Genomic DNA, 72,089 nt, shown 5'->3' with positions numbered 1-72,089 from the left:
GGCATCTGTACAATGCTTAAGTCCCAATCTTTGTACGAGTTGGTTATGGTAAAACAAATCACACAAGCAACATTTAAAAACATAATGAATCAAGACAGCTATCCCAAAACAGCACTACCAGCTACTGATAGCTTTAGTTGTTTTAAACTCACCTGTGAGCTTGTGGTGACTGCAAGCTTGAAGACAGTCTTTTCGACCAGGTCAGCAGCAGGTAGACTGAGGCTGATCAGGAATTACATCAGAACCCAAGCAAGACAGCTAACAAGCTAAAACTAGAGACTTAACAGGATCTGCTCCCTGTTTATCTTCACCTGAAATACAGCTTAAGAGGCAGGTACCACTGCAACACCCTCCTAGAATCACCACTGGAGGGCCTTTTACCATGTCTATTTAATTCTATGTATGAGCCAGATAGTTGGGAAATGTGCTACTGAGCGATCTTCATATTGAAGAAAAAGTGGGACTAGTGAGAAGACCCACTATACATGACCTGGGCTGCTCGTTGCAGGTCATACTTTCTTTCTTTTTTTAAATGTGGGTTACTATATGAAGGAATAATTCGCAAAGCAACAGTGTTCCCAAATGCACACGTAGCTTTCTTTTAGCTAATGATCTCATGAGTCATTATGCATGAAGAGGAGATGACTAAGAATACGATATTTCCTCAACAATTTCATAGATTGGTAACTTCAATAAACTCATTTAATGGCTCAGTTACTTTTTATATGATTTAAACAGCCTTCCCTTCCTGTAAGTGTTTATATTTCCGTATCGCTAATAGTTTGTGTGGACTGCGTTAATCTGACAAACAGGAGAAGTTAATGTGCTATCTAACATGTCGCACTGCCATCTAGTGGTAAAAGAGGGAGTTTAATCTACCTTTCACAAAACATTTTAGATCACGAGTTTACAAAAATGCAAGTAATTGCACAAGCCGGGGATATTGAAGTATTGTGTCATGGCGCCCCTGGCTATGTCTGGGGGCGCCCCAGGGCGCTGCGGCGCACAGATTGGGAACCATATGTCTGTATCCGCTAGTAGTGATGCTGACAGAAAAAAGTAATCCAGCCTTACCAATTTCTGGTGTGGGTGTTAAAAAAATGTAAACCCTGGGTCTCAGGCCCTGATGGTAGCCCAGCTATCGACCAATCCATGGTCCAATATCAAATGCTGAAGGGCCTTAAAAACGTTAGGTTTTCTACCTTTATAGCTTTTAATATCTACTAATATTCCCTGAGGTTCTGTATGTATATTAAAATCCCCACACAAAATCAGAGGGGTTGGCTGCCAATTCGATGTTCAATTTATCTAACACATCGGCCTCATCAAAGTTGGAACCATATACTGAGCAGACTGAACACCTGATATTCCCTATATTACATTCAACTATAACCCATCAGCCCTGTTTATCCCCCAGTGTTCTTCCTGTCCCTTGTATAGAGTTTTTTGCCAATACCGCAAACCCCAGGGCAGGTTGTTGTGGACTGCTGTGTACACATCAAGGTTGATAATCCCAATTCGGCCAATACCTTTCTTTTACCCCATGGTATATGGGTTTCTTGTATACAAACTAGATCTGGTAGGAGCACCCGTTGCTCTGCAGCAACCCGTTGCCTCTTCCCATAATTATTAAGCCCACATACATTAAAAGAGCAGATCCGCAATCCTGAAATCTTGTTCCAATCCCCCATCAACCATCGATGTTTCTAACTAATCTTAGACCATATGGGTTGTTTGTCTATGCTTTCCACTTTTTTTTTGTTCATACACTGTATTGGATTGTTTTATCTTTAACCCCCCCCCCGCCTCCCAGTGCCGCCCTTTCTCCCGTGCGCCCCCCCAGCCCCCTCAACCCACCTTCCCGCACAGGTTTTCGTCCAAAGCCCTGCCCCACCTCCACCCTTACCCTGAAATGAGGCTTGGAGACCAATGGTCCCAGAGATGGATCAAGCTCCTGCCTCCCCAGGTTACTACACCCCCCACCACAACAACGTTCAATGTTTCTCCTTTTTTTTTCTTTACAAAGAACCCTAGCCCACCCCATTTAAAAAAAAAATATATATATATATACACCAAAGTGACAAAAAATAAGACCTTAAGGTTTGTCCCCCTTATATTTCACCGAATCCTGCATGCCTAGACCTTTTCTAACAGGGACTGTAAAACTCTTTGGCCGGAATTTCTGCAGTGAATTATCGTGTTTGCTCCTTAAAGATAACTTTCAGCTTAGCTGGATTCAGTAGGTAGACCTGCGTACCTTTACTTTGAAACGGAGTAATAAGTTGCCGTAATTGCCATATTTTCTTGACAGTTAGAGGGCAGTAGTCTGGGCATACAAAAAATTCCACCCCCTTCCCCGCTTTCCTCTGATCGGGCATGCTAATTCATACACCGCCTCTCGGGCCAGGAAGTGACATTAGAATGGCCATGGGTCTGGAGATGTTTTGTCCAGGTCCCGCCCGCTGTGTGAAAGGGAATCTGTGTGCTCTCTGTATCTCTCAGTTCCAATCCCATTGCGAAAGGCCTCGGTAAAGAACTCATTGATGAATTTTCGAGCATCCAGTCCCTCCGCGCCCTCTGGGATGTCCAGGACTCGTAGATTGTTACGCCTTATACGGTTTTCAAGGTCTGTCAGTTCCCAGATAGTATCATCCTTTGATGTGCGCAATGTCTCCGTGATTACCTTCTGTGCTGCTAGTTCATCCTCCAGATTAGAAATGCGTGTTTCGGCCTCATTAAATCTTTCAGCAAACTCAGTACAGGATTTGGCAATCCTGCACACTGCTTTCTGGAGTTTTCGACAGGCCCCTTGAGTGGGTTAACTTTCAATGCGCGTCTCCTCTCTATGGGCCATTATACTCTGATATATGACCGCTAGTGATATATCTTCAGCCTTCTCCAAGGCCTTTTCATTGCATTGCATTCCAGAGGCCACACCATTAGCACCAGACTCAGCTAGGAAGGAATAATCCCATTGTAAAGCCTCGGTCTTTTCGGCAGTTTTGGTGCTTGTGCCTGATCCACATCTCTTCCGCACAGTTTACAGATTACTATCCAATGTATCCTGCAAGTCTGTCCCCCCATCGTCTTGATGGAAATTACTACGACCACTGTGGCTGCTGTTGGGGGACACCCTCTTGTGTTTTAAATGGGAAGATGATTCACGTTCTCCTTCGGAGGTATCTGAGGGGTCAGAAAGGGAAAAGAAGTCCCCGGATTCAATCTCCTTTGTCTCATTTTGATTTATTTTGGTTTTTCTTATCCCTTACACTGTCCAGATTTGGAGTTTGATGTGCCTGAGCAGATTATGTTTACTATGTTCCGATTTGTGTCACCATCTTCGGGGTTTATAGTTATCTCTTTTTTATTAACATACTCTTTCCCCTTATTCAGGCTGCCAGGTATATCAGGAGCACCCCCTATTAAGTCCTCCTTCCGTACCTGAACTTCTGTAAACCTCAAACCAGTACTCGAGATAATGTCCCGTGACCTCACTGGGTTTTGACTGCACAGAGGAGATATGCTTCTTTGGTTTCGTTTTCAGAAATAGGGAAGGTACAGTTTTCTTACCGCTAGCATCTAAAAGCGTGATATCCTTTCCTCCCTCGGACATCGAATCGTTGTGCTTACTGTTGCGCAATCCGCCAGTTTCCCTAGCTTCCATTGGGGCTCGGGTCTTGCACCGCCTGGCTTTCAGCGGCATTGGAGTTAAGGATGGTGGCCGGTCGGCCCTGTCTACACTCCGCAGTCTCCAGGTGAACGCAACTCCGGAAGACCTCCGCACCAGCTCCAGAAACCGCCGAGCCACTGCTCAAGACACCGCCACAGCACGGTAGGCACACCAGAGCATACCACTCCACCGGTTAGTTTTAGGTTCTTGTTTTTATCGTTTTGTCATTAAATATAGGTATTGTTCAGTTTTCTATCATTTTCTGCCGCACTGCGTCATGTTAACAGTTGGTATGCATTTTCTGCCACATTGCATCTCGTTAACAGCTTACAGCACCAAGTCAGGGGACTGTAGGTCCGGGAGCTCGGGCTTACACGACCGTGATCACGGTCTCCATCTTACCTCACACTCTCCTTCTGACCGCACCTGCAAATACCTCAAGAATCATCTGCAAGATTCTTGAGGTATTCGATTATGTTTTTGGTACCTACTTCTTCCAGTGCATCAATCAGTGGCGGCCACCGCACAACGAAAGTGGTGTGGGAGAGACTGGGAGTGGGCAAGGTTGGAGGACGAGACAGGGAATTGAGGGTAAAAATAATGTTTAAAAAACGTATCTCTTGGTGCCTCGACACTGACAGCCAGCTCAGTGCTTCATTCCTGGCAGTATCTGGGAAGGCACAGGCTCCCCACCCAATCCAGACACCAAGCAGTGCCATTCCTCACCCTTGCCTCTTTAATGTTTATTTCAGGGTCACTTGCCTGAACTTTATGCCCGGTGTCTGGAAGAGTCATACGATGTCGAAGTAAAAGCTAAACTCTGCAGCCCGATTAAGGGAAGCTGTGAACTGGATTCTGCGCAGTGGATTCCGTGAAACTCAAGTGGATACACTGCGCAGAATCCAGTGCTCAGCCTCTTGCTTCCAGCCTCTAACACCACCCTTGCCCAACTACTCACAAAGTGGGGTGGGGTCAGTGAGGATCCATGACTCCACCACAATCTATGACAAATTAGGGAAGGGTGGAGTGGCAAGGCTTCAGTCCTTGACTTACATGAATCTCTGAAAGCACTGCAGGACTTTAACCTGTAGCGCCCAGTGCAAACTTTTGCAAAACATCATCAAGGGGTGGAGCGCAGCACAAGTGGATGGTGCTTTGCCGGGCTGATGAACTTAGAGGCTTCAGGACTGTGAGATCGTCAGCCCGGCAATTTGATCGCTAGTAGGCTGTGCAAAGTGCACATGCATACCATCCGTTGATTTTAGGGACGGACTGGACAGATGGTGAGGGTTGTGCATGCATGCGTGTGTGTGTGAGAGAGTAGCTAAAATTGAGTGTGGTCATGAGTGTGTGAGACTGTAAGCTTCTGTGTGTTTGCCTTTTTGTTTTTAATCCCCATTACTTTTTTGTTTCCAACTTGGGACAGCAGTGTGAGACAGGGGGTACCACTCCAGCACCCTCAAGGAGCAGCCGCCACTGATAAGGGGGTGATATGTTTGCGCTTTACAAATAGGAATTAATAATTCAATTCAGAAGATATTATCTGTGTTCTGTGGCCTCACCAGGGAGAGAATCAGTGAGCCCCCTCTGGAGTCCATGCTTTTCATTTCTTCTTCTTCACTCTTCTCTGATGGGCCAGTGTCTATTGTACGAAGGGTGGTTGCCATTTTAGTAGCTGATTGGCGATTTTCTTGTATCCACGCTGGCAAAGGCATGAGGCTCCTCATTGCTTGGTCATGGATTTGTTTGTTTGGTTTGCTTGTGTTCAATCCAGAGCCATGCATCTTCTGGTGTCATGAAAAATCAAGGCCTGCTGCTCCGTCATTATCTACAAGCAAGCCAGAAACAGCATAGCATACTTCAAGCCCAGATAGCGAAAAACATATTTTCAATGGTAGAAAGGACACTCAGCAAACTTGTACTTGCAGTGTGAAGTCAGGGTAGATCACCACTTTAGAGATATCTGCAGGTATTAGCCAGCAGGCCTGTAGTATAATGTCTTTGTCACAGTAATTCAGTATGCCTGAGATAAGTGGGCGGGGTGGGGCACTCGGCGGCGGATTCCTGGCCTGCATGCAATATGCCCAGTCCACAGTAAAGAAGGGTAACAGACACTTTGGGTAACTTTTCTTTGTAGCACGTCTCAAAGTGTTTGTTGCATTATCTCTTTCATGACGTTCGAGCAGCCCTACTGTGTGCAGATTATTGCGCCATGAGCAATCTTCTGCATCTTAAGAATGCTCCTCCAGCACACACATTCTTTCCTGGAGAGCTCTCACTCATTAAATGAACTCTTTAGTTTGGAAGAGCAAGTGTTCTATATTGTTTTCAGCATCTCAGACATGGTGGCTGAGTTTCCATTGGGCTTCCTTCAGAAGGTCACAGTCAGTTGAAGAAGCACCTATTTTGGCACCTTAGGCCCTTCTTGTGTCACTTATTGCCATCAGCATTTGGTCTTGGAAACCATACCCCCTAGAATGTAAGTCAGAAGTCTTCAATCTGTGGGGTGCAACCACCTGGGGAGCCGTAGTGGTATGGGAAGGAGGGGAGCGAAAACCTCAGCCTCACTTCTGCCTGAAATTCAAAATATTTGCTCTTCATTTTTGGAAAAAGACTAATGTCCTGGCTGGTAAATTCCAATAGTTAAAATGCTTCATCTGGAGTGTCATTCAGGGACTCTCCTGTGCTGTGAAAACAAAGTCAGGCAGATAGATAAACACGCCTCTCTTATAGTTTGCTGTTTGCCTTAAAGAACTGCAAATGTGCGCAACAAGTTAATCTACAAATGAAAAGGGTAATCTGCAAATTTAAAGGATGCTTGAGAGCCGGTAGTGGCTTTAATTAATCAAATCACTTGAAGCTTTGTGATGACAAAGATTTATTCTTTTTGAGTGGTAGTGTAAAGCGTTAACAACTGAGCTGTGAGGTGTGTGCTTTTAATTGTCATTGAATTTACATAGCGCTTACAATCCCTGAGGAAATGTTGAAGGGACAATTATATAAAAAAATTGCATTACGTATGGGCCGGTATTGCTAAAATCTATATATTGGAAGCACCACTTTCTTGTAAAACGTTTTGCGAATTTAGTAGCAGTCTATCTTATACTGTGTGTAATGTAAGTATAAAATGACTTACATATTCACAATGCTTTCTGTCACAGGCTGTGACCTCTTAGCACTAAAAATACACAACTCCCTATTCTCCACTGCACCGACCAAGATTTAATTCTGTGGTTCTCTGGTTAACTATTTGAAGTTTTATAATGTACTATAGTGCATTTCCCACTGAGTAGCACCTTTTTTAATTTATTTATTTTTCATTTAAGCTGCCAGTTATTTTATATGTAGCTACCTGATGGTAAAACACCTAAAACATTTACAGCAATACCTTTAACCCCGATCCCATGATTAGACTCTCAAGGGCGCCCCCCCCCCCCCCCCAAACATAACTGAAGTCAAAAGCAGCAGCAAAATAATATAACCAGGAGTCCGTTTTTTGCAAAAATAGAAGCATCTCTTTTCATAATGTTAAAAATAAAAACATTATTAGAAAAACAGTAAGGAAGAAGATTAAGAGACCACTTTCTCCCCTGGAAATATAGAAAGCCTCCTAATTAGACCTTACATTTCTTCATTAATTATATGTTTTAATTATGATGAATGATGTTCAGCAACCTCCGGTTCCATGCAACTGTAACAGCCAAGTCGTCAGCATCTCATGAAATATAGTATGGATCTCTTAGGATGCCTTGCACTAAATTTGCAGCCCATGGATTACAGCCATCATACCAACAACCACTGGCATAATGCGATTGTGGGACTATGGCAATTTGAGTATAATTATAGATTTGCTGCATTTGCCACATAACCCATCATCTTCCGCATAATCTGCTGATTTTAACCCAAAAAAATGTTTATTACACAAACGGTTCAAAGTTACTTAAAGCAGTGACACGTGTTGCTGCAAAGTAGAAGGCCCTTTGCAAAGCTGGACTGGTCACCTTTTGTTGCTTTTTGCTATATTAGGGTGTTAAACTGGTACAAATGAGGCACAATCACAGATTGACTGCTTCTCTGCAGAAAAATAGGCTCACCCATCTCATTAGTTCAAAAAGGTGTTATCTTCCAAATACGCTTTGTCAAATTATGTTTGTGAAATATAAGTTAGCTTTGTCAATTTTTGGGTCATTCGTTTTGGAGACTTTTTGATTGAACTTTGTGGAAAGCCTTTGACACCAAACCACAGTCACCCACAAACCTTAGGTTTGCTAAACACGGTTTAATAATATTTACTCACCGTAAAAAAGATTTGCCATGGAAAATGGGGCATTTATGGTTGTCAATGGTGTTTGATAATGAGGAGTGCCAGGCTCTAGAAATGTTTGTCAGGAGGTGGTCAATATGTCTAAAAAAAACTGTCAGGTGGGTCTCAGAATCAAAAAGTTTGAAGACGTCTGATGTAAGTAGTGGTTTCCTGATTCAGGGGTTCTGAGGGCAGGTTCCTCTGAGGTCCAATCTACAGCATCTGATTGCCTTTTCTGACTGCAGGTTTCTGGCTCTTAGTTTATCCATCCATTTAAATGGGGTGGGGGCCATTTTGATAGCATTTGCTATTTTAGAATGTCTGCAGGTATGGTGAACTCAGGTTCTCTGGTGCTGCAGCATGCCAGACACCTGTGAAGAGAGAGTGAGAAGGAAGAATGAGATCCCCAATCCGTTTCCCTCAGTTTCTTATTGCAGATTTGCTCCTGTAGCTGAAGAGTGGGTGACATCCTAGGGATATCTGGGGGCTACTGGTTGATGTCACAAGGAGCAGGTCCTGTCTGTTGTCCCAACTATTGCCCTTGGACTGTGCTCATGACCCAAGCAGAGTTTTACCACTTCAATTGTTCGGTGCCGCCAGGTCCCTCCCTTAACAGCTGAAGTGCATTCAGTGCTGTTTGGCTGGTCAGGGCCCTGGTGAAATCCATTCTCTGCCAGTCCAGGCGCTCTGCCAAATACGTCCTTCCAGTCTATAGCATTCCTCTCCCTCAGCACTGCTGGTTTTCTGCAGTCATATAAGCTCTCCTGTTGTAGACTGAATTTCAGTCCCTGCCAGGCCCCTCTGTTTCCCATTAATAGCCACTAACCACTGGCTACAAGCCAACTGCCTCTTAATCTAGTGGAACCCCTGGGGGTGGAGGGTCCCACCTGTGACCAAGGCTTATCACCACCAATGAGGGTGGATGAGCCAGTCATCCTATTCCCCCCTGTCAGTTGCAGCGCCATGACTTACTGTCTGCTATTGTCGGAGGTGCCTGGGGGTAGGCCCCTTCATCTTCTTTCTGGTGGGAGCACTGATCTCACTTCAGCCCCCAGCTCATCAACACTGGTCCTCCTCCATTAGTGTCCTCCCAAGAGTGGTCACGGGTCAGGAGCAATTTGTTTGCGCGGACAAGTCTGACTCCTGTAGGTGACCACCTGACATGGAGGCAAATTCTGGACAAGATGGTAAAAAATTTGTGACAAAGAGTCAAACTTCATATAAACAATTCAGGACAAACAGTCAAAATTCAGGACAAAAATTCAGGACAAAAGATCAATTTTACGGACCCATCGAAAGCGGGGGCAAAAACTCCACTATTTTATCAGCGTATTTATTTACAATTTTCTACAAAGTACTTTTATTCACTATGGTCTTTATGTGATTGCGTGTAGGTATGCTACATTCAGGTGGCACATTATGTTCTTGTTCAATTGTACATAAATGCCCTTGAGCACGATGTCAAGGGCATCACTCCTATCCAGATTTACCCCAAATTTCTTAGAGATTAAGCAACAGTAACATTTTGATTATGTTTCTAAAATTTTAAAACCTATGGGAAACAGTTTGGGAAACCTTAAGGTAAGTGACCATCTGCTAGTTTAGAAAAGTTGAACAAAACATCTGGCTCACCTCAACCTCCAGGCAACGTTACACCTAAAAAATGTTGGGTACCCACAACTTGTCTGTAGTTTCGCAGCACTAGAATGTGCTTTCGGGACTCACATTTAGCTCAGAACTGGGAGCCTAGAATACCAGACCATTAGAATGAAAGAGCAGGACGAAATCAAGATCAGATGAGAGGTCCACAGAAACTGATTTAAATTCAAATAGGTGTTGCTAAGAACCTGACACATAAGGAAGAGAAGAACAAGGTGAGACAATTCTTAATATCAAACAAGATAGGCCTGCCATGAGTGACAGAACATATTGTGTACCTGGGTATTTGTTTCAGCAGAGGGAAGGTTGAACAAGCAGCACCCACCCTGGCAAACTCTGCTGGTACAATGGTCCACTGATCATGCTTGTGAAGAGTGAACAGGGGCCAGATGCCTTGGAAGGTTGTACTCTGGGTTATTGCCCACTCTTCCATATCTTAAAATGGTTCTGGAGTTGAGCCTAGGCCGAACCAGTGATCTGGCTCACCCTAAGTGTCAAAGTACAAGCAAAATCTTCAAAATATTTGGGATGTAAATTACACAAGTAACATGTAAGAACATGAAAAAGATTTTATAATGTAAGAAGTGTTTCTTTAACATATGACACTATTTTCCCCTTTATATACTATTAGACCCCAGATTGAACTTGGAATCGGTGACCTCTTGATACCAAGGGATTAATATCTACCATTACCCCACTGATTTGCAGGATGGAAATCTGGGCAAAGTGACATGGCCTCTCTGAACCCAATTTGCCTTTTGGTCTTCTCTTCCTCTTTTAGTAATGGTCCACGTGACATTAGTGAAGATGGTGGTCCTACCCCAGTTATTGTATTATTTTGCAAACCTTGACCTGCCCATCCCTTGTTCCATTTTCAGACAACCAGAAAAGTCCAACTTCTGATTTGGGGGCTAGGGCCCTGCCGGATAGCTCTTTCCACTCTAAAGCTATCTGTGGCTGTGGGTGTTTCACTGACAGTCTAGCCTCTCCCTGCTTAAGATGAGGTTTACACATAAAGAATTTAAGGAGGACTTACAGCACTACTCATTGTTTCCTACTGACCATTCTACTCAATGCCACCCAGGGTTATTCCACCCAGCTTTCTCTTACCTTACTCAAACCTGTAAACTCACTAACATGAAGAAACTCTACGCTCCTGCAATCCCCCTGCTATGCCTCCCCATTTAAACAGGACAGCTTCACTCAGGGCAAGTCAGTCAGTGGCTTGGTGCAGGCTGTGAGAAGGTGGCCTAGTATATGCTGTCCACTAATTAAAGTGGGCACCCTGTACCAGTACACACAACCCTTATGATGTATGAAGTCAAAGATAACCTTTAGAAAGCTACCCTAGTGGTAGCTGTGGGGAGCAGCCTTCAGGAATGTAAAGCAGCTTGTTTTACCAGGATATCACCTCCTGAATGACTAAATGAAAGGAGAACCACACAGTAGTTATATACAATTATGTATTTATTAATCTAACACTCTCTATTGGTCTCTACACGAGTTTAAAAAACAAAGCACACAATACTGAATCAATAGAACATTCTTAAGTAGCACAATACACAGTGGGCACCAGGGGGAGACCGAACCATATACTAAAAAAATGGTATAACAATCATGACTTGACTAGACACAGTGCCGAGAGCATGTAGAATTGCTGGGACCCCAAGCATCCACCCAAGGTAGTGACACAGGGAGCCCACGGAGGACAGTTGAAGTGAGGAAACACGACGTGTGCTCCGTACAACTCTATGGGAAAGTCGCTGTTGCAAAGTATTAGTTTAAGGACACTTCTACGAGGACTTCGAGCAAACCCTTTGGAAAATAGGAGCTTCTAGAGCGAACCCACCAGTGAGTACAGAGGTACTCATGTTACGTATTCCAGAGGAGCCGGGTGCATAGGGGTCAAGTGGTGTCGGAAACCTTAGTCATTTTCAATGGAGAGCTGCAAAGAAGTACTGCTGCCGGAAAGGCAAAGAGTGGCCGGTGGAATCCAAGCTTGGACTCTAGGTGAGAGGAACCTAAAAGCAGAGGGAACAGAGTCTGGGTCACTTCAGGTGAACGGGGGCTCGGTAGGCGAATGCCCACCAAGGTCGGGTGCTTCAGGTGCGAAAAAAGGATGCTTCACCAGGAGATGTCAAGAACAACCAGGATCCAGAGGGGAGCTGTCCCACGAAGGATGTTGAGTGCTGAGAGGTTGATGTCCGGCTGAAGCACCAACAAGCCTTGGCAAATGCAACCCATTCTCAAAGGACAAACAGGTTACGGTGTGGACCAGCAAGGTCCAGGGGACTCTCCAAGCAGTGGAGAGTCCGGGCATGTCTGAAGAAACCAGGGAAACCAAAGAACAAAAAAGGTGGCCCTCGCCAGGACCTACAGGCCAACGGACCAGGGATAGCAAGGAGACCTCAAGCAAGCCTGCAAAGTACCAGCCCACGGAGCACTCAGTTCGAGGACGCCTGATTTCTTTGGTGCAAATACTGCTAGGGGTCAGGACTATTTGGAGTCCAATGCACCATCTCAAAGGTCACCAACAAGTATATGCACTCGCAAATGTATGTGGTGCACAGGGGTTTGGGTCACGCGGTCCCTACAAGGGATAGTGGTCTCAGAATCGCAGGGAGGGCAGATCGACCTCAGGGACCTTCAAAAACCCACCTCCTGTGTTGCAGAGATCTTCAGAGTCCTCAGGAGCTATGGAGATGCAAGCCGGTCAGATGCGCATAGGTGCCTGCTAGTGCAGGGGAGTAACTCCTTTACTCCAAGGGAGATTCATCAGCCATCCAGCGTCATGCAGGCAGTCGAAGTACTTGGTTTCTTCTTAGTAGTATCTTGTCCAGGTAAAATCTAAAGTCCTGTAGCCAGGCGACCCACTTTATACCCATAGGAAAGGGTTGGACAGATTCAGGGGACCCTACTAGGGGAGGAGTAGGACAGAGGGGTGGCTACACCCATGTCCTTCTTCCAGTTTCATGCCAAAGCAGGAACCAATGGCTCCCAGAACTGGTTTTAAATGGACTATGCACAGGGACACCAAATGTACCCCCAGTGCAGACTTTCTGGCACTCTCAGAGTGCAGCCACCCAGCCCCAATACACTAAACTCTGTCTGGGAGGTGGTCACATCTCCCTGTGACAGGATGCCGATTGTCATGTCTTCCTCTGCCCGAACTTGGCTTAGCAGCAGGACAGCAGAATCATGACTGTGGCTGGCAGTGTCTATTTTGTGCTGCCCGGGTAGAGAAAGCTGGTACCGGGAAGACCGGTGACCCACAGTAGTGGTTTCAGAGGGGTGGAATCATTCCTCTCACCTCAGTTACTGGTGTGGAGGTATGATTCCAAGGTGTTTGACACCAAACACAACATGGTTCTAGGCAGCTGTTTTAAAGTTAGCATTTAACGCGAGTTTATAATGCAACTTCACCTATATGTCTGGCTGCATCACAGATAACCCCGGAGAATGGTCAACGAAGGCTGCCGAGGGGCTCTACTCATGCAGGGGCACACTCTCACGTAAAACCCAGCACCCTGCCTTCAGGATTGATAAGGCCTGTCATAGGGGTGACTGATAGGTTTTTAAGTGTAGTGATTTAGATAGATATAGTGAACCTATAGCTAAGTAAGTGGTGCAAGCACCGGCTTATACAGGCTGCTCTAGCAGACCAGTTGTGTCATTTTGAATGGCCTCTCATGGGTGGCATAATCCATGCTTAAGCCCATGGGAGGCCTCTGGGGTACCTATTCCCTGGATTCATGGTGTACCATAGAGGCTTCACCTGAGTCAATTCCTTTCTTACGAAAAACTTAAACAATCAATAAATGTCCTAATTCATGCCCGCCACCCAGCACCAACCCCTCATGAAGTGTACTAGACACTCTACACCATAGGGACTGGCTGCAAATTGATAAGATGGCAGTACAGAGCTTTCCTGCAACATGGAGACCACTACAGTGCTTCTTTGTACTAACTTGGCGACTGACATGTCAAACCCTCTGCACAATGTGGACTGGGCTAAAATACTTATATAGCACCACACAGTATACCACGTCTCCTGTTTTAAGTATTCATTCAAATTTACTCGGGAGCTGCAGCTGCAAGCCCTTGCAGTATGAAATTAGATTGAAATTTGCTTCATATGTTTTGGTCTTGCCCCACACTCCTTTCATACTGGAAGAGAGATTTAGAGGGGCTGTTGACCACGATGGGCAGTGTACTTATGAATTCCCCAGAAGTTGTCCTATTGGGCTTATTCCCCCGCCCTAGGTTTGAGAATCCCTCCACCAAGTTCCTCGACCTGGTTCTTCTTCTAGCAACACGCAGTAGTACACTACTCTACAAGGATTTACTTCCTCCAGTTATCGTAAGTTGGACCAAGTTCTCGCTCTCTTGGGTTCGATCTGAGAGTACCCTGTTACAACGTGAGGAATGAGTTGGTCTGATTTATTGCACAAGAGTGGGATATTTTGTTGGAGCTCTTTCATGGCTGCACCAAGGATGATACTCTCCCCTCCTAATCCACCCCCCAACACATGTACTCTCGGTTTCTATATAGTTGTTTTTGCTACATCTAGGCTATTACTCAGGCAGTGGGTTTAAGGGCCCCTAGTTAAGACACACTCTCATGATTTTCACTGTAGAACACTTTCCTTAAAGCACCACTGGGTTCATTCCTCTGCTTCCCTACGCTGATAGTTGAAACCGCGGCAACTGGGCAGTGGGATGGGGAGGGTCAGTTTATTATGGGTCAGTTTGTTACTCAGAAAAAAATAAAAAATGGTATGCTAGCTCTTTCTAAATAGCCCAGCATTGTTCTTCTGTAATTGTAGGATGGTATCTATGGCTACGTACCTGGCTACTATCATGCAATGCAACCTCTTTTGGCATACAACAATGAAATCAATAAAAATATATATATAGTAGTGTTCAGTGGTGGCTAGTAAAGTTTGGAAGTGGAGGGGCATACAATTAAAGTCTGAATTTGACTATGCAGGCATGATTATCCTGAGAATGGTTCGGGATGGGACTTTCCCACAAGGATTTATGTTTTTACACATAGGGTAAAACGGACAGGGCTAACGGATTTCATATGCTCCAGTGCAGGATTGATAAATGTGTCTGCCGGCCCCTCTCTTCCTCTCACAGCCCTAGGATTTCCTTTGCTGCTTTTGCTATCATAGTGACCCGGAGTTTATGGAACAGGTGGATCTACGACATAACCACTGAAACGAAACCTTAGGCAGCAGCTGCTCATATTGAAAACGAAACTCGCATCCAGTAATTGGTTTTGAAGAAACGTTTGAATGGTAATCCCTAGGTCGTGGCTCGTGCTCTCTCCAGAATCTGTCCCATGGGGGAATGCAGGCTATCATTATGTTTGTTGCGTACTTTGTTAGCTTCATAATGATTTCAGCGCTCAGGTTGTGCAAGGCTTTTTAGAGCCAGTGCCAACCTCGCTCCTGCCTCTTTAATGTTTATTTCAGGGACACTTGCCTGAACTTTATGCCCAGTGTCTGGGACAGGGTCGATTGGGATTGAAAATCGATCCGGGCACACAAAAAAAACCGGCCCCCATTTGCATAATGCATTTCCTCAAATCACTGCTTCAGCGTAATTGCATTAAAAAGGAGGGGGGCTTAATAAAAATGTACGCATTAGTTTACACTAGTGAAACACACCTGAAAACAGAAGAGGCCACTTCTACTGAGGCCCCCTGCTCCGCTCGGTATGTGCACACATTAATGGGCCAGCCAGCGAGACAAAGGGAGTGACACCTCTGCCTGTTGCTAAATCGGGGGTGGGAGACCGGCGGGGAGGGGGGGGAGGGCGGGGGTAATGAGCACCCAACTGCCTGCAGAAAGGCCACTCAGCCACCCACTGGGCCGCTGGCTGTATTCCGAAAATAGAGACACCGCCCAAATCGGCCCCAGACTGCTAAAAAAAGTAGCCCACAGCAGGAACTCAGACTAGAAAAAATGGTTAGGGGTTCTGCCCACCTCACCCTCCCGTACCTGAGCAGGAGACATCCAAGGATGAAAAAGTAGAGAGAAAAATGGTACTGAAGGGATCAATCCACTTTTAATTATCAAACAAGAAACAATAAATTATCTTTTGATTAACAAATTAAATCAAGGAAAAATATATATGAGTTCATATACACATATATGGGCGGACAGCCAGAGAGGCGCAACAGAAAACAGTTTATATACAACACATCACATGTACATTCTATACAAATATACAAAACATATACAATATCAAGAACACTTCTATATACCCTCAAAACTAAAAAATATATACAATTATATATATATATATACACACCAATTTACATATGTACCTCCTCTTAAAGTAAAGTGGAGTATACAACTAAAAGGTAGTCCCAAAAGAAAAAGCACCAGGGGATTAACACATATACCCAGCCTATATTTGTGTAGGTGCATCAATGAGAAAATCAAGTCTTTCTTGAATTTAACTAAGGGACTCCGTTCAAAGCCAAAGGTGTCGACGCAGTTGCGGTCGCGTTTCAGCCAGATGATATAGGCTTCATCAGGACATGGGTACTCTAATGACAACAAATACATATATTATTTTTTATCCTCTTTCTACCAAAACAAGGAAACACATTACATTACAGCTGCAAAAAATAAAGATTAAAAAATCTCTCCCCCACAAAAGTGTGGAAATGCAGTGTCACTAGGTGATTATATCAAATCAGGGTTTGGCAAGAAAAATAGATCAGATTAAATCAGAGATAGCTCCAAGATCAGAGATATTATTAAAATAAAGGACCAAAGTAAAAGAGACTAAAAGCAAAGGACCACACCTACACCTCAAAGGGTGCAAAACACCACCATGTGACAAGATCAAACACATTCAGCACAACGAGTTAAATTCCTTTATATCCCAGGGTGTATAGGTACATGTGCATGCCAGGAAGTACATCACACATTTAATATACGATATAAATACCTAGTCTTCAAGGCCCTGGCCCAGTAAGGGCAAATTATCTTAGCCCACCCACACTACCACCCAAAAGGGGGTGGGGTAGGTGCCACCTTCTCGGTTCAAGTCTCGAGAAATCTGCATGGTACAAACATATAGGGCGGCAAATCAATGACGAGTGCAAATCCATAGTCCCCAAAGTGTTCACTCTCACCAGATTATAGAGCAACAGTACTGGTAGTCATACCTTAATCTCTTTACTCTCCCCTCCTAATCCACCCCCCAACACATGTACTCTCGGTTTCTATATAGTTGTTTTTGCGACATCTAGGCTACTACTCAAGGCAGTGGGTTTAAGGGCCCCTAGTTAAGACACACTGTCATGATTTTCACTGTAGAACACTTTCCTTTAAGCACCACTAGGTTCATTCCTCTGCTTCCCTACGCTGATAGTTGAAGCAGCGGCATCTGGGCAGTGGGGTGTGGAGGGTCAGTTTATTATGGGTCAGTTGGTTACTCATAAAAAATAAAAAATTGTATGCTAGCTCTTTCTAAATAGCCCAGCATTGTTCTTCTGTAATTGTAGGATGGTATCTATTGCTACGTACCTGGCTACTATCATGCAATGCGACCTCTTTTGGCATACAACAATGAAATCAATAAAAAAAGAAATATAGTAGTGTTCAGTGGTGGCTAGTAAAGTTTGGAAGTGGAGGGGCATACAATTAAAGTCTGAATTTGACCGTGCAGGCATGATTATCCTGAGAATGGTTCGGGATGGGACTTTCCCACAAGGATTTATGTTTTTACACATAGGGTTAACGGATTTCATATGCTCCAGTGCAGGATTGGTTAGCGCCTCGTATCTGAAAGCAATTTATTTAACACAGCAAGTGAAGCTGTCTGTAAAAATAGCTTTTAATTCAATAATGAGTGCTTCGCGAGGATAGTACGCAGCACAAAGATTTGCTTTATAAGAACAGACTTGTGTGTTGTTTATGTCGCCTTGCATCAGTACCAAGGAACAAAGATAATGTTTGCCCATGAATTGATAAATGTGTCTGCCGGCCCCTCTGTTCCTCTCACAGCCCTAGAATTTCCTTTGCTGCTTTTGCTGTCATAGTGACCCGGAGTTTATGGAACCGGTGGATCTACGACATAACACTGAAACGAAACCTTAGGCAGCAGCTGCTCATATTGAAAACGAAACTTGCAACCAGTAATTGGTTTTGAAGAAACGTTTGAATGGTAATCCCTAGGTCGTGGCTCGTGCTCTGCCCAGGATCTGTCCCATGGGGGAATGCAGGCTATCATTATGTTTGTTGCGTACTTTGTTTGCATCATAATAATTTCAGCGCTCAGGTTGTGTAAGACTTTTTAGAGCCAGGGCCAACCTCGCTCCGGCCTCTTTAATGTTTATTTCAGGGACACTAGCATGAACTTTATGCCCAGTGTCTGGGACAGTGATTGGGATTGAAAATCGATCCGGGCACACAAAAAAAACCGCCCCCGTTTGCATAACGCCTTTCCTCAAATCACTGCTTCAGCGTAATTGCATTAAAAAGGAGGGGGGGGCTTAATAAAAATGCACGCATTAGTTTACACTAGTGAAACACACCTGAAAACAAGTGAGGCCACTTCTACTGAGGCCCCCTGCTCCGCTCAGTATGTGCACACATTAATGGGCTGGCCCAAGAGACAAAGGGAGTAATACCACTGCCTGCTGCTAAACCGGGGGTGGGAGACCGGCGGGGGGGGGGAGGGGGGGGGGGCGGGGGGGAGTATTAATGAGCGCCCAACTGCCTGCAGAAAGGCCACTCAGCCACCCACTGGGCCGCTGGCTGTATTCCGAAAATAGAGACACCGCCCAAATCGGCCCCAGACTGCTAAAAAAAAGTAGCCCACAGCAGGAACTCAGACACAGGCCCCTCGGGCAGTGCCCGAGTGCTCGTGTTACCAATCCGAGGCTGGTCGAAGTGAAAGCTAAACAGCGCGATTGAGGGGAGCTGTGTACTGGATTCTGTGCAGTGGATTTCATGCAACTCAAGTTGATACACTGCGCTGAATCCAGTGCTTAGCTTCCTGCTTCCATTATTAAGGATAATGGAGCGACACAGTCTCTCAGAACCTGGCAATTGATAATATAGAAAACAATTGGTTCTGTTGGGCGATGCAATTGCTGAGATACATGTATTCATTTTTTTTAAAAATGTTTTTATTGTTTGCAGGCGTACAAGGAATAAGTACAATAAGGCATAAATGATTAATTTTAACATACATAAATTATTTCCATATAAAGCATAAACAAATGCAACTAAATCATGAAATGTTATTTGGAGGATAGATGAGCAAGAAGATAATATCAATTTCTTTTCAACGCTGATGCAAATTGTATAGTTCGACCTATTTTCTACACCCCTCCCCTATATCGCAAAGAAAAAAAAATAAAAAATAAAGTGAAGCATCATCAATCTATAAAAGTACCCCAAATTTTTTCATGCTTTTTCAATGTCTGTAAGCCCCTGATCTTAGCTAAAGCTAATTCCATTGAGTATATCTCGATTACCAGGGCCCACCAGTCCCAGACCTTAGGTGTTTCTGGACTAATCCAAGCTCTGGCCAAAGTTAGCTTAGCACAGGACATTAATATCGTGGCCAAAGCGGCTTGTGGAAAAGATACCGAGTAAGTGTCTAACAAAACAGAAGTGGCCGTAAATGTAGGCAGCTGAATATGTTTCAGTTTAAGAACTTTTTCAACGTCATGCCAGAAAGTTTTAAGATTCGGGCAAGAAAATAAGATATGTACTAGATCAGCTGCTTCGGCAGAGCATTTAGGGCATTTTGTACGATCGCTGTGGATGTTATTAGATGGCCATTTTGAGATTCTTTCCGGGGTGTAGTACAGCATACAGGTTGTTCTAAATTGTTGTAATCTGAGACTTGATGATCGTACTCGTTTATTGATATTTATTAAAGAACTCTCTATCTGTTTCGGTGTTATATTTGACCCCAGCATTCTGCTCCATTTGTCAGCCAATTTAATACAGTCATTTGATTTAAATCCAACGAAAAGCCTGTATGCTTCGCTTATTGTGGATTTATTTTTGGATGAGTATAGACATGTCCAGATATCACATTCAGTGACCTCCAATATTTGTTTTTTATTAATCAAGTAGTTGTGTATCTGTAGATGTTTATATCTCATATTTTCAGATAGATTATATAATAATTTAAGGGTATTGAAATCTAAAAAACCTTGTGTTCCGTAAAAATCCCCTAGAATCGTGATACCCGATCTTAGCCAGCAGCGAGTATTAATGTCGGAAAAAATATTTGGTAGGCCCGGATTGCCCCAAAGCGGGAGCTTGGGGTGAAAAAAGCTGGTGTTGCAAAAAGAAAGTATGTTACCCCAAATCTTTATTAAGTCTCTTATAGTTTTAAATCTAACCCTTTTGTAGTAGTTGGGGTCGTTAGTTCGGAACAAAAACATGTTCGAGTCGGATTTTAGCGTAAAAGAGTGAAAAAACAAAGTCCTTCTTTCATTTAATAAGGAGCGGAGACGAATAACAAAAGCAGACCAAAAGTATAATTTAAAATCAGGAAAATTGAGTCCCCCATGGTTCGTATTATTTTTCATAAGAGCCAGTGATCTTCTTGCCTTTTTATACCCCCAAATAAAACTGCTAAGTATTCCGTCAAGCTTTTTAAAGAATTGATTATTTAATGCTAGTGGTATAGACCGAAATAAGTATACACATTTGGGCAAAACTTTCATCTTGATTAGGTTAATTCTGCCAGTTAGGTTCAGAGGTAATCTGTGCCATTTTTTTAGCAATAGGCTGGTTGATTTAATTAATTCGTTGTAGTTTAGATTATTGATTTCTTGTAGTTTAGCCGTGATTTTAACCCCGAGATATGTGGCGGTGTGGTAGATCTCAGGCACAGCCACTACTGGTGTATAATTAGCTATTACTTGCGTTTTTAGTAGATTTAGTTTATAACCCGCCACCTTACCATATTTTTCGGCTTCTAATACTATTCCCTTTAATGCTTCTACGACATCTTCAGTGTAGATCGCGATGTCATCTGCATATGCAGTTATTTTTAGTTCTTGTGTTCCTGATCTAAAGGGTACAATCTGATTTTGAAGTTGAAGTGCGGACAAAAAAGGCTCCAATGAGAGGGCAAATAAAAAAGGAGATAGGGGGAATCCCTGACGGGTACCTCGTAAGATAGAAAAGTCTGAAGATGTCAGTCCCCCATAGCTGGTATATGCTGATGGTTTATCGTACAATGCTTGAATGCTCCGCAGAAATTGTCCTTTAAACCCTATCCTAAACAGTATGCACCAGAGAAAGTCCCACCCCACTCGGTCAAAAGCTTTTTCAGCATCTAATAGAATTATGCCAAGTGGGGTGGATTCTGTCTCTGCTACATCTAATGCAGTTATTGCCATATTAGCATGTATAGTAGTGTCCCTACCAGTTATGAAACCATGCTGTTGTGGGTTAATGATTTGGGGCATAATAGGAGCCAGTCTTAAAGCTAAAATTTTAGCAAAGATTTTTGCTTCTGTATTTATTAAAGAAATGGGGCGATATGACCCTCTCTCTTCCTTCAGTTTATCTTTTTTCAAAAAAAATATTATTTTTGCCCTATTCCATGACCTAGGTGTCTTTCCTTCTAGGCCTACAAATTGTATGACTTTCAACAGTAGTTGTTCAAGCTCTTCTAGGCAGAATTTATATATTTCTAGGGGTATGGTGTCCTCGCCTGCCGCTTTTCCTGCGGGTAATAAAGCTATCGCTAGATGCAATTCAGCCATTGTTATGTCCTCAGACAGTGAGTCTATCTCTGGGCAATTCTGCGTGTTCCCGGTGTGCTCCTCCATATATTTATATATGTCGTCTAAGTTATAGTCCACTTCTGGGGTATATAAATTTCTATAGAAGTCGGCGAATTGTTCTAAAATATCTTGAGGTTGAGTAAAAATTTTATTGCCAGCCCCCCGTATGCTTGTAATAGTAGAATTAGCTCTGTCCTCAGCAACTTTGTAGGCCAAAATTTTCCCGATTTTGTCACCCCCCTCATATTGTGTTATTTTAAATTTATGCAAGCTATTTGTGCTTTTCTGAATACATTTTGACTTCATTTTATTTTTAATTGAGCAGAGTTCAAGGCCGATTTCTATGCTTTTTGCTACATTATACCGAAGTGCTAATGATAGTTGTTCTTCTAAAGCTGTTATTTTAGTCAACAATTGGTCGTTATTTTTTTTGTTTTCATAATTTTGCCTAATTATATAAGCCTGAGTGAAACCCCTAATGCTTGCCTTACAAGCATCCCAAACCATATCAGGTGAGGCTGAGTTGATATTTATGCCTATAAATTCAGTAAGGTGTGATTTTAATTGCGTCATAAAGGATGTATCTGAAATCAAATGTCTCGGGAAGGAGAATGGTCTGGGGGTAGTTCTAGTATTTATTGTTTTGATTGTCAATAATATTGCATTATGGTCCGATGATATTCGAGGACATAGAGCCATAGAGCTGTTTTCCAATAAATTTTCGCTTGCTAATGCCATGTCGAGCCTAGAGCATATTTTATGAGGGGCGGAATAATATGTATATCCAGGATTATTAGCATTTAAATGTCGCCAAGCGTCTTTGATGTTGTGTACGCGGCATAAATCCAGGATAGATGATCTAATTTTATGCATCCTTTGATATCGCCCAGAGCTAGTTGTATCAATTCTGTAATCCATGACGCAATTAAAATCCCCCATAATGATAAGTTCTCCCTCCAAGCCCAAAAGTTTAACATTCAAATGGTCGAAGAGGCTAGGCTCATCTATATTGCAGCCATAGACCACACATAAAACGTATTTAACATTTTCGCAGCTTATCTGCGCTATTGCCCATCTGCCATCTTTACCACAAAAAGTCTGTATTGTCTCGGCCCGAAATCGCATGTCTTTGAGTATGGCAACCCCTCTTGTGGATTGTCCAAAAGCAGAACAAACTATGATGTCGTACCCCAGATGTTTAAGGAGTTTTTTATCCTTCCCCGCAATGTGTGTTTCAGATAATAAAATAATATGGGGGTTATGCATTTTCAATTCCTCTTTAACCAAGCACCTTTTGTTCTTGCTATTGAGCCCGGCTACGTTCCAAGCTAAGTATTTTATTTCATACATCTAAAAAATACAAAAGATTAATCCCTTAGATTTTAAGCATGTCTTGAACTTTCCAAAGTAGATTTCATGATATCCACATAGCCTCATATATCGCATATTTTTAGTATTATTGGCGTGCAAAAGAATTCTTGCTTCATAGTATGCGACCAACCCCTCATTCCTCTCAGCCTGCTGACAAATTTTCATAATTTTTCCCCTCCCACCCTTAACCCCCCATATTGCGGAGACTCCCACCCTCCAACCCCCCACCCCCCTAGTTCTTACCCCGGCCGGGGAAGAACCATCCCTCTGCATCTGCTGCCGCTGAAGGGGCAGCTTTCATGGCAAGTCGCCCAGAGAAATCTCTCCCATCCCCTGCTTGCACTGTTAAGAGTCTGTCAGCGGGTATATATAGAAAATAGCCTGGGCATTTGACATATGACTACTTAAAAGTTACAAAAGTTACAGAAAAGGAAGAAATATTAAACAAAATTAGCCGATTTGAGCAAATATATCGTCCCCCCTACGGCACAAGTATTAAATAATGGCGATTTCTAATAATTGTTAGGTTACAAAAAAGAAAGTAAGTGAAGTAAATAAATTGGACTAGACTCATTCTTAGTCTTATTCTTATTCTTGTTCTTGACCGAATCAATGTCGGCTAAGTAAGCCTCTGCTTCTTTGACTTCAAGAAAAAAGTGTGTGTGGCCATCTTTGATAACTTTGAGCCGTGCTGGTTCTTGGAGAAATGCCTGACCTCCGCTAGATTTTATCGGATCTATTAGCTTTCGAAGCATCCATCGTCTGTCCATTGTTTCTTTGCTGAGGTCGGAGCGGGCAAAAATTGAAAACTCACCAATAACTACCGGAGTGTTAGGGCGGGCCCTCTGCCATATGGCCTGGCGTAATAGAAAATTTCCAAAGAAAATTAGAAAGGGGCGTGGGAATCGTCTCTCCCTATTTCTCTGTATCAGAGGGAGGCGATGGGCTCGTTGGATTTGTGAGTCCCAGTCCCAATCTGCTAAATCAGGGAAGGCTTTCTGGAATAAGCCTACTAAGTACGCCCTCGGGTCAGAGCCTTCTACGCCCTCCGGCACGCCAAAAAGTTTAAGATTAGAGCGTCTCTGACGGTTCTCCAAATCTTCAACTTTTTGTTGAAGTGTAGCAAGCTGAGTTTCATGTTGATCATTTGCAGATGCTGTCTCTAAGTTGTTCTCTTCCAGCGAGACCACCCGTTGTTGTAACTCCTCAATATCTTGCGAGAACCCCCTGAATTTAATGGTAAGTTCTTGTAGAGTAGATTGAACTTTGCTATTGTCCTCCCTCAGTTGTAAATAGTATTCCTGTGCTTCTGCCCGTTGGTTGCTCAATAGTTGCAGTATTATATCTAAAGAGGTGGGATCGGCTGATTCTTGACTTGAACTTTGTTTAGAAATACTTATATGTTTATTTATCTCCACATTACTATAGGAAGAAGAAGGTTCTGAAGAAGGAAGGGTGTTGGGGGCTGCTATAGCTGCAGTAGAGATTGCAGTAGTTTGTACCATATCAGCTTCTTCTGTAGAGGATTTCGCGGTAGGCTCGGGTTCAGACATCATCAAGAGTGTAGAAGCGGGCGGTGGTATGTAAGGTGTGTTGATTATACTAGATGGTAAGTTTAGTGTAGTATCTGAGGGGCAAGAATCTAAATTAAAGGATCTAGCGGTGTCAGGTAAAGTCTCTTTATTGGATGTAGGTTCTGTAGGGCTCCCCCCTGAGAGTCTCTGAGTCATATTTTTGACTAGCCCCTTTGCTTCAATCCATCTTCTTAATGGGCTTTGGTTCTGTACAGCTTTAATTGAAGTCTGACAGTTATTTATCATATATTTGTTTAATATGCCACCACTTTTGCCGCATTTCTTTGCCTTCGGTTTTGTTTTCTGTTTTCGCCCTTTTTTGGTGCGTGCTTTTATTGCGTTGTTCAGATAGACCCCCTTGTCACCCTTCTCCCCCAATTCATCTTCGATTTCTACGTCAATATCTTCAGTGTCTTCAATATCTTTGAATGAGCCTTGCTCTGTCTGATCCGTAGCCACAATATACATGTATTCAATACAAAAGAAAAGGTGTTTCACACTTCCTTTTTCAAAATGAAACAGGTACCTATATAGTGTACTATTCACTTTACCAGTCACCACATGTCACCTTCTCACAATAGTCACTTACGTATTGTCGCAATTTACTTGTATTTGTGACAGACCTTTCATATTCAATATTTCTTGAAAAATATAAGAGTACCTTAAACAGGTAGAGTTAAGGTACTCTTATATTTTTCAAGAAATATTGAATATGAAAGGGCTGTCACAAATACAAGTAAATTGCGACAATACGTAAGTGACTATTGTGAGAAGGTGACATGTGTTGACTGGTAAAGTGAATAGTACACTATATACAAAACCAACGTATGTGACATAAATAAAAATAATTGTTGAACTTTTGTCCTGTCCACATGTCACTTTCTCACAATGTATTTATGACAGCCTTTTCATATTCAACATTTCTTCAAAAATATAAGAGTAAATCAACTCTACCTTTGTTTTCCTGGTGTATTCCTGACTGAAATTGTTGTTTCATTTCGAATAAGGAACTGTGAAACACCTTTTCTTTTGTATTGAATACATGTATCACAGCAATTGCATCGCCCAACAGAACCAATTGTTTTCTATATTAGCTTCTTGCTTCCAGCCTCTAACCCCACCCTTGCCCAACTCCTCACAGAGTGGGATGGGTTAGTGAGGATCCATGTCTCCACCCCAATCTATGATGAATTAGGGAAGGGTGGAAGCTTCAGTCCTTGACTGGGGTGAAGCTTTGGCACTAAAGGGCTTTAACAGCACCCAGGGCAAACTTTTAAAGAACGTCATCAAGTGGAGGAGCCCAGCACAATTGGATGGTGCTTTGCCGGGCTGATGACCTCACAGACTTCAGGGCTGTGAGATCATCAGCCCGGTAATTTTATCGCTAGTAGGGTGTGCAAAGTGTGCAGAGTACCATCCGTTGATTGGACAGATGGTGAGTGTTGTGCATGCAAGTGTGTGAGTTAGAGAGTTGCTACGAGGGATTGTGGCCATGAGTGTGTGAGACGCTTTAAGCTTATGTGTGTATGTGCCTTTTTTGCTTTTCATCACCATTATGTTTTTTTCCAACGTGGGACAGCAGTGTGAGACAGGTAAGCACACAAAATAAATAGGAGGGAGCTGCTCCAGCGCCATCTAGTGGCAGCCGCCCCTGATGCCTCCACAGTCAAATTCATGCTTCAATTTTATGCACCACCACTTCCAAACTTCACTAGCAGCCACTGCCCTGTTAGGGTGTCAAGACTCTGGGGGCTGTCGGGAAGATTAAGTGAGCTATTTCCCAGAGTCACATGATGACGGCGGCCGGAGATCAAATCTTGAGCCCGCCATCTGAAGTAGCTGCTCTGACCGCTGCCCCACACCTCTCCCTTGATTCACCTCAGATTAATAGTTGTTACTATCTATCAGGCATATTAATGTTTGGGGGTAGACTTCTAATAACACATCTGAGGAGGGGGGAGGAGCGGTTCCACGTAGCAAATATATGCGGCCCCAATACAGATGACCCTTCCTTCTGGGCAGAGGTATCAAGCATGCTAGACAACTTTACCTAAGATGAACTCATTGATGTGGAGGGGGATTTTAACATCCCACTAGATCACATCATAGACAGGCAATCCGCCTGTCAATACCACCCCACTAACTCGCACGCCTCACTTCAAAACATTTGCTCCAAGTTCAACCTCAAAGATGCATAGCGACTAAAACACCCAGACACTAGGGACTACACTTTCTACTCAAATCCACACAACTCCTACACCAGGATAGACTGCATACGGATCTCAGGAACACACACACACACCTAATCGAACACTCTAAAATAGCACCAAGGCTAGTTTCGGACCACTCATGCATCAGCCTAAAAATAAGCGGGTGCCACAACTAAGCTGTCCCCAGGAGATGGCGGTTTAACAGCGAAATTCTATCAGACCCAGAAAACAAAAAGAAAATTGAAGACGCCATAACTGACTACCTAAGTCACATTGATACCCCCGAGACTAGTGTTAGCACTCTATGGGAGGCCCTAAATGCAACTGTCAGAAGTACAATAATTGGAATTAAGTAAAACATAAATAAGAACACGAACCTAAGACTAAACCAACTCGAGCAAGAAGATAAAAGGTTAGAAATAAAACATATAAAAGCAGCAAAGGACAACAAACTCCTAGCGAGACTAACACAGAACAAATATGAGTATAACAACATCCTGAGTGAGAGAGCAGGGCTGTGGTTCAACAAGTGCAACGCCCTTAACCTATGCGAAGCCAACAGAGGGGGAAGTACCTTGCTTCCTACCTGAAACATAAACGCAACCAGTTTGCAGTTTCATCTACCACAGGCTCAAACAACAAAACACACACAAGCCACAGACATCCTCAAGACATTCCAAGAGTTCTACTCAGAGCTCTATGGGAATGACCAGACCCTCAACCAAGAAGAATTCACAAAATACCTTCAGAGAATGTGGCTCCCGAAGCTAAACACCACAGATACAAAGGAAATCAACTGCACAAAAATCGAAAAGGCAATCAAATCACTGAAAAAAAATAAGACGGGAACACAGCTGATTTCTATACGACCTTTTTAACCCAACTAAAACCAACCATGAAAAGAGTCTTTAAACAGGCCACAATTAAAGGAAAAGTGCCTCAATCCATGACAGAGACCAATATATTAGTCATCCCAAAGGAGGGTGAAGACCACCAATTACCAAAAAACTACAGACTCTATCCCTCATTAATGTGGACTGTAAAATCTACGCTAAGATCTTGGCGGTGAGACTAAATACGGTCCTCCCAAAATTAATAAGTATCTCCCAGGTCGGATTCCTGCGCAACCATATATCTAGCGATAATACCCGGCTTCTCTGCCACATGGAACAAGTGTCCGCTAAACCGGACCCTTCGGTAGCTACAGCTCTGGATGCTGAGAAGGCCTTTGATAAGGTCTCCTGGGCCTTCCTAGAGAGATGTATGCAGGCCTTCAACCTGGGGGAGTAATATATACGGATGACTATGACCCTATATCAGGCCCGACAGCCCGCATCACAGTTAATGGCACACTCTTGGACCCCTTCACACTGCAACAAGGAACCAGACAGGGATGCCAACTGTCACCAGCGCTTTTCTTACTGGCCCTTGAACCCCACATCCCCGACATAAAGCTAAACACTAGCATAAAAGGGGTCGATATCAATGGAGCCATAGTACAACTAGGCGCCTACGCAGATGACATACTGATTGTAACTGAACAACCAAAGCCCTCAATAAGGGTCCTGATGGTCACAATAGCAGAATCTATCAGGGTATAAACTAAACAAGGATAAATCCGAATGTAAACCGCTAAACATACACTGCACGAGCGACATACTAGGGGACTCGGGGTTGACCTGGCAGAAGGGACACATCAAATACCTAGGAATATATTTTGGTACCGACCTAATTATCACTCTACACTACAATGAGAAGATGCTTCGAGAAAAAATTAAGAAACTTTTAGACTCTTGGAGCCCAAAATTCATTACTTGGTGGGAAAGAATTGAAACTATAAAAATAATGATTACCCCAATGATTAACTACCTGATAAGCATGCTCCCACTCCTACTCACAGACGATTTCCACCGGAAAATCGATATCATGCTCACCAAATTACGCTGGCGAGGGAAGGAGGCAAGGATTAGCATTAGGAAACTGAGACTAGAGAAAATCCAGGGGGGGTAAACCTGGCAGCCTTTAGGGTGTTCCAGTTAGCCTTTCTAGCAAAGCAGGGAGCTTACTGGGTTTCCCCGGTGACCGACTACATACCAGTTTGGCTTCAGGTAGAGAAAGCCATTCTGAACAACCTGATCCCACTGGTCCTACTAACGGCAAATACCTATCCCCACTCATCCAAACCTATCTTTAAAAACACAAAAAACGCACTCCTAAAGGGTTTAAGACAGAATCACTATGGGTGAATAGCAAGTTTAAGTACAAAGGGAAAATCCTTACCTTCGATACATAAATAGAGAAAGATATTTGCTACCCGCACCAACTTGAGAATGGGGAATACCCCATCACCTTTTCTGACCTCAAATCTAGACACCAACTAAAAGACATCGAACTATATAGATTCCTGAAAATACGAACAGCCTTATCAAAGAGGAAATTGATCGCCCAACCCTCAACCTTGCAATATGTATCAAACATTAATAAACTAGGACACCAAGTCTCGCAGCTCTACAAGCTATTACGCCCCAAAAACAACAATCTTAATGAAAAAACAGTAGCCTTTTGTGATAAACAGTCCAACACCCCACTCAATGAACAGGAATGGGCAACTCTGTGGGCCTCTGCCTCGCGTAATAAGATCACCCCAGTCCTAGCTTAACTAAATTTAGCTGCTCCACAAGGCATTTTAGACCCCAGCACGACTACACACGCTAGGTCTCAGGGAGGACTCACTCTGTTGGAGCTGTAACAAAGAGAAGGGAGACCTAGCACACCTTGTCTTCCAATGCCCAACACTCAAGGGATTCTGGAGGCATATCTTTGATTTCATCAATAATGTGTTTGACTGCAAACTAGTGATTGAATTCTCCACCCTCACCTCGGCATTTATACGCACAAGTGTGACGTTTGAGCAGGATAAAGACCTAATGGACCTTTTACTGACAGCAGCTGTTTAATTGGTACTAACCAACTGGAAAGACACAAGCAAAACTAGCTACAAAGGTTGGATCAACTGGGTCACACATGTTAGAGGAGCAGGCAGCATCGTGCTACAGTACTCACCCAACAAAGCGTCCTCGAAGGGGATGTGGGAAGCTCTGGACACTTTCCTAGACTCCTATGAACCTCCATAAACAGTAGGATTGCACATTCATTGTACAGACCATAGACCCAAAAGTGTGGAGCTCTAACAGAGCCCGGGTGGACTCGCATGCAGACTCAAGCACCCTGAATGTCTGAAAGATGTAATGAAGTATGTACAGCTGTTGCCAATGTAATGCCAAGTGACTCTACTTCTCTTCATGCCTGTCCTATCCCTCTTTTGTTTCACCACTAATCTCTCTGTCCTTTCCTCCTTACCTCTCTTTCACTATCATAACACAAGCTGTGGGGGCTAGCTACATATGTACCATTGTACGAACGATTACAGCCACCCTTGGCTAACCCTGCAACAGTGATTGTGATTGTAATATGTATATCGAAATATAATTTTCTTTAAAAGAAAGGACAAAGGTTTTAGAGCATAGATTAAAAATAAGATTATTCATGCATAGCAATAAACGTTTAAAATTGTCGAGTAAGAATGTACATTAATGCTGTCATGCACAATCTTGAGTATAACCTTGTAATCGTAGTATCCCCAGAAACCAAGTCAGATCATAACTGACAGAAAACATAGCAAAAATAACCCAACATGTAGACTATCCTGAATGCAAAGACGATGCTGACCATATCATTTAACCAGGACTCCCAGAAACTGGGCACACTCCTATAAGATATTAGCAGGAATGGCAAGCACTTAAAGGCCACCCACAAAATGATACAGGCAATGGCAATGCTAACCCTCTCATGAAAGTTCCAGTATTGTAACACTTCACTGTTAACTCCTCCTTAGTTAAGACATAAGTTAAAGTCTTATTAATCAGTGGTCGTTAAGCAGTTACCAACTGACTGGAAGTTGCAAGTAAGGACACCACTCCACTGAAGAGACAATCCATAGCAGATCATGGGATGCCCTCTACTGCCAGCACTGCACACTGGGAACGAAAAGCTTGGGAACTACAGTGACCAATGATGCAACTGCAGGATGAAGTGTGTTCTACTCCCTGGATTATCAGGGGCATGGGTACAATGGGAAAATAATATGGGATACAAAACGAACTGAGGAGGCAATGTACACATACTGTGTTGCTAAAAGAAATGCATTTGACAAGCACTGAGGGTAGTAGACTGAATATATACACACATATATAATGTAACTGTATGTTAAAGAGGGACATTGAATATGTTTAAACAAATGAAATATAGAGCATAGCATATATCTCCTCTGTAAGACCACAAATGTTATTATTGGAAAAATATAAATTCCAATAAAATGTGTTTAAAAAAGCAGTGTGTGAATGTCTTGATGGCAGCCATGAGACCTATTTTTCTAGAACACAATTTTATTGATTTGTGTAGTTCTAAAAACATTAATAGACAATATATGCAACCCTACGCCCCCATCCACATTTGTAAATAGCAGTACTGTATATAATGAGTGAATTTTTGTGTTGAGGGGATAGTGGAGGTCCCATCCATAAGGAGAATCCTGAGCAAGGTCATTGGGTTTCAAGTCAGTTGCACAGTGAGGGGATGTTGAACATGGCTTTTATTAGGGTGAAGTGCCTAAACCTTTACTTTTTGTCCACCTGTTTTTTGACAACTCTCTTTTCCTGACCATAGGACTCTGGACACTTTCCCAGTATTCTGCAGTTGGAAAGTGCATGCACCTATCCTGTCCATGCCAGGACCATGAGTTCACTTGAATAGCCTAGGTGTCACACCTGTGAGTGCCCTGCAGGAAGGTACAGCACATACCCATACCGAGGGTGAGTACAACACTGGCTGAAAGGGGGACCCGCACTGATTGTGCCACCCACCTAAATAGCCTGTCAAAAATGTCTCTAGCTCAGGTGAGCCGGTCTCACTCCATAGAAAACCCTGAGGGGGCATTCACCACCACCAAACAGGGGTAGGTGAGTGGCAGTGTAAGTACACCTGTGTGTGCACTGCCTGGTTAGGGATGAACATCCATGTGGGTTTTCACTACCTAGGGGGTCGGCTCTTTCTATGGGACACTTCCCGGGGGTAGCTAATTCTCTTGCTCGGGCCTTTGGGTCTGGGGCACTTTCTCATGGTACATACAGTGGAAAATTACACGCGCCCTTCCTATAACCGTAACAAAGTGATGCTCAGAAAAGTTTTTTAAAGCATTGGTCAAGTCTGCAATAGCGGCCGGGTGTGCCCACTCGCACCTATGATGTTTTAGGACCTGGAACCAGTATGCCAGTGCAGGCTGCTGTGCACGTTTGCACCAAGGGCGCATTGAAAACGTGTGCAGCATGCCATTGCCGGCTGGGGTGTGCTCGGCACCGATGGAGTGCTACACAAGGCTCTGCCCTGCCACTGCAGGCTGGTGTCCACCTGCACACTTGGTGTCTCAGAATAAATGTTCAGCCTGTCATTGCAGGCTGGTGTGCGCTTTGCACCAAGGGTGTCGCTAAGCATCTGTCTGGCTTGCCATTGTAGACTGGTGTGTGGCCTTGCACCAGTGGTATCCCCAAATACATGCTGAGCCTGCCATTACAGTTTGGAGTGTCCTTTTCACTGAGGGTGTTCCTAAATACATGTCCAGCCTGGTGTGCACAATTACGCGTTTACTCAGACTGGCCTGTTTAAGCCACTAGCCACCCTGGGAGCACCTCTCACTTCCACCTGAGTACCCTAAGGGTATGTCTTATGGGATGAAGCGAGTGGTAGGTGAGAGGCAGGGAAGCTACACAGGTATGTCCCCTGCCCCGGAAGTGAGGAATACCCATGTGTGTTTTCACTACCTATGAGGTTTGCTTTTCCCCTAGGTTGATATGGAGAAATGGTGGATTGCAGTGGTGGTGTCTCTTGATGTTTCCTATCGTTGGATTCACAGTGACAACTTCTTGCCAGCAGAGATGTTTTAAGGCGTGTACAAAGTGGGCTCTGTGCCAGGGCCCAAGCCTTTCAGGGGGCCCTCATATAAAGCCAGCTCTGTTCTGCAGGCAGAGAGTCTTGCCTTGATGCAGTTAAAAGTTTCTTAAATAGATTGTTTCAAATACCGTTATTCACGTAATTTATTTTGAGTGAGGGAGATGTGTGAGAGCTTATTACAGACATTTTGCAGAGAAATGTTTTTTATATTGCATGCAACATCAATAAAAATGTTTCCTTTAGATCAAAGCAGGACCTCGCATATGAGAAATGGGTTGGGTGTCACAGAGATTATTTGCAATAATATTGGTGAGCTGCTGCTGTGTTACAATATTGAAAACACACATCACTATCCCTGAATATTAAATGTAAACACATTTAGAATGTGAACAAGTTTGCCTGTGCACTGTAAGTGACATAGTCAAAGAGGGCATTAAGGAGCTGAAGGTGGATAATAAATTCAAAACTGTTGTGAACAGGGGCCTCAAAATACATTTGGCCCAGTGCCCTCAAAGTCCTTAAGATGTTCCTGCCTGGTAGTGACAAAGGTGGCTTTGTCGTTATTTGCGTAGAAATGCTGCTACTAGAAAGTGGGCATTTATGTACTCTAAAACTCTTTGTGTGCCTTATTGCTTGGCTTCAGTCCATACTGGTGGTTGGGGCACCACATCTGCGCATTCTCCAGCAACAGCTCTAAAACACTGGGCATGCGGCTGGAACGACAAACCTCTGCATTTACGAGCCGGCTCGAGATGGTGGAGAAGGGTTTAACACTTGACCTCTGGAGCCAGATCGTGGTCCAACTGTAGATAAAGATCTGCATTCCACGGCCAAGTTGCAGACAATACTGACATTTTGGGTAGACTTCTGTGGTTTAAAGCGATACCCTTTGAACCACCCCCAACTTCAAAGGCACACTCCAGTATAACTACTGGTGCCATCATTCAGCAAAGGGTAAGATACGCTTGTGGGGACACAGGACCAGACAACCTAGAACTGCATGGTGTACACTGCCAGAGGAATCTGTTTTGCACAAGGAGGAGCATTGCCATTGACATTTGACTGCTTGCCCTTCCTGAATAAAGGAGGGCCTGGGCCAACTACCTGCTGGCTTCTGTGTGGCACCCTGAAGTGTGCTCTCCGAGGGCTTGATGACCTTGCCCCCTGTCCTTTCTGAGGTCTCAGGGACATCAAAGATCTCATAAGAGGGACCCACACCATCTGCCTGCGACACCTGAAGAGTGGTGCCCTTTCAAGTGCCCACATTGTCTGCTGGATCCCAGCTGGTAGCGCGGTGTGGACGTGGAACAAAAAATTGTGCCTGGAGATAAGATTACCTTTTGCGGAACCTCAAAGTCCTGACTCTATATAAGCCCTGTGACCCCAGCATCATGGGGACCTTGGCACACATAAGCATCTCATTTGTGGTGAGTGGAATCACCGGTTGAGGGACCCAGAGTGGCCCGCTTTGTCGATTCTGCCGCATCGCTCTCATGTGACATGCCAATTGAATGCTCATTTTGTGAGGTGTCCGATTCACAGGTTGTGAGTGTGACCCTCCGACTGTAGTAGTGCCTCATTTTACCTTGTGAGGCATTGCTGAACATGCGCCTGTGTGTGTGACCGGAACTGTCTGGTGGGACTTGTATTATCACCCACCAGACATTGTGCATCATTTCCAGGGAGGTTTGGAATTTGCAAATCTTCATTGTGTGTGTGACTGGAGTTGTCTGGTGCAGCCAATATCAGTGTGCACCAGGCGTTGTCCCTCATTTCCAGGGAGGTAAGGAATTTTGCCTGGGAGAAACTCCGATCAGCGTGTCCCTAACGGGGTGCCAACTGCTTTTGAGAGCCCCCGCTTCATTCTTCATTCACCGACTGTTCTGTTATTTGACCCACAGCGCAAAGGAACAACTATCCTGTCCTTACCCGGCCTTCCCCGATGACACTGCGTCCCCAGGTATTATTGCCTGGTTTGGGCCTGGGTGGAGAGAGTGACTGACTAGGGCTTGAGGAACATTGCAGAGAATGATCAGAGGTGGGTCAAGAGGCCGCATGACGCACCCCGTGCTTTGCAAAACTGGTTTGGTGCAGGAAGGCACTTGTGAACGCCTTTGGTGTGACCAAATCTTCTTGAGTGGGTGCCACACCCTTTTTGCCTACTGCCTTCCAATTGACCTTGTGGTCTACCCCACCAGCTTCGCTGGGAACCTCAATGAGAGTGACTTGGGCCCCGTGAGGACTAGTGCCCGTGGGGAGGACGGGGTGTCTCCAATTCATGGGTGTAGGGTAATGTGGGCAAGCTGGAGGGTGGAGGAGTGGCTTGGGGCCACGGGGTCTGCAGTCTGTAATCAATTGACCTGCTGTGTATCTGTGTAAGGTGCTGAGTGCGTATGTGTGGGGGCGCATTCCGTTTGGACTTGCTGACATCCACTGCACCATGTATTGGTGTAGAGTGTGTGTGTGTGTGTGTGTGTGTGTGGGAGTCACAGTGGGAAACCGCCTGTGATTCCAGACACTGGATGGTGGTTTCCCTGATACATTGATTTCTTGTCAAAAGAGCATTGCGTTTGACATTAGTTTTTCCCTGCGTGGCCTCGTCCACGGTGCTGCTAAAAAGTGCTATCATTTTGTGTATATAATTATTTCTGGCATCATTGTGCCCCGGGTGCACCCTCCAACCCATCACTCCTACGCACCACATATTGACCACACAAATCCCATGATATAAGATCTTGCCTGGAATGTCAAGGGGATGCCTGTAAATGACGTCTGATACACTCCACCTAGGTCAGGAGGTGTGTGGACATCCGATTCCTGCAGGAAATTCACTTGGCTGGAGCCAAACCCGGCTATTCCTCTATTGCCAGGGAACACTCATATGGATTCATGCCAGGGTCTCCTTCATAATCCTTGCCAGAACCCTGGACGGAAGACCTTTGGGGCTTGGTTGCATTTATGCCCCCACTGTCAATTAGCCCGCATTCCTGGAATCCGAGGCACCGCACTTGGGTATGTCCTTGCCGGCTGCTAGGATACTGGAAGGTGATTTCACATTTCTTCAACTGTGTGGCGGATATATAATTAGACTGATCATCCCCCACTACTAGACTCACCTGTCTGGAAAATGGCCACCATCTTCCAGCAATAGATGATGGACTGGGACCTCCTGGACATCTGGCAACGTCACCACAACAAGAGGTGGGAGTATTCATTTTACTTGCAGGTGCACAACCTCCATGTGATACTGGACAGGATATTAGTGGTCACAGACCAGGTATTGTGTTGGACTTTGGCCCTTAGGGCAGGTTCACCCCTAGACTTTTTGCTTGAAATGGTGACCTGGAGATGGTGATTTTTGGATTCTGCGCACTTTCACTGTGTCCCAGTGGAAAGTGCGTGCGCACTCTGAGTGCATGTGCTGAGCTAGGCCTGCCCGCCCATAGGAATGCATGGGGAATGTATGTGTCCCTGGTAGTTCCTGATGCGTGGGGTGTACAGGCTTGAGTCTGGTATGTGTGAACTCGTGAGAGTGAATGCTGCGAGATGGTGTATGCAGCATGTATGTGTCTAGTAGCGAAGCGCCATTTCTAGACATGGCTGTACGTGTGCTGTGAGGGTGCTGGCGTGTGATTGGCTGGAGCTGGCTGGCATGCCAGGCTCCAGGAAGTCTGGATGGGTCTGCCCGGTGGTGAGTGGGAGATCTGCATGAGTAATGTGTGGGAGGAGTGTACCTGTGTCCTGGATGGGCTGGGTTTTCCCCACACAATGCTGGCTCCGCCCCCCTGTGGTGTGTCTAATGACCCAAGCCCTGCCAGTGAATAGAGAGGGTGGTTGAGGTAAACAGAGTACTCAAGAACCAGCTGCGACTGGTTCCGCCCCCACTCTACACCCTCAGACAAAGGAATGCACTGTATAAAAATGGGGCTGTGTCCCCACTGAAGTTGTTCTTTTCCAGGATCCTGAGGGGGGCTGTTGCTGCTGTCGCTGGGCCAGAGGACCGCCACTTGGGGTGTCTCCCTGCCTGGAGACCCAGTGTGCTGGCTCTGGGCCCAGCCTTGTCCCCCCTGCCTGCCCAAGGACTGCTGGGAATCTGCCCTGCTTGCTGAGGGCACCTGGGAGCGCTTTATTTTACTTATAGCGCTTAAGAGCGCTTTATTTGGCTTGTAGCGCTTGGGAGCGCTGTGCCTTCACCCCAGCGCTGAGAGCGCTTTATTTTGAATTATAGCGCTTGGAGCGCTGTGATTATCTGCCTAGCGCTTGGGAGCGCGCCAATTGCTGTGCAGGTGCCCACCCTGCTCGTGGTGGCCTAGCGAGTGCCTACCTCGCTTTATATTTGCTTTGGCGGCGCGGGTGCCACCCCGCTCCTCGCCGCTTTGTTGTGCCCGTGATTTAATCGATCTACGAGGGAGCCCACTCCTCGGATCATCTGGGAAGCCGCCTGCCTGCCTAGAAGCGAGCCGCCGCGCTGCCCGCGGCGACCCGGAAGTGGTGAGGCGGCCGACCAATCACGGTGCGGCCCCGGAGAGGCCGACCGGAAGTCCCGCCCCGCTGCCGCGACCCGGAAGTCAGGCAGGCCGGGGGCAAGACGAGAAGCAGCCTGCCGAGGAGAGCCCCGGGACCAGCGGGAGAGACCCGCCGTCGCTGGAGAGCCCAGCGCGAACCCGGTGAGTGCAGGTGCCTGCAGAGGAGGGGGGGAGCGTCGGGACACATTGCCGGTGTCCGCCCCGCCCCCTCTCTGTAGCGCGACCTCGCGCCTGTAGTCAGTAGGAGCCTGCGAGGCTCAGGGGCATTTTTCTTGGAGCCACGAGGTGCCCCGGGGGCACCAGTTGTTTTGTCAGAGCCACGAGAGGCTCTTGGGGCATGATTGTGCTTCTGAGTCCCCCGTGAGGGACTCCAACAACCCCACAATTGTGTTTTGAGCCCAGAGAGGCTCAAGGAGGGCATTGGGATTTACTTGGAGCCCAGAGAGGCTCAGGGGGCCAAATTAATTCTTGAGAGCCCAGCGAGGCTCCCACATTGGCCCCATTGTTGTTTTAGAGCCCTGAGAGGCTCTCCCTGGTTGCCCACATTGTTCTGGCCAGAGCCTGCGAGGCTCCAGCAGTGGCCCAACAGTGATTCAGCTGCCCAGCACTTCGCGGGCAGCTGCCACGTTTAGGACCCTGACACTTTGGACACAGGGACAGTCACAGGTGGTGACTTACGTGGGTTTGGCGCAATTGTACTTTCTGCACCTCTGAATGTGTTTTTATGCGTCATGTGCCTTACACCTCTGAATGTATTGTGATGCATCATGTGTTTTCCTCCTTACACCTCTGAATGAATGTCATGCATTGCATCATGTGTATGTTCTTACACCCCTACAGGTATTGTGATACATAGGTGGTTGTTTTCTCCCTAGTACAGGTGGTGCTAGTGAGGTCCTGTTACCAGTAGATACTGGTTGTGTGCTATTTTGTGCTAAAGTACATTTATATTTTACCTTCTAAGTGCTATTTCTGAAAGTGCTACTTCTGATTCCTGACAGTGGTCCAGGCGGCCCTGTCTTGTACATATCCCCTGTAAATTCTGCCCGTGCCTCTGGCACATTGTAAAGTGTGTGTTTTATCTAATGTGTTTTGGTGTAATACAAAGGCTATTTTTTATATAACCTTGTGTGGAGTTTCCTTTGTGGTGGGCCTTTGGTTGTTGTTGCTGGGGTGCGTGCGCAAATACTTAGCCTACATCGCCTCCAAGTTTAGCCTTGCTGCTCGCGCCACGTTACCTAGAGGGTGAGTAGGGGTTATCTTGGCGTGTAACTCCCTTGCCCTGACTTGGGTGTGGTGGTCTCTGACTGACTTTGGCGAAAGCCCTGGCCAGCCAGGGATCCCATTTCCAACATTGGCGGCAAGCGGTGGGATAAGGATTTGTGTTTGCCTTGTACCTTAGTAGCGGCTGGCTGCACCACAAAACTCTGCATTTTAGATGACAACATTTTTGGGGATTGTTTTGGAATTTCCATTGTTTCTTCTCCTGAAGAGTGTCATTTGATTGTGTTCAGTACATTTGTCCCCCGCCCTGCTTCCAGAGTTTGGTACCTGTGTCGCTTTTGGTCAGGTTGAGAAGTCAGGGGTGGTAGAAACTGCCTTACCGATCCGAGGGGAGGGTGTGTGTGGATGAATGGTGTGTTTTCCTGGACGCATGAGTATGAGTTCTCTTTGATAAGGAGATTGTTGAAGTTTTGGAATTGTGTCCTCTTACTTCAGATTGTTCAGTCCCCTGTGTTGCACGTGTCTGTGATCATCTTGCCAAGATGGAGTCTGCTTTTAATGTCTGGGGTCTGTTTTTGCATGAACTGAGAGAGTTTTGCGAAGAGAGAGACATTGCAGTGAATGAGTCAGACACCCAGTCCCAACTTAGGGGTAACCTGATCCAATGGCAGAAGGATGACTGGGAGCGTGAGCACAGTGAGGAGAGGGCCCGGGTCTCACACCATGAGGGTGGTGGGTCAGAGGGGAGCCCTGAAGAGTCTGAGGAGGAAGAAGATGATAGCACAGGGACGCCAGCAGATAGTGAGGACCCCATAGATAGGGAGTCCCTTGCTGGGTCCAGTTTAGGAGGCAGCGCCTCATCCCTTTCCCTGTCCCCAGAGGAGCTGGAAGATAGGAGGAGAGAAAGGGAGCACCAGCTGGCTTTAGAGAAGCTCAGGTTGGAGCATGCCCAGGCTATGGCACAGCTGGGCATTAGAAGGCAACAGCTGGAGGTTAAGAAGCAACAGCTGGAGACCGAGAGGGTCTTAGCGCAGGAAAGGATAGAGGAGGCTGAGAGGGCCTCCACCGGAGGCGAAGTAGCTCTGGAGGGTAGACTATCCCCTGCGCGCAGTGTTGAGTTTCTGGATCCCCCAGGGTGGGTTGGGTCCAGTGGTGGCAGCTATTTAAATCTCAGTCTAGAAAGTCCCAGTTCCCAGAGTATGGTTCCTGTTTCCCCAGAGGAGGAGAATAAGTTGAGGTTTAGGAACCTTAGGAAACCGTCTCATCAGTCTTGGGAAGACTTTGAGGATGACTGTTGTGAAGCCCTGTGTGATTGGGTACGGGAGCCCACGAAATGTGATTGGGACCTATTGTTCGATATGTTTCTCAGAGAGCAGTTGCTCAGTTGTTGTTCACCAGGGTTGCGCCAACACCTGTTAGGGTGTGGATTGTCTGAACCATGTGAGCTGGCAGAGGAAGCAGACCGCTGGGAAGGGACCAGAGGTTCTGTAGAGTCATTGGTGAGTGACTCCAAAAGTAGTGGGTCAGGGATCTTCCAGCCCAGCGTGGTGGAAGAGGCTCAGTGTAGCCCAGCGAGGTCCCAGTATAGTGAGAAGGGTGGAGGGGCTGACTGCCTGGCTCAGTGGAGCAGGAGTCAGTGGGTGGCTGAGAGCCCCCAGAGGCCCGAAGCCCTGTCTCAGAACCTGGGTGGTTTCTTGAGGGAACACCAGGTTGGGGACCTAGGCTGTCCTGTTAACCCAGTTGAGGAGGATCTCCTAGTGAGTAGAGGACCTGGAGCGTCTGTAACCAGAGCTCCTATGGTTCTAGAGTCTGGCAGTACCGCTCCGGTAGGGAGGGTACAGGAGTCCAGAGTGAGGAGTGATTGGGGGAGTTCCCCAGTGGGAGGACCAGTGGGTCAGGGACTACCCAGTTGGGCTAGGTTCCCGTGTAGTGACCATGGTAACACCACTTCTGGTCTGGGGGATCGTCACGCACTGTCAGGTGGACAGAGGGCGGGAGATCTGCGCCAGACAGACAGTCACGCAACAGATGTGACATTTGTTAGCCTCAGGGGGATTGCGTGTGAATCCCCAGAAGTCCTGGAGTGCCAGGCAATTGTTCCACCGAAGGTTTTAGACCAGAGGTTGGAAGGCCAGGTTCAGGATCAGCCTGACCTGAAGGGTAGGACGACTGTAACCAGTGTCCTGACCGGTTCTTCTTCCAGAGGAACTTCTCCAGGTGGGAGAGGGCAGACCTCTGGGAGGGGGTGCAGAGGGTGGGAGAGCCCACCTCTGACCCCGGTGCAACCTGAGTGGATAAGTCCGGGGTTGGAATGGCGTTCTAGGGGTACCCCTCGCAGAGGGAGGAGGAACCCTAGAAGAAGAGGTAAGGGGAGGAGAGCCTTCCCTGAGACTCCTGGTCCGCCTGAGGTTGTAGGCCCTAGGCTGGAGTACCAGTGGCAGTCTAGTCCTGTCTTGCAGACAGGAAGAGTGGAGAATGGCTCCTATGTGCCAGGGGTTACTACCCCCCGCTCTGCGAATTGGCATGGACCAGTGGCACCTGGGTGGCCCAGGGCCTGGTCCTGGCCGCGGACAACTTGGGAGTACCAGTGGGGTAGCCCAGTTGGTCCAGACAGTGTGTTTAGAAGGAATCCCATGGGTTCACCGTGGCATAGAACAGGAGGGTGTCCCTGCAGTTGCGGGCCTGCGTCCGTGTTCTATCGCCCCAAGCAGGGAAGTCCATCACGGTGGTGATTGGTCTCCCCTGCGTTTTGGCTGGAAGGGGGTTATGTTGGACTTTGGCCCTTAGGGCAGGTTCACCCCTAGACTTTTTGCTTGAAATGGTGACCTGGAGATGGTGATTTTTGGATTCTGCGCACTTTCACTGTGTCCCAGTGGAAAGTGCGTGCGCACTCTGAGTGCATGTGCTGAGCTAGGCCTGCCCGCCCATAGGAATGCATGGGGAATGTATGTGTCCCTGGTAGTTCCTGATGCGTGGGGTGTACAGGCTTGAGTCTGGTATGTGTGAACTCGTGAGAGTGAATGCTGCGAGATGGTGTATGCAGCATGTATGTGTCTAGTAGCGAAGCGCCATTTCTAGACATGGCTGTACGTGTGCTGTGAGGGTGCTGGCGTGTGATTGGCTGGAGCTGGCTGGCATGCCAGGCTCCAGGAAGTCTGGATGGGTCTGCCCGGTGGTGAGTGGGAGATCTGCATGAGTAATGTGTGGGAGGAGTGTACCTGTGTCCTGGATGGGCTGGGTTTTCCCCACACAATGCTGGCTCCGCCCCCCTGTGGTGTGTCTAATGACCCAAGCCCTGCCAGTGAATAGAGAGGGTGGTTGAGGTAAACAGAGTACTCAAGAACCAGCTGCGACTGGTTCCGCCCCCACTCTACACCCTCAGACAAAGGAATGCACTGTATAAAAATGGGGCTGTGTCCCCACTGAAGTTGTTCTTTTCCAGGATCCTGAGGGGGGCTGTTGCTGCTGTCGCTGGGCCAGAGGACCGCCACTTGGGGTGTCTCCCTGCCTGGAGACCCAGTGTGCTGGCTCTGGGCCCAGCCTTGTCCCCCCTGCCTGCCCAAGGACTGCTGGGAATCTGCCCTGCTTGCTGAGGGCACCTGGGAGCGCTTTATTTTACTTATAGCGCTTAAGAGCGCTTTATTTGGCTTGTAGCGCTTGGGAGCGCTGTGCCTTCACCCCAGCGCTGAGAGCGCTTTATTTTGAATTATAGCGCTTGGAGCGCTGTGATTATCTGCCTAGCGCTTGGGAGCGCGCCAATTGCTGTGCAGGTGCCCACCCTGCTCGTGGTGGCCTAGCGAGTGCCTACCTCGCTTTATATTTGCTTTGGCGGCGCGGGTGCCACCCCGCTCCTCGCCGCTTTGTTGTGCCCGTGATTTAATCGATCTACGAGGGAGCCCACTCCTCGGATCATCTGGGAAGCCGCCTGCCTGCCTAGAAGCGAGCCGCCGCGCTGCCCGCGGCGACCCGGAAGTGGTGAGGCGGCCGACCAATCACGGTGCGGCCCCGGAGAGGCCGACCGGAAGTCCCGCCCCGCTGCCGCGACCCGGAAGTCAGGCAGGCCGGGGGCAAGACGAGAAGCAGCCTGCCGAGGAGAGCCCCGGGACCAGCGGGAGAGACCCGCCGTCGCTGGAGAGCCCAGCGCGAACCCGGTGAGTGCAGGTGCCTGCAGAGGAGGGGGGGAGCGTCGGGACACATTGCCGGTGTCCGCCCCGCCCCCTCTCTGTAGCGCGACCTCGCGCCTGTAGTCAGTAGGAGCCTGCGAGGCTCAGGGGCATTTTTCTTGGAGCCACGAGGTGCCCCGGGGGCACCAGTTGTTTTGTCAGAGCCACGAGAGGCTCTTGGGGCATGATTGTGCTTCTGAGTCCCCCGTGAGGGACTCCAACAACCCCACAATTGTGTTTTGAGCCCAGAGAGGCTCAAGGAGGGCATTGGGATTTACTTGGAGCCCAGAGAGGCTCAGGGGGCCAAATTAATTCTTGAGAGCCCAGCGAGGCTCCCACATTGGCCCCATTGTTGTTTTAGAGCCCTGAGAGGCTCTCCCTGGTTGCCCACATTGTTCTGGCCAGAGCCTGCGAGGCTCCAGCAGTGGCCCAACAGTGATTCAGCTGCCCAGCACTTCGTGGGCAGCTGCCACGTTTAGGACCCTGACACTTTGGACACAGGGACAGTCACAGGTGGTGACTTACGTGGGTTTGGCGCAATTGTACTTTCTGCACCTCTGAATGTGTTTTTATGCGTCATGTGCCTTACACCTCTGAATGTATTGTGATGCATCATGTGTTTTCCTCCTTACACCTCTGAATGAATGTCATGCATTGCATCATGTGTATGTTCTTACACCCCTACAGGTATTGTGATACATAGGTGGTTGTTTTCTCCCTAGTACAGGTGGTGCTAGTGAGGTCCTGTTACCAGTAGATACTGGTTGTGTGCTATTTTGTGCTAAAGTACATTTATATTTTACCTTCTAAGTGCTATTTCTGAAAGTGCTACTTCTGATTCCTGACAGTGGTCCAGGCGGCCCTGTCTTGTACATATCCCCTGTAAATTCTGCCCGTGCCTCTGGCACATTGTAAAGTGTGTGTTTTATCTAATGTGTTTTGGTGTAATACAAAGGCTATTTTTTATATAACCTTGTGTGGAGTTTCCTTTGTGGTGGGCCTTTGGTTGTTGTTGCTGGGGTGCGTGCGCAAATACTTAGCCTACATCGCCTCCAAGTTTAGCCTTGCTGCTCGCGCCACGTTACCTAGAGGGTGAGTAGGGGTTATCTTGGCGTGTAACTCCCTTGCCCTGACTTGGGTGTGGTGGTCTCTGACTGACTTTGGCGAAAGCCCTGGCCAGCCAGGGATCCCATTTCCAACATATTGCAGCCAGAATATCTGGCCCGTACTTACTCGGACCACCTCCCACTCATGTTGCATTCACACTGGGGGAGGCTGCAGGCCTAGTTCCATACAGGGAGGCTTCAACCGGAGCTCCTGTTTAATGCAGTATTCTGTGATTTCCTACGGGGAGCAATAAGTGAGTATTTCCCACGTAATTAGGACTCAGGACTGGCGATAGTGGTCTGGGAGGCATTTAAGGTGGTAATTAGGAGCCACTGTATGGGCGTGCAGGAAGGGGTATGCAAAGCTCTGGAATCAGAGCTGGATTACCTGGAGGCTAGGATGAGAGCCCTAGATGCCGCATATCTGCCGTCTCCCGGAATTCCTAATAGAGAGAGTGTTTCATAAGGATACCACATGCCTTTTGGGCCTTTTCTCCTACAAAGAACATGCAGCTCGATCACATGCACAGAGAGGCAAGGCCAGGAGGCTGAAATCCTGACTTGTCTTCACAGACTGCCTGTCGCCAATCCCAAACACACTCAGGGCAGCAGACGGTGCATTACTACATACCCAATCCAACATTCACCAGAAGGGTGTGAGCCATCACACAACCTTCTATGAAAGCCGAGACTTTAACACTGAAGATATGAAAGCTGAGTTTCTGGCCGAAGTGACCCTGCCACGCCTCCTAGACACAGTTAAGCAGGGCCTTGGCCAACTGATGTAGGAACCCTTCATCAAGGGGCCATTAAGGACTTGGAATTGGGGAAGTCCCGCCCCCAGCGGAGTTCTATCAGATGTTCAGCTACCTGCTAGTACCAGTTGCAGCTGGTGGAATTTGCAAGAAGTGAGGCGTAAGACCAAATAATGAACTTTGGTGCACGAGCGTGTGTTGGGCTGAACGTTAGCAAGGTGGGTTTGGAGGGTGTTTCGCATGAGAACATTTCTAAACACTGGTGTAAAGCGGTTTATTTTATAGCATAATTTGTGTAATAGATGGATCAAAAACACAGTTCTTATCAGCATTTTTAATGGAAAACTCATAAAATATTTGACTCAGAGAGAGAAATGTAGAAAAAGGAGAAAAGAGAATGGGGAGTTTGGAAAACAATCACAGTGGGAGACAGGTATGGAAAGAGGAAGCATGAGGTGGAGTCAGGACTTGGCAGGTATAGTGTTCGACAACATCAACACTCTGTAGTACCTATAAGGAGGAGCTCCTAAGAAAGCACATTATAGCATATCGCTAGTCAAATTATGATGAGTGATTCATATGTCATAATGGGGCATATTACCAACAACTAGCAATAATTATCGCAAAGTTGGCTTAGCGGGAATATTTCTATCGCCGCCCTTCACCTGTTTTTATAGCTTAGATACCTTGCTATTAGCAAGGTTTATCTCAGGAGCGATAAAAAACAGGCGAAATGCGTGAATATCGCTGTCAATACAGCGATATTCACGCATTAGCGTGACAATGCTCTTAGCCATGTTATCCACCTCCCATTGGATAACATGGCTAAGAACTGGTCAGGGTAGGCGTTAGCTTTTGGAGATATTCGCGCTTAGCGCGAATATTTCCAAAACTACGCTTGTGTTGATCATAGGCGATAGCGATTGCAGCGCCTTTTTTCAGTCGCTGACATTTTGGCACGCCCACTTTGCATATCATTAGCGATAATTATCGCTGATATGCAAAGTGGGCCCCAAAATGCCCGCTATCGCCTACAAGCTGTCGCTAACTGGTGTTAGCGACAGCTTGGTAATAGGGCGATAAAATTATCGCCGCTTCAGCGGGACAAAAGTCCCGCTAAAGCGGCGATAATGGCCCTTGGTAATATGCCCCAATGTTTTCTAATTATTATACTTAATTTATTACTATTGGACATATATACATGTAATAAACCTTTTTAAATTATCTACTGATAAACAATTTCCTTCCATAAAAAAATCTAGAGAGGTGTCAAGGCAGTCCGAAGATATTCGACACCCCCTTTTTCTTAGTACAAGCTGCATCTTTTGTTTCATTGTATTCTATATTTAAAAAATTACTTTACTTGCTGAATATGGCTGATTGTATTGTAATGTGATTGCATTTATATAGAACCTGCTACGCCTGATGATGCTTTCCAGTATTGTATGCTGGTAGCACACTGGGGTGTACTACATACAGCGCAATACTTTTACAGCACAATGCAATCCCATCAAACATAAAACATAGTCTGTGAGTCCGTGAGCATTGCACACATTATCAGATCACAGCCAGAATAAGCACAGTGTGTGATATACAATGTAATCCAAGCCCGGTGCATTTGTCTCCAACACCTAAGCTGTGGGTGCCGACACTGTCTACACTGTGGAATCCACATTAATATTCTGCTGCTTGATGTCCTTAGAAATCTGCGTTATTCGGGACACAGTTGGCGTCACCCCTCTTTTATATGCTGAGTAGCCTCTGTCTGAAGTCAGGACCCCTCTTAGAACACTACTTGTGGAGAATCTGTCATAAACATGGCAAGCAAAGGAGACACCGCTAATTAAAGGAGGCCCCTTCGATGTGCAGCCGAGGAGTGACATGACTAGGCAGAGCACCGGTGACTCCACATAAATTAAGGAGACACATTGTTTGATGTTGAGGTGCAGAATCAGAAATGAACATTCACAGTGCCAGAAACTCCATGAATTTCAAGCTGAGGAGCATACTTGGATATGACATGAACAGAGACATGTCTCTTCCTCAGCTTTTGGAGACAGGCTTTCATGGGAGGCAAAGTGACCTAGTGGCTCTAGCTGTCAACCATTTTCATGTGGAACCATGATCGAATCCCCACCTTTTTATTTATTTATTTATTTATTTATTTATGCATTTTTATATAGCGCGGACTTTACCCGAAGGTGTCAGAGCGCTTCACAATAGGAACAGAACTGATACATGAGAACATTACACGTGAGCAAAATACAAAGGCAAACGTTACATTAAATGAAGCAAAAATGACATCGTGCGCCAACAAAATATAAGAGGTAGCAAACGGTGCATTACAAAAGTGACAATCGTGATCCAACAAAATAGAAGAGGTAGCAAACGGTGCATTACAAAAGTGACAATCGTGAGCCAACAAAATATAAGAGGTTGCAAACGGTGCATTACAAAAGTGACAATCGTGAGCCAACAAAATACAAGAGGTAGCAAACGTTGTATTGCAGGAGAAAAAAGTGACGTGTGCAGGTTCTCTAGGAAGATACTCTAGGAAGTTTGCACTAGAAAATTCTTGGCGCAAATGCTAGCTAATTTTTTATTCTGGACCATGTGTTCTTATTTAATTCTAAAACAGAAAATTTAAATCTCTGCTGAAAGACGGTGAGATTTACCTGTTCGCAAAGTTGTATTTGAATGAGTATCATTTTAACAGCACACAAATAAAAGAATGGAATAATTAACATTCGTTGTGACGCACACAGACGTCGTCAGGGGTTGTAACCTTGGCTCCGCATCCCACAAATCTCCATATGCCTAAAAAATAAAAACATGTAAGTAGTATGTGGAGCGCTGATATGGCCTGGGACAAGGTTTGTGTTATGTGGACCTGCCAAAAATAAAAATTTAGATGCTGTTTATCACCCGTGCTCTAATCACATCCTCCAAGAGTTAAGAACAAGCATACACTTTTGATGTCAGAAAGAGGTATCGCTCTAGTCGTTGAACTGCACAGTGTGAAATTAGAAAATCTAGGATCAATCGTGGCTTCTATCCTTGACCGAACTGTTTGTTCCTCGGCAAATACTTTATTTAGGGAGCGTTCTTTTTGTTAATTAACATCACAATCAAATAACTTTATTTTCGATCGCAAAGATCTTACAAAGTGCGTGGTACAGCACAGGCTAAGACGACATAAAAATAAAAATCAACTAACAGATAGATAGCATAACACTAATTAAAACGGTTTAGGAATAAAACTAATTTTTCGATAGTGGACAATATTTTTTGATAAATATTGGTTAAAAGAAAAACAAAAGACAATTCATATAATACATTTAAAACGTTTGATCCATAATGCATACCAAACTCTGGCCAAACCAAAGACTACCACCCTGCGGGTATCAGTGGCTTAGATTCTCAAAACCTCAAGGTAATGGTCATGTCCGATCAGTGTAGACAGCAGAACAATCCACTTAACCCTCAAGCTTCTGTAATGGGAGCAAAAGAAAAACAAGCATTTGCAATGCAATAGGTCTCGCATTAGGAAAGTTTGAGCTATTGGTATTGTAAATGACAATTTTTTTATTTATGTGGTGGATTTGAAAATAGCGAAATTAATAGCTTTGTCATTTACAATGCCAATAGTTATAATGTTTGCAAATGTGACACCTATAGCATTTGTAATGCAATATGTGTTGTATTTACGTGAATTAGATGTACTGATATTACAAATAACAATGGCTTTTTATTTTTTCAAATAATTAATACTTAAATAAAAGTTATTGTAATTTTTAATGGCAATAGCTTAAACTTTTGTAAATAACTTTTGTGAAGATTATGTTCAGTGTATTTTATTGTGACGAAAATCCAAGAACAGAAGTGAAATATTAACATCTTTTTTGTGACATTTGTAATAAAGCTTGAAACATTGAGAGAACATATTTAAACCAGTTGTTGTTGAATGGTTGCACAGATTGATGCTGTGGTGGCGCTGAGGGATGTTGTTGTGGTGACGAGTGATGCTGTGGCGTTCAGTGATGCTGTGGTAGCGCATAGTGATGTTGTTGTGCCCCTGAGTGATGCTGTGGTGGTGCTGAGTGATGCTGTGGTGATGCGATAGATAGAGTGAGTGCGATAGATAGCTAGAGTGAGGGCGATAGATAGATAGATAGAGGGTGGGCAATAGATAGAGTGAGGGCGATAGATAGATAGATTGATAGAGTGATGGCGATAGATAGATGGAGTGAGGGCAATCGATAGATAGATAGAGTTTTGGAGATAGAGTGAATGCGATAGACAGATAGAGTGAGGGCGATAGATAGACAGATGGATAGATAGATAGATAGAACAGCACATGCGTGGTCTCAGACGAGACCTAAAAACTCCTTAACCCATTACTAACGTGAATATTTTTGTTCCTTTTGGTAATGCAAATGGTACCTTTAACTTACATTCTAACCGTCTGTTGGTTTAATGTGTACGAGTTCACAAAGACACACACGGTACCCATTTGACGTGGTGTGCTATGTGAAATGCAGAAATTACAGCTACAAATGTGTTCCATAAACATAAAATATAGCCTTACAAAAGAGGCCTGTCAGAGTAAGCTACTTAGGGCATGTTTTAGTTCTATCTCGTTGCCAGGTGGCTACTGTTTAAGAAATGTGGCAAGGGTCAGAGCTGCCAAATTTGGAACTGGGGAACTAGGTTCGAGCCTAAGCCTGGGCTCTACATCCTGTGCAAATCACTGAATCTCCAGTGACTACCCAAAAAAAAAAAATGTATCCTTGTGCAATTGAACTGGTGCTCATGTAAAGTTCCCCAATACGTTCGAGTCGAGTTAGAGCTACATAAAAATGCAAACAAAAGAAGAGCAAATTAGGGAGGTTGTAAGCAATAAAAATATGAATAATGATACCACCAACGAATACCGCATCAATCCCAGACCGACAGGGGTCGGAGTTAAAATAATAGGCGTTAATCCCTTACATTGGCAGTAGTGTAGGATGAAAGGTTAAATGGGTCTCAGGATTCAAACCTGCAGGAAACTAACACACGTATAACCCACTGAGCTATCTCATTTGCTTCCCTCTAGCTGTGTCCAGAGCTCGCTAAAGAATGTTAAGGTAGAAATACCCACAGCAGCTGGACAGGCTGTGTAATGCGAAGGAGTGAATCTTTATTTTGGGAGGGCGGTTAGAGGTTTTTGGCGCCTGGTACATCCAGCTTCACAATGTGAATCATGCACTTGGCTACACGTGGTTTTGTTTACCGCGTTATCGGTGACCTCTGACCCCATCGTTTTAGAGTATCCACCAGTGCCAGGAGCCCGGGCCAAGAATCTTCCGCACAGCAACAATAAATGTGATTTTTGGTTCACCAATCATGCTATTTTACCACAGTTCTTGGAACCAGGCGGGCTAAAGGCAGCAGCAAGGGCCGGACGGGGCTAGGGTAGGATGTGGCGCTGGCGGCTGATGTTGAGAAGGTCCCTGAAAAAAAATGAAATAAATAAAAGTCCACTGCGATTGCTGCTCGTAGCTGTTTGGGAGGTGGGAGGGGAGCTAAAGCGGGCAATCGCTGCTCTAAGCTGTTTGCGAGGTGGGAGGGGTGTTCTTTCCAGGCTAGCATTACAGGCGCTCTATTACATAAATAAATAACAAGCTGTACAAATGAAAACCCGATCCCGGCCACGGAGTCAGACCCTTAAAGGAAACTTATAAAACAAGTAGTTGTATTTATGGGGTGTATATAGTGTGTAAGGGAAGAATGCACTGAACTGGTACTGCCTGGTGAGGCCTGCATTGTGTTGTGAAAAGCTAGCTCCTCCGCCTCGTTGGATGGTGATGCACAGCACAGGTGAGGGTTGTATGTGTTTTGAAAAGCCTGTGCCCCCGCCACCTTTGGATGGTGATGCAGTCACCTAGTCAGGGGCGCAAGGTTCGGTTCATGTCTGAGGGAAAACGCAGTCACGCAGGCAGCCAGTCTCTCCAGAGGATGTCGTCACTGGCTTGTAGGTTGCTCTGCAGGGTTGCAATTTTGCTGCAATGCAAATATGGTTCTAAAACCGGTTCTTTACCTTCAGACCCGAAGGCAGCTCCGGCCCGACCTCCGGTTTTTGGACATGAGAAAGATGGCTGCTGAGGATGGCAAGGGGCTCCGAGCCTGGGCGGTCATGTTCTCACCTGAGGTGCCAACATGACCGGTATGGGCTCTGGGAAGTCTCCGGCAGTGCAGGGAGTTGAAATGGTGACCCGCCCTCCCCGTGGGCCGACAGCTGCCCTCTGCTGAAACTGCATTCCCCAAATGCCTTTCCCAGAACCCAGAAGACAAATAGAGCATTTATGTGCCTTGACAGACTGCGGGATGGAAGAGGCAGGGAACTGACGAGAGAGCACGAGCTTGCACCAGCGGGCAGGGGTGCGAGGCCAAGCAGCTGGCAAGAGGAGGGGCTAAAAATACCAATGATGGACGGGGCAGGGAATGCCCAGGAGAGCTGGCAGTGCGGCCTGCAGAACAAGCCCGGGAGTGGTGCGGGCAGAGTGAGGGGCCAGGGAGGTGGGGTATAGAGAAGGGGAGAGGGGGGTCTGGTGAATGACAGAGGGGGGGGCTCAGGGTCTGTGGATGTGGTGGCAAAAGTAACCTGACACTGGAATCTAGCCTGCCGTCCAGCTGGCACACAGCGCGCCGCTGATGACTGCGCTTGTTCTAGAGAAACATAGGCTGTGGGAGGGAACATTTTAAGATAAGGCGGGACATACCCGAGCCTTTGCCATTTGCGTGCTTTATTTTGTGGAAGCCTTAAGAAAATGGCCACTCAAAGGCGTGGCCGGAAAAACTAGCCAGCTCACAGCTCTTACAAGCTCTTGGCATTGCTGTGGGGAGGCGTGGGCAGCAACAGCAGGGGTGAATAATTAGGGGGGAGGAGAAATGCGAGACACGGCCTGGCGGCCGTGAAGTGTCAGCAGTAGTGTAGGATGAAAGGTTAAATCGGTCTCAGGATTCAAACCTGCAGGAAACTAACACACATATAACCCACTGAGTTATCTCATTTGCTTCCCTCTAGCTGTGTCCAGAGCTCGCTAAGGAATGTTAAGGTAGAAATACCCACAGCAGCTGGACAGGCTGTGAAATGCGAAGGAGTGAATCTTTATTTTGGGAGGGCGGTTAGAGGTTTTTGGCGCCTGGTACACAATGTGAATCGTGCACTTGGCTACACGTGGTTTTGTTTACCGCGTTATCGGTGATCTCTGACCCCATCGTTTTAGAGTATCCACCAGTGCCAGGAGCCCGGGCCAAGAATCTGCCGCACAGCAACAATAAATGTGATTTTTGGTTCACCAATCATGCTATTTTACCACATGTTTTTGGAACCAGACAGGCTAAAGGCAGCAGCAAGGGCCGGATGGGGCTAGGGTAGGATGTGGCGCTGGCGGTTGATGTTGAGAAGGTCCCTGAAAAATAATGAAATAAATAAAAGTCCACTGCGATTGCTGCTCGTTGCTGTTTGGGAGGTGGGAGGGGAGCTACGGCGGGCGATCGCTGCTCGAAGCTGTTTGCGAGGTGGGAGGGGTGTTCTTTCCAGGCTAGCATTACTATTGCTCTATTACATAAATAAATAACAAGCTGTACAAATGATAACCTGATCCCGGCCACGGAGTCAGACCCTTAAAGGAAACTTATAAAACAAGTAGTTGTATTTATGGGGTGTTGACGGGCAGAAATGCGCCGTGAAGCAGGGGGCGGGCAGCGGAACCCTTTGATGTAGCTCACAGCCTAGCGGCCGGGAAAGTGAGAGCAATTAGGGGGGAGAAGTGAGGCATGCGCGCACAATGGGGAAGCCTGTGCGAGGGATGCTGATTGCTTTGATGTGGAGAGCATCAGGAAAGCAGGCGGATGGGAGCGCGTTCACGAGACCACATGCACTTGTGGAAATCCGCCAGCTGGTTTAGCTTTCCTGATGCAACACAAAAATTCTCCCCTATCCATTCCTGTGGAATGGGATAGGCTCGACCTAACAAGTGGACTATTGATTCTGGGCTAGCCTTACACACTGGACACTGATCATCAGAGGGAGCCTTTCTGCACCACTTTTTACAGAACAGTTTAGTGGGGAGACTCTTGTATCGAAATTGTATAAATAATTTACGTTCCATGGTGGAACAATTTCATTGATGGTTTCCTCATAAAATGGGGCAAATTTAAAACTCATAAAATCCTGGGTCAGTCTACCAACCGGTTTAGCTATCTCCTTCTCCATTATGGTTTCCCAATATATCTTTTTAACACTGCACTTTGGTATAAGGGACACTCTTTCAGGATTGGACCAGTAGTCCTCCATCCCAAGTCTCTTAAGTAGATTTTTCAGGGAGCTTAACGATGGAATGGAATTTACTTGAGGTCGCACCAGCAAATCAATAGTCACCGCTCGATAAGGGGTGAGCTCTTTAACAAACCACAAACAATGCCAAAACATTAGCAGCTTGTAGTCCATCTAATGCGCCAGCTGTTTTGGGCCAAATCCAAAAACATAGGAGCCAGGGGGGTGCTAACTGGAAGATTTAAAAGTGATCTTAGAAAGCAGTTTTCTATCAGAGTGAAAGAATTTGCATTCTCAATACCCCACTGTTCAGCCCATAAAGAGCCTCCTGTGTTTCTGTACTTTAGCTTTCCTGTGCCGGGGCCACTCTCCTGGACACTGTGTTTTTATGAATTTTACTTATATGAGCAGGCTGCTAAATCAGCGTCAATTGGACTTTTCCAATATGGGGGGGGGGCCCAATTTAGGTTAGATGTTAGACGGATAACCAGATAGTCAAAGGCAAATATTTGCTCTAGGGATCTACGTCTAGCGTACATAGTTATTTCAGGTGATTTAGTATACCCTTTGGAGAAAATCATGTATTTCATTTTGTCCTCATCAAGTAGCAGGCCCCGCTCCTTACAAAACCCAATAAAATCATTCAACATTTCAGGGATGTGGAATTCCTATAGCCCAACGCCCAGGACATATTGTTTGGGGTCAAGGGCAACAGGTTTTCATGTGTATTTTGTCCTTGGCAAGTAGGCCCAACCCCCTGCAACACAAACCCTTTGGCTGCCCGTTTGCAGTATGTATAGTTCACCCTTTTTTCCTTCTTTTCTCTCAAATACACTGTCTTTGTGATATATATACTCTGAGATCTTGTGGACTCGGTTTTGACAGTACAGCTCTAATATTTAGCTGGTAGACCCCCTGTGTTTCTTGTGTTATATACTAAGTAGGAGCTGGGGATATAATCAGGTGTGGGTCTTTAAACTATATATCCCTTGGACCCTTTTTCTAAATTTTTGTGGTTGTTTGCCCGTTTGCAGTACCACATTATGGATCAGGGAAGAGCACTGTCTGTAGTTAAGGTAATATTTTTGTACATATGTTAATGCAGTTCAAACTTGTATTTATGGTTCATTAATTCAAAGCCTTCATTATTAGGGTGAGCGCTCTAAGTAAATGTTGTAAGCTCTGACTGCACTACTGACACTGGTTCCAGTATAAACATGTGTACACACATTTTCAAAGTTTAGCAGTATGAGGCTATGTATAATGCTCCGAGAATGCTCTCTAATTGACGCAAACATTTGCAGAAGCAGGAAAAAAACGTTTTGCTAAACTACTTTAAACTTTCGGGTACCATTTCTTTTCATAATCATTTAGTAACATGTGTTGATGCATGCTAGAATTTCCCAAAAATCAGTGTAACCAGTTTCAATAAGATCATGGGAAACAAAAATAAACAAGCATTGGCAAAGCCAAAAGGTCTGAAATTGGTGGTCAGCTTTTTAATTTTGTCAATATGTGACTTGTTTTGGCATGGTTTTTGTAAAAGATTAATGGTATGGGAGTTGCCGGGCCCTCGCCATTATAACAAACATTGACAAAAGCAAAAATTGTTTTTGGTCTCAAAAAGCACACACTACCACAGTAGTTAATGGGACTGAACAAAACTACCCTGTGTGCCGATATGCTCCTTGTGAAAGAGCAGAATGCTGTCACTCACAGTGAAGCCAGCCGATAGAGAGAGAGACAGAATTGTAATCAACGCAAAAGTTCATGGGCAACGCCAGACCAAATTCGGGGCCCAATTATTAAAGAAAGCCTCAAAAGTGCACCCATGGTATATGTCCTTGCATTAAGTGCAGCTATAAGTTTTTCATGACTTTCCAATAATTTACAGAAGTAGGAAAAGAAATAATACTCCTAGAAAATATGCAAACTGCATTTTAGCATGAGCAAATGTGCATGGTAGATTTACTCATGAGAAAATCTGATTGTTGGCAAGTTCACTTTTCCTCCAACCACATAATTCCCAACTCTGGAACAAGGTTTACGTCTTCCATTGTCAGGAGTAAAATTCCAACATTTCTCAGTATGGGAAAACATTAGAGAAGAGTTGTTGATAACCCTTAAAACATGCAAGTTAGTAGGTTTGCACGGACTCCAAAAGGGCATTCTAACCCTTAAACCATTGCTTACTACTACCTTCAGCCCCAGTATGTAGATCTGCGGAAACGTGGCAACATAAAGGGATTGCAAGTATTCAAACACCAATATGGTATGAGCCCTGGCATAATCAGAGAGGCTATATCAGAGCTCCAATATAATGAGATTGTTGTCATAATTTGTCGCTGCACTACATCGCACCAAAGGGACAAGTGGAGTTTGTTACAGGACAAGTAGATTAATGAAGCAACCTGCCCCATGGACAAGTAGATATTTTATAAAATTCCACACCCCTGTAATTGTTGGAGCCCTTGGGGGGATTTTGGGATTAACCCCTTGGCTGCGGGGTGTTTTCCCCCTGCTGTGCGGGGGGGAGGGGGGCCACGCGCGGCGCCGCTGTGCTGTTGACGAGCTCGGCTCGTCATGAGGCACAGCGGAGCTGCCCTCGTGATGAGCTGAGCTGGTCACACCACACCCGTTTTTAGAACGTTCAGCACAGCGGGGAAATTATCTCCGCGTGCGAACGTTCCAACGGCTGTGACGAGCTCAGCTCGCGTTGAGGGCAGCTCAACCGTCCCTCATGACGAGCTGAGCTTGTCAACAGTACACAAGGGGTTAGTAGAGTATTGTCTGCAAAAAGCAATTCAGGTACTCTTCTCTCACCTACTTTCGACGCGTCACATCCATCCCTATCCAGGTAATCTACCACCCCATTTAAAAAAAGGGAAAATAGTGTGGGCGCTAATACGCATCCCTGTCTCACTCCACGTTTAATAGAAAACTGCTGGGTAAGTTGGTTATTTTCCCCCACCTATCTTGGGCTGTATTCAGTTAATGTAATCGAATTAAAATTTCAAATAGATTATGAGGTAGGCCCATCTCTGCCACCACTCTCCATAACTTATCTTGCGGTACTAGATCAAACGCAGTGTGTATGTCCACAAAGGCAACATATAAATTATCTCCTTCCTCTAATACTAACCTCCCTCCAGTAAATACACAGAAAGCGAAAAACCTGGTCCAATGTGCTAATATTTGCACAAAATCCTGCTTGGAAATCACTCAGAACGTGATGCTCTGAAATCCAATCCTGAACCCTTGACAACACTAGACAACACCTGCTTGCAGAACATTTTCTGTAGTAAATCAATTAGACTTATTAGTCTATAGCTGGCTAGGTTTTTTTTCTATTGCCCTTTTTATAAATAAGGATTATTTCTGCTATGTTCCAAGAGGGGGGAATATTCTTACCCAATAAGATGGTGCTTGCTAAGATATTGATATAGGAAGCCCAAACAATTAAGTCCTCTCTATACAAATCACTTGGAATTCCATCAGGACTGGGGCTCTGGCCAGGATTCTAGAACAAAGCACCACATGTGTTTCTTCCAAAAAGAACTCCAAGTCCTGCTTGGCACTGCATAAAGTTTCCCCCATGTTTCAAGTTGGCCCTCAACCTCATTACTACCGGGCGCGTAGAGACTCCCAAAGTGGGTCACCCACTCTTCTGGTAGGACTGTGAATTCCAATCTAGTCTTTCTACCATTAGGCCAATAAGCCGCTTGTTTCCAGAAAGACTTTGAATCCTTAACTCTTAATGCCGTTGTTAAAGTTGGTCAGAGGGAGCTTTCCCATCTATTCTTAGCTGTCTCCATTGCTTTCCTATATCTTTTTCTACAAGCCACCAGATCAGAGTGAACATTAGATTTTGCCACCCATATAAGATCATCCTTAGCTTTCCTACAGTCCTGATTATACCAAACTGCCTGAGATTCTTGCTTTGGCTGTGTCTTATCATGCTCAAATTTCTGCTCCCTGCGTGGTTTACCCAAAAGATCCCTGATCTCATTAAATAGGGTTTCATGCTGTGTTGGACTGGGCCCTTCTGGCAGGTCCACCCCTGAGGTTTTTGCTTGTTATATGTGACCTGGGGATGGTGATTCCCACTCTGAGTGCGTGTGGGGAGAGAGGCCTGCCCTCCCATAGGAATGCATGGGGAATGTATGTGTCCCTGGTAGTTCCTGATGCATGGGGTGTGCAGGGTCGAGTCTGGTATGTGCGAACTCGTGAGATTGAATGCTTGCCAATGGGATATGCGGTATGATTGTGTCTAGTGTAGAAGCGCCACTTTTAGAAGTTGGCATATTTGTGTAAGTTGTATCTGGCGTGTGATTGGCTGAGGCTGGCTGGTGAGCCTGGCGCCAAGAGTCTGGGAGGGTCTGCCCCGGTGGTGAATGGAGTGTTTAGAATGCTGATGTGAGGGGAGGAGTGAGCCCGGGCCTGCTTGTGGATTGACTGTCTGGTTGGAGGGTCCTGAATGAGGCTGGGTTCCCCCCCCCCCCCCCACAATGCTGGCTCCACCCCCTGGGGTGCGTCTGGTGTCCCTAGCCTGGCCAGTAAAAGGAATTCCTTATAACCAGTTCTAGCTGGTTCTCACCCTGCCTGCCCCTTTAGACAAAGGAATCTCATGTATAAAAGGAGGCTGTGACCTCTTCTATTTCTTCTTGTTTTCTGACTTGAATCCTGCGAGGGGCGTGCTGCTGCTTGGGCTCAGGGGAAGGCTTGCCTCCCTGAGTCCTGCCCAGCCCCTGGATTCCTGATGGATACCTGGAGGACTTCTGGGGGAATCCCTCTGCCTTGCTGGGTTGATTGGGGGACTTTGCTTTGGACTTTGCTGCATCCCCCGAAGGACTTTGCTGCTCGCTATTACCCTAGCGCCTGAGAGCGCTTTTCATTGACCCTTGGCGCTTGAGAGTGCAATCTATGTGCCTAGCGCTTGGGAGCGCTGTTCTGACCGAGCCGGTGCCTACCCGGCATTTGCCCCGTTCGTGTGAAGGGCCCTGGGCCCCGAGCGAGTGCCTACCTCGCTTTATGTCCTTTATGCTCGAGGGAACCTACCCCTCGCTATCCCCCTGAGTTCACCGCCGTGGCCCGGGACCCCTCGTGATGTGTCCCCCGGGCCACGCTGGGATTGGTTGCCGGCCCGGGACTTCTGAGGATGCCTTCCCTGGGACCGCGCCGGGATTGGCTGCCAGCCCAGGATTCCCTAGTGACGTCTCCCCCGGGCCGCGCCGTGATTGGCTGCCGGCCCGAGGACTCTGAAGTCCGGCCCCGAAAAGCAGAGAGAAGCAGGTAGCGGCGGGAGCCTACTCCGAGCTCCTGCGTTGCCCGAGACGCCGCCGACCCCCCCCCCCCGGGGCTCCCGAGAGTGAGGGAGAGCCCCAGAGAGCGAGAGGAGGCCGGCGGAGCAGAAGAGACCGACGCACCAACCCGGTGAGTGCAGCGAATGGGAGGGGGCGTCGGGGCACATTGCCGGTGCCCGCCCCTCCCCTCCAATGATCCTTTGTTGGGCTACAGAGGCCCGGGGGGCCCCCTGTGATATCGAGTCCCCCGAGAGGAACTCCGCCTACCTTTGCCCTGACGAGCCTGCGAGGCCCGGTCCCCGCCACTTCGTGGTCGAGCCCGAGAGGCCCGAGTGCCAGTCTCTGTTCATTCACGAGCCCAAGAGGCTCGAAGCGCCGCAGATCTTCAAATCGGAGCCCGAGAGGCTCAAAAGTGGCCCTGTTGTTCTCGAGCCACAGAGGCTCCACCTTTCTGCCTAATGGAGTTGCGCCTGTGAGGCCCCAACGTTATCCCCCCCTCATCATCCTCTACAGATGCCCAGCACTTCGTGGGCAGTTGCCACATTTAGGTTTATTATTGACTACCTGCAGCCTGTTCTGACATTAAGACTTTGGGGCGTCCTAGTCCCATAGAGGCCAGATGGCCTGTTGAAGGTGTGAGCTAATGTTAATTTGATTTCCTGAGAGTTCTTGTGTGTTGCGCCTCTGAAGGTGCTTCTGATGTGTTATGTGCCTTGTCCTGTCTTCGCTCCTGAATATCCGATGCCTCATGTATGTTGCTTCTGGTTATGGTGAGTCCTAATGCTAGTTCTATGAAGCTCCTGATTGTTATGTGTTCTAATGCCAGTTCCATCATGTGCATATTCCTGGCAGTGGTCCCGTGGCCCTGTCCTGTACATAGTCCCTTGTAAATTCTGCCCGTGCCTCTGGCACCTTGTAAATTGCGTGTTCATATCTAATGTGTGTTTCAATACAAAGGCTATTTTCATATATACCATGTGTGGAGTTCCTTTTGTGGGGGGCCCTGGAGGTTGTTGCTGGTGGGTGCGTGCGCAAATGCTTTACACATCGCCTCCGAGATAGGCCTGACTGCTCGTGCCAAGCTACTAAGGGGGTGAGCAGGGGTTGTCTTGGCGGGTGACTTCCTTAAACTAACTAGGAATGGTGGTTTCTGCCTGGCCTTGGCGCAAGCCTTGGCCAACCAGGAATCCCATTTCTAACATGCTGGGTGATCAGTTTTACCCCTACTTCATCTTTAGAGAGTTTGGACATTTTTTCCAGCTCCAGATGTATTTTACCTTTAACTACTTCCAGGGCCTCTGGTTGTTCCTCCGCCCAGTCCCATCTTATTGTTCTTAAGTTGTTCGTAATGGACAATTCACCCAGGTCTGTCCTATCTCTAATAACGGGTCCAATTTCACCCTGGCTTATTAAAGAAAGGATTAGGACGTTATGGTTGCTATCTGATCAGTTGGCCACTGCCATATCGTAAACCAATGACCAGAGACTTAGGGCAACCAGGCAATAGTTAATCCCACTAGTGTAACCTGTTTTGTTGAAGGTCAGGTCCCCATTTTGACCTGATTTCATTCTTCCGTTGGTGGCTCTAAAGTCATGCTGTAATGTCAGAGCCAACACCTGGCTTCCTCTTTTTGTCCATCTAACTGGGGGACAATCTAACTGTGGGACATGCCAAGCACTATCCCACTCCTCAGTCAAATCTCGGGCAGTCATAAACAAGAGTGGCAGTGAAGCCAATGAAAGGCAAGGGATGGGATGGCACCCAATACCTTTATACTAAACAATATCCCTCCCTGTAGACTGTGCATGTGCTGTCAGCAAGTGAGGCCTAAAAATAGACATCTCACCCTGCCTTCTGTGTAGGTGACAAGAAGCCCAAAATATAATTACTAGACTCCTCCAGTTCTATCCACGTCCAGCCTTGAGAAGATATTTGAGTCATCTGTGCATATTATAACTTCTTCTTACATCCCATTATGTAACATTTCTCCTGTATCCTGCAAAATTGAACAATTGATAGGTGAGACGTTGGATGAAGGGCAAACAACAAGAATGATGATTTATTTAATGGAGGTAGACAAGAGCAAGGATCGCAGTCATTAGGAGGAAGAGAATGTTTCTCTGGCTTGCAGCATTGTTCGATGCCTTCCTGGTTACGGGATCGGTGGTGGTGGTGGAAGTAATAGCCTTGGTTGTGGTGGATGTTGTTGTGCTGGGAGCAGTGGTAGTTGTGGTTGTGCTGGGAGTCGTAGTAGTAGTAGTTTTGGTTGTGCTGGGAGTCATGGGTGATGCAGTTGAGCTGGGAGTCATAGTAGTGGTAGTTTTAGTTGTGCTGGGAGTCGTGGGAGAGGTGGCTGAGCTGGGAGTGGTGGTATTTGTGGTTGTGCTGGGAGTCATAGTAGTGCTAGTTGTGGCAGTGGTGGTAGCTGTGGATGATTCTATGGTAGTAGTAGTAGTAGTAGAAGAGGAAGATGTGGTTGTGCTAGGAGTCGTACCAGGGGAAGTTGTGGTTATGCTAGTAGTCGTAGGAGATGTGGTAGTGCTGGGAGTAGTGGTAGTTGTAGTTGTGCTGGGAGTCATAGTAGTGATAGTTGCGGTAGTGCTGAGAGTCGGAGATGTGGTTGAACTGAGAGTCATGGTAGAAGCGGTTGAGCTGGGAGTAGTGGTAGTCGTGGTTGTGCTGGGAGTTGTTGTAGTGGTAGTTGTGGCAGTGGAAGTGGTGGTATCTGTGGATGATTCTGTGGTAGCCATGGTGGTAGTAGAAGATGGAGATGTAGTAGTGCTCGTTGTAGTGGTAGATGTGGTTGTGCTAGGAGTCGTAGTAGTGGTAGTTATGGTAGTGCTGGGAGTCGTTGGAGATGTGGTTGGACTAAGAGTCGTGGGAGAAGCAGTTGAGCTAGTAGTAGTGGTTGTTGTTGTTAAGCTGGGAGTCATAGTAGTGGTGGAAGTGGTGGTTTCCGTGGATGATTCTGTGGTAGCCATGGTGGTAGTAGAAGAGGGAGATATGGTAGTGCTGGGTGTAGTGGTAGCTGTGGTTGTGCTGGGTGTCGTAGTAGTGGTAGTTGTGGTAGTGCTTGGAGTCGTTGGAGATGTGGTTGGGCTGGGAATCATGGTAGTTGTAGTTGTGATAGGCGTAGTCGTAGGGATAGTTGTGATTAAGCTGGGAGAGGTGGTAGGTGTACCCTCTGTATCTGTATCTGTTATTGCAGTTAATGAGACATCTTCTGTAATGTCGGTAGTCACAGGATTGGTAATGTCAGGGGTAGAATCAATAGTTGTTCCCACTGTTGTAGGGTCAGCCATGCTTAGTCCGGCAGCTATAGTCAGCAATGCCACAAGAGCACTGTACGTCGTCCAGTTGCAAGCCATGCTGGTTCTGAAAGAAAAAAAATTGACCATGTGTTAGTATATCTGAAACTCGCTCATTCATGAACACGTACACTCAGAGCCTCTCCCTGCCACCTCTTTGAATGCTTCTTTGAGGCAACTGTGTCAAGCTATTGGAAATCCTCTCTTCCATTGATTTTGTCTAGAAGGTGCTAGTAAAGGCTATGTGGTTGTCATCACTGATAGTGACCACATTTTTCCACACCACCACACACATGGAGAGCCAGCAGTAAAGGCATAGGACTGCTGCTCTCCACAAACCACACTGCTGCTGAGGCCACTAAAATTGCCTGCTGACCAGCAGCCCACTGCAGCACAGAAGCCACAACAGCAAGGTGATCATCTCCTGGTTGGAACAGCTGCAAAGCATAAGACCAGGACATGATTGTGCTGTTCACTTGGACCGAATAAAGGTGCAATGAAGTTGCCTTAATTCACTTGAGACCCAGTCTCTTTCCAACCCAGACAATCTGCACCAATGCACACCATGATTATACAAGGATTACCAGCTACCAGCCAGCTTCTCAAACTGTAGCTCACTTCCCTACTTGTCTGCCATCTAATCAAGCATTGGCAGAGCCAGTAGGTTTGACCTGTGCTTTGCTAATGTCTTCCAGCCATGCTGCACAGCAGAGTGGAAAGGAATAGAGTAGAGTAGAGGGGAGTTTCATGGCATATAGTGGTGTGGTGTAGAAAGGAGTGGAATGGAGTATAATGGCACAGAGTGGAGTAAAGTGGCATACTGTGCAGTGGTGTGAAGTGGAATACAGTGGCTGGGAGTGGCATAAACATGAGTGGTGTGGAGTGGCATGGAGTGGAGTAGAGTAGAGTGGCTCGGAGGGGCATAGACTAGAGTAGCAGTACAGTGGCATTGTGTGGCGTGGAATGGGGTAGAGTGGCACTGTATAGAGTAGAGTGGAATAGTGTTGAGGGGCATACTGAAGCGAGGCGTACAGTAGAGTAGAGTGGTCTGCCACAGAGTGCAAAGTTGTAGAGTGCAGTTGCATAGAGTAGAGTGGTTCAGAGTGGAGTGCAGTGGCATAGAGTAGAGTGGCATAGAGTGCAGTGATGTAGAGTACAGTGCAGGATAGAGTGGTATATAATTTTGTGGTGTAGAATGTAGTGGTGTACAATGCAGTACTATAGAGTGCAGTGGCACCCCAACTACCCATGTAGGAAGTTGATGTCGCAGAGTTAAACGAGCCTCTGGTGTTGCTGAAGGTACAGCTAGCGATTCGGTCTTTGGCCACAGGCAAGGCGCCGGGCCCTCATTGGCTACCGGCGGAATTTTATAAAACCTATAGAGACGTCCTGGCCCGAAGTTGCTTGCCATGTTCAGTAGCACGCAAGAAACAGCTCTCCTGCCTCAGACGCTCCACGACTCCTTGCTTATCTTGCTGCCTAAGCCAGACAGGCTCATGTCGGCCGTTAGCGCAGTCAAATTCCAATTACAAAATACTTGCCAAACTGTTGGCCAACAGGGTGGCCCTGGTAGTCCTGAAACTGGTACACAAGGAACGGAACGGGTTTTTGCCAGCCCTCAGCACATCTCTCAATCTGCGGCGTTTTTTTAGAATTGCTCACTCCTCCAAAGAACGCTGGCCGCACTCTGGTTGTCTAGTGCTGAATCTTGAAAAAGCATTCGAAACACTCGAATGGGACTACCCATTTGCCGTTTTGGTAAAATACAAGCTAGGCAACAGTTATGTTGCCTTGGTCAAGCTGCTTTATACAAGGCCCAGGGCACAGGTCAAGACAGGCCCGTATGTTTCCAACCACATCTCTATCGGTAGGGGCACGCGGCAGGGCTGCCCCCTCTCCAGGCTGTTGTTTGCGCTGGCAATCGAACCATTGTGGTGGCCTTGCGTAGCTCAATGGTGGACTGGTGAATACCCCTGGGAGACGGAGTGCACGGTGTGTCCCTCTATGCTGATGATCTCCTGATATACCTACGTGACATTTGCTGCCATGTGAGGCGGTAGCAGCGACGCTTGCAGAGTTCGCAGCACTATCCGGGCTGCGTGTCAATTTGGGGCAAATCTTGCCTCTATCCCTTCACCGAAAACACCCCGGACACCACATTGATGGTGAACGGTATTGTGGTACGCTGGCAGCAGACCGCCTTCTGGTATTTAGGGATCTGGATATACAGAGAGCCACAGGACCTCCTGGAAAGTAACTACAACAGAGCAGCTACGGCCCTCTGAACGCATATGTCATTCTGGCGCACACTGGCCATCGCCACCATGGGCAGAATAGCACTTTTGAAAATGGTGGCACTACTGTGACTACTATATCACTTCATGAACCTGCCAGTGTATATTAAGCCTGATATAAGAATATTTATTTGGCACAGGGGCCGGAATAGGGTGGCACTTGCAAAGATGTACCTGCCTATTGGTGTCGGAGGAGTAGTAGTCCCGAATATAGAGCACTACTATCTGCCAGCATAGTTACAGTGGGTGACCAGATGGATGGGCGGAAAGCAGCTCGAGGACACAGCAACGTTGCTGCAGGGATATACGATAGGGCAAATACTGACCCTGTTCCACCCGGGACGAAAGGACCCACGACCAACCCAGCAGATGGTGAACATAGCATACATATGTTTCCGACGGATGGTACGGCTCACTAATGGGGTCACCTCGTATGCGCCCCTCACTACCGATGCTGGGTAAGCCGAGACAGCAACAGGTGACCACAGAGGCAGAGCTGCGTCCATGGGACGGAGCGGGACTCCAGACGATCGGGGACTTGTACCAAGACGGCCAATTACTTCCCTTCTATACACTTTGGAATGAGAATGTCCTGCCACAGGGTCAGTTTTTATTGCATGCAGCAATCATTAGAACATTGAGACTTCTCTGGGATGACATAATGGGGGAGCCGCGTATACACCTGACACTACAATACCTGCATGTTCTGGGGTCAGGTCGACACCTCGTTAAGTGTATAGCGGATTCACTGCGAACTCAAGCAGCAGATCCATTAGTAAAGTTAAAAGCCTCGGTCCATCACGGCTGACGTGCCGCTTGTTGTGGAGGGTAGGCGCCATCTTGAGTGAGGGCCTGGATCTTGGCGGTGCCGCTTGCCTGCCTGCGGTCTAGCTGGGGGTGGGGCTCATCCATAAATTGTCCACAGAGCGCGGGGTGCCTTGCGGTATCGGAGAGGGTGGTGGCAGCACTCCTGAAGACCGGCTTGAGCACTCACGAGTCAGACTGCGATTGGGAAGCAACGCGCAGCTCCTCCTCTGCCTCTTTTTAGCTTTGTGATTTTTAATAATTACGATCAATTTTGTTGCGCTTTGCACATCTTTTTAAAACTCATTGCACCTACCTCATCTCTGGCCTGACTACTCCGGGTGCAGCGCGGGTGATCTAATACCCGCCCCCTCCCCTGGATGTGCCTCCCTGCCCCGGTCCATCACGGTTGACGTGCCGCTTGTTGTGGAGGGTAGGCACCATCTTGAGTGAGGGCCTGGATCTTGGCTGTGCCGCTTGCCCGGTCTAGCTGGGGGTGGGGCTCATCCATAAATTGTCCACAGAGCGCGGGGTGCCTTGCGGTATCGGAGAGGGTGGTGGCAGCACTCCTGAAGACCCGCTTGAGCACTCATGTCACGAGTCAGACTGCGATTGGGAAGCAACGCGCAGCTCCTCCTCTGCCTCTTTTTATCTTTGTGATTTTAAATAATTACGATCAATTTATCGCGCTTTGCACATCTTCTTAAAACTCATTGCACCTACTTCATCTCTGGCCTGACTACTCCGGGTGCAACGCGGGTGATCTGATACCCGCCCCCTCCCCTGGATGTGCCTCCCTGCCCAGGTCCATCACGGCTGACGTGCCGCTTGTTGTGGAGTGTAGGCGCCATCTTGAGTGAGGGCCTGGATCTTGGTGGTGCCGCTTGCCTGCCTGCAGTCTAGCTGGGGGTGGGGCTCATCTATAAATTGCAATGACCGGCCGGAAGCGCAGCGGACGAGCGCAGCGGGCGCGACGGAGGCGCGCCGAAGGTACGCCTAAAGTCAGCCCGTCTGCGCCCGTCCGCGACCGGCCAGGACTAGGGGCCGGCCATGCTGCTCATTCTACCACCTTTGCCGCCTCTGAGCTACTTAGCATGCATGCCTGGTGGCCCCTCCCCACGATGATCGCCCCTAGATTAGACTCGCTTGGACTATATTGCCCTTGTGACTCTTTTCCTGAGTTCGAACCTTTGCCAGCGCCCCCTTATACTCCGGCTGCCCGGCCTTTGGTAGCTGCTCCCCTGGCACCTAACATTAGACCCACTAGCCCCAAACTCCTAGTGAGCTACCTCAACACACGGTCGCTGGTCAAGCACCAGCTAGAGATCTTTCAGTTGCTTGACGCAGAACACCCTGATATTCTCTTTATCAGTGAAACCTGGCTTAATGAAGAGTCCTCTCCGGACATACTAGCAGCAGTCCCGCTTGGTTACTATGTTTTGCAAACCTACAGAGCCTCTGGTAAGCCAGGCGGGGGGTCGCAGCCTTCATTAAACATCCCCTTAGATTCTCTGCCCTAGAAGGGACTTGTATTCCCTTAGTTGATTGTCTTATAATTAGGTTGGATTCCCCTGTGGCCCCTCTTCTGTGCATCTTGGTTTACAGGCCCCCTCAGACCATGCCCAATTTCCCTTCTTTGTTTGGTGACCTACTATCTCAACTGGTCATCAACAACTCCAAAATTTTGATCCTTGGAGATTTCAACTACTGGCCGTCTGATGACAGAGAAACTGTTTGCTCTTTCACCTTCTCTGATCTTCTGACTGGCATGAACTGTGCCCAACATATCAACTCAGCCACGCACATTAAGGGCCACACTCTTGACCAGGTCTGGACGTCCAACCTGGACATCACCACACCGTGCATTGTTCCGTGCACTTGGTCAGACCACTTTATTATTTCCTTCTCCTTCTCTATTCCTTCCCATGTTCACCGCACTTTAGAGGGTGACCTTCCTGCCAGAAATTGGAATAGGGCTGACCTTGGAGAACTTGTCTCCCTTCTCAAAGCCTCTCCCCCCCCCTATAGGGTGTGATTCCCTGGACACTCAGGCATCCAACCTGCGGTGTTGGCTTGAATCCGCCAGTGACATCGTGGCTCCTCTTAAGCGAATTAGGCTTAAACGCCTCCACGACGCGCAGAGGTGGTTTTCGGGGGAGCTCAAAGATCGGAAGCTCAAACTTAGACAGGCAGAGCGGTGTTGGCGGCGTGATTACGCCGCCGACAAAAAGCTGACATTCACCTCTCTGCTCAAGGACTACAAATCAGTCATCCTACAAGCCAAAACACTTTACTTTTCTAAAAAAAATCTTAGACTCGGCCTCCAAGGCTAAAGATATCTTTTCCATTGTCACTGAACTTTCTAACCCAGACAGGGTCACTCTTAAGCCTCTCCCCACCCAATCCCTTTGTGACTCCTTGAATTCTTTTTTTATTGACAAAATAATAAAAATTAAAAATAGTATCTCTTGCACCCCCCTCCCGGTTTCTACCACCCCCTTTACCACATCTGCTAAATCTAATCCTCAAAGCATCACTCAGATACCCCCAATTTCTGAGGTGGAGTTCTTAGCCTTATTAAATAAGGTCGCCTCTGGCTCCCCCACTGACTGCTGCCCTCCTCACGTCCTTCGAGAGGTATTCTCTGCTTGTCCTGCCCCCCTCTGACCCTTCTCAATAACTCTCTCAGAGAAGGCCTGGTCCCTAATTCCTTTAAAAACGCCGAAGTAGTCCCCATCCTTAAAAAGCCTAACGCTGATCCCTCGCTAATGAGTAACTTCCGCCCTATCTCCTTGCTCCCCTACTTGAGCAAGGTCCTAGAGGCTCACGTCACCTCTGTCCTGAGCCCTATCATCGAGCACTCGCAGTACCTCGACCCCCAACAGGCCGGTTTTAGACCCGCCCATTCCACCGAGTCGGTCATTCTCTCGGTGATGGAGGCGCTGCGGAGAGGAGCGGACTTCAACATCAGTCAGTCTCTGGTGCTCCTGGATTTATCGCGGCCTTTGACACGGTCGACCCCGATATTTTGGTCGGCCGTGTCGGGGAGGCCGGTATCCAGGGGACAGCCTTCAACTGGGTCCGCTCATTTCTGAGCAATCGTCACCAGGCCGTCCGCCTCTCTCAATTTACCGCAGGCCAGGTTGGGCTATCATGTGGAGTCCCTCAGGGCTCTTCCCTCTCCCCCCTCCTCTTTAACCGTTACCTTACCCCTCTGATTCGGTCCCTGCGAGGAAGCCATGTCACTGCTTTTAATTATGCAGATGACATCCAGCTCATTTTTAACATTGACCACTCGGACCAATCAGTTGATAATTTTCAGTCGACTCTGCGTCCCATCAGCGATTGGATGGGAGCAAACCACCTGAAACTGAACCCCGATAAGACCGAGCTGGTTCTTATCGGGGGGGGGCCTCCAATCCTTGGAATTCCAATTTCTGGCCCTATGATCTCGGCAGTCCCCCTTGCCCTGTCGACTCTGCCAAAAGCCTCAGAGTGATTATTTCTAAAGACCTGTCAATGAAGGCGCAGATTAATTCTGTGGTGTCTTCCAGTTTTTTCCATCTTCGAACTATTTGGAAGATTGCCCGCTTTCTCACGACAGAGGCACTTACCCTGGCCCTCCTGGCCCTGGTCATGTCCAGAGTCGACTACGCAAACTCCCTATATGTCGGGATCCCGGCCTACCAACTGAACCGGCTCCAGAGGGTCCAGAACCAGGCGGCCCGACTGATCTTTCACCAGCCCAGACATCAGCATGTCCGTCCCTTGCTAAAATCCTTACACTGGCATCCGGTGGCCGAGCGCTGTTATTTTAAACTGGGCTGCATTGTCTTCAAGGCGCTGGCTGGCCTCGGCCCTGCTTTTATTTCTTCTCTCTTGTGCAGCTATGTCCCCTCCCGCAACCTCAGGTCTTCCCGCCTGGCCCTGCTCACTCTCCCTTCCTTCAAACGCAAGAAACATGGGGGGCTACAATTTTCTTTCCTTGCACCTTCATTTTGGAATGCACTTCCACCTGAGTTCAGGCTCACATCTTCCTATACTCAGTTTAGATCTTCTTTGAAAACCCTTTTGTTTCGCATGGCCCATGATTAGCTTTTCCTTTTGGCCGTCTTCGCCTTTCGTTTCTTAAACCGTTTTGCTCTCTGGATGCTTACCAGCGCCAAGAAACCGCATGGTGAAAGTGCGCTTTATAAGTTTTTATACATAACATAACGTAACATTTTTATACATAAAAGAGCGTTGGGATGCGGATCTGCAGCGACAGAGCAGAATGGGCAGCATTATTAGAGAGCCCCACTCATATACCGAGAAATGCCAGGTTCAGGTTAATACAGTACTATATAACACATAGGGACTACATGACGCCAGACAAGTTCAATAAAATAGTCAACAGCATAGATGCACAGTGTCCACGATATGGGCAGGTGGGAGGTGATCTTATCCACATGCTTTGGGCCTGCCATGAATTGACCACATACTGGGAAATTACCACCACACACTTGGCGCAATGCACAGATCGCACATTAACATGGAACTGGGAAGTATGCCTCTTGGGGCTGTTTAGGTGGCAAAAGAAGTATAAGGTGACTAACCATTTTATAGATCTAGGGCTAATAGTTGCAAAGCGCCTCATCACTGAGCGCCGGAAGGTGCCCGACCCTCCATCGGCAAGGGCGTGGTATCACTCCATGCTCTGTTGGGCGCAAGCGGAGAGTGTGTCATAATGGAGGGAGGATGCCTTAGGCATTCGCAAGATACCCTTAGCCACAGCTTGGGATACTATACTCATAGCTCTTCAGGGTGAGTGGCAGGAACAGGTGGAGTCACAGGGACCGTCCCAGGTGGCAAGCAAGACGTGAGGGCACACAGTGGGTCCCCAGAATCGGTCAGGGAGGTTTCTTCCCCCCCCTTCATATGCCTTAGAATGTGCGCTTGCTTGGAGAAGTAGAGTTGATGCCGTGCGATGCGCAACCCTGCTCAATACCCGAGACACATCGCACTGGCATTCAACTGTATACATTGACAGTGTAGGCAGTGATAGGGCCGATGAGACATATCAAAATATACAATAGTAGTAACACCTTCCACGCACTATACCACACCTGACTGAGATGTGATTCTCACCCTGACCCCCCCTTTTCTCCCCACCCCCCCTTCCCCACCTATATGTTAATCCCATAACAGTTAACATGCTGTTACAGGTAATACTGTTTGTATATTACCAAAAGTTTGTGGCAGCACTGCTCTGTGATTGTAGCATGAGAAGACTGTAAAAGATGCAACGCCTAAAGTCGACTAACAGATGCCGATGTAATGCATGAATATATGCAAAATCAATGAAGAAATGTAAACAAAAAAAATAGAATGCAGTGGCACAGAGCAGAGCAGTGCAGAGTAGAGCATAGTGGTATAGAGTATAGTGGTGCAGAGTAGAGTGTAGGGGCGTAGAGAGCAGTGAAGAAGTGTAAATAGGCACAGAGGAGAGTAGAATGGTGCCATGTGGAGTGGCATAGAGTGGAGTGTGCAGAGTAGAGAAGAGTGGCATAGAGCAGAATGGCATATAGTGCAGTGATGCAGGGAAGATTAGAGTGGCATGGAGTGCAGTGACAAAGAGTGCAGTGGTGTAGAGTGGTGCAGAGTATAGCAGAGTGTCAAAGAGTGCAGTGGTGTAGAGTAGAGTGGTGCAGAGTAGAGCAAGGTGGAGTGGCGTAGAATCCACAGGCATAGAGAAGAGTTGTGCAGAGTAGAATAGAGTGTTGCAGAGTGCAGTGGCACAGAGTACAGTGGTGTAGAGTGTAGTGGCATAGAGTGCAAAGGTGTAGAGTGGTGTAGAGTACAGTAGAATGCCATAAAGTGCAGAGCCTTAGAGTGCAGTGACATAGAGTGCAATGGCATAGACTGGACTGGAGCAAATTAGAGCGGTGTAGAGAACAGTGGTGCAGAGTAGTGTGACGTAGATTGTAGTGGCATGAAGTAGAATGCAGTGACACTTCAGTGGTGCAGTGTAGGGTCGTGCAGAGCAGAGCTGCATAATTGATGTAGAGGGCAGTCACATAGACTGCAGTGACATAGATAGCAATGGTGTAGAGTATTGTGGTATAGTGTACAGTGGTACTGAATGTAGTGATGTGGAGTACAGGGCAGTGGGGTAGAGTGCCACTTAGTAGAGGTGCTTAGAGTTCATTGGTGAGGAGTAGAGTGGAGCAGAGTAGAGTGGCACAGAGTGCGCTGGCATATCGGACAGTGGTGCACAGTAGAGTAGATGCACATATGGTGCAGTGGCATAGCGTAGAATGATGCAGTATAGAGTAGCGTAGACTAGAGTGGTGCAACGTAAAGTAGGGTGGTATAGAGTGCATTGGTGTAGAGTGGAGGGTCATAAAGGGCAGAGACATAGAACAGAGTGGTGTAGATTAGAGTGAAGTTGCATAGAGTGGAGTGGTGCAGAGTAAAGTGCAAAGGAATACAGTGCCACAATGTGGAGTAGAGTTGTGCAGAGTAGTGGTGTAGAGTGCAATGTTACAGTGCAGTGATGCAGAGAATAGTACAGTGGCGTAGAGTGCAATGACTTAGAGTGGAGTGGTGTAGCGTGTAGTGGCTTAGAGTGCAGTGCCATACAGCGCAGTGGTGCAGAGAAGAGTAGAGTGGCAGAGAGTTTAGTTGTGAAGTGTGCAGCGGTGCAGAGTGGAGTGCAGTGATGTAGGATGTAGTGTCGTAGACTGCAGAGGTGCAGAGTAGCGTGGAGTGACATAAAGCATTGAGGTGCACAGTGCAATGGTGGAGAGTACAGTAGAGAGGCGTAGAGTGGGGAGTCTTGGAGTAAACTGGCGTAGATTGCAGTACAACAAAGTAAAGAGGAGTTGAGTAGAATGGTGGATTGGCAAAGAGTGCAGTGGCATAGAGTGGTGCAGAGTAGAGAAAAGTGGCATAGAGTACAGTAGAGTGGACCGCTGTGATGCAGAGAAGAGTAGGGTGATGTAGAATGCGCTGGCATAGAGTAGAGTGGTGCAAAGTAGAGTGGTGCAGAGTGCAGTGGGGCAGAGTAGAATGGCATAGAGCGCAGTGGTGTAGAGTGCAGTTGTGTAGAGTGGTGCAGAGTAGAGTGATGTACATTGCAGTGGTGTAGAGTAAAGTGGTGCAGGCTGGCATAGAGTGCAGTGACTTAGAGTGCAGTGGAGTTGAGTGGAGTGGTGAAGAGTAGAGTGGCATAGAGTGCAGTGGCAAACAGCGCAGTGGTGCAGAGAAGAGTACAGTAGAGAGGCGTAGAGTGGGAAATCTTGGAGTAAAGTGGCGTAGATTGCAGTACAACAAAGTAAAGAGGAGTTGAGTAGAATGGTGGATTGGCAAAGAGTGCAGTGGCATAGAGTGGTGCAGAGTAGAGAAAAGTGGCATAGAGTACAGTAGAGTGGACCGCTGTGATGCAGAGAAGAGTAGGGTGATGTAGAATGCGCTGGCATAGAGTAGAGTGGTGCAAAGTAGAGTGGTGCAGAGTGCAGTGGGGCAGAGTAGAATGGCATAGAGCGCAGTGGTGCAGAGTACAGTGATGTACATTGCAGTGGTGTAGAGTAAAGTGTTGCAGGCTGGCATAGAGTGCAGTGACTTAGAGTGCAGTGGAGTTGAGTGGAGTGGTGAAGAGTAGAGTGGCATAGAGTGCAGTGGCATACAGCGCAGTGGTGCAGAGAAGAGTAGAGTGGCAGA

The sequence above is a fragment of the Lissotriton helveticus genome, chromosome 7 (assembly GCF_964261635.1).
Source record: "Lissotriton helveticus chromosome 7, aLisHel1.1, whole genome shotgun sequence".
NCBI lineage: Eukaryota > Metazoa > Chordata > Amphibia > Caudata > Salamandridae > Lissotriton > Lissotriton helveticus.
This window is presented reverse-complemented; position numbering follows the sequence as displayed.